General features: G+C 36.7%; 2 protein-coding genes across 5 annotated transcripts; one reads left to right on the top strand and one right to left on the bottom strand.

Annotated features, from left to right (window-relative positions):
• The first annotated feature begins 22,286 nt into the window (after positions 1 to 22,286).
• On the top strand, positions 22,287 to 30,861 carry LOC145777052 (uncharacterized). Of its 3 annotated transcripts, XM_082588331.1 has the most exons (7): positions 22,287 to 22,446; positions 22,847 to 22,849; positions 27,339 to 27,450; positions 28,466 to 28,620; positions 28,856 to 28,944; positions 29,966 to 30,027; positions 30,214 to 30,861. In XM_082588331.1, the coding sequence occupies exons 1-7, from the start codon at positions 22,410 to 22,412 to the stop codon at positions 30,266 to 30,268; spliced, it is 513 nt and encodes a 170-aa protein (XP_082444457.1). In that variant the 5' UTR covers positions 22,287 to 22,409; the 3' UTR covers positions 30,269 to 30,861. The 3 variants fall into 3 exon arrangements, with proteins under 3 accessions (XP_082444457.1, XP_082444456.1, XP_082444455.1); XM_082588330.1 differs by lacking the exon at positions 22,847 to 22,849 and having other exon boundaries at positions 22,294 to 22,446; positions 27,339 to 27,471; positions 28,469 to 28,620; XM_082588329.1 differs by lacking the exon at positions 22,847 to 22,849 and having other exon boundaries at positions 22,294 to 22,446; positions 27,339 to 27,471.
• Positions 30,862 to 31,247: 386 nt separating this feature from the next.
• LOC145777051 (uncharacterized) lies at positions 31,248 to 70,376 on the bottom strand. 2 transcript variants are annotated; one of them, XM_082588327.1, is made up of 37 exons: positions 70,236 to 70,376; positions 67,440 to 67,490; positions 66,481 to 66,586; positions 65,716 to 65,905; positions 64,376 to 64,504; positions 63,637 to 63,828; positions 61,713 to 61,877; positions 61,279 to 61,360; positions 59,405 to 59,669; positions 58,942 to 59,155; positions 58,631 to 58,796; positions 58,167 to 58,345; positions 57,696 to 57,822; positions 57,357 to 57,459; positions 55,301 to 55,517; positions 54,779 to 54,997; positions 54,285 to 54,422; positions 52,623 to 52,837; positions 51,833 to 52,012; positions 51,553 to 51,670; positions 50,934 to 51,086; positions 49,780 to 50,064; positions 49,335 to 49,472; positions 48,557 to 48,887; positions 47,236 to 48,353; positions 45,790 to 45,919; positions 44,749 to 44,894; positions 43,619 to 43,711; positions 41,028 to 41,166; positions 40,443 to 40,616; positions 39,539 to 39,747; positions 39,169 to 39,336; positions 37,342 to 37,567; positions 35,129 to 35,286; positions 32,729 to 32,995; positions 32,366 to 32,498; positions 31,248 to 31,795 (listed from the first exon to the last, which is right to left on the bottom strand). In XM_082588327.1, exons 1-37 carry the CDS (start codon positions 70,288 to 70,290, stop codon positions 31,650 to 31,652), a joined length of 7,125 nt encoding a protein of 2,374 aa, XP_082444453.1. In that variant the 5' UTR covers positions 70,291 to 70,376; the 3' UTR covers positions 31,248 to 31,649. The 2 variants fall into 2 exon arrangements, with proteins under 2 accessions (XP_082444453.1, XP_082444454.1); XM_082588328.1 differs by having other exon boundaries at positions 52,623 to 52,654.
• Between the last annotated feature and the right edge of the window lie 1,713 nt (positions 70,377 to 72,089).

The raw sequence follows: 72,089 nt of genomic DNA, 5'->3' as shown, positions 1-72,089 counted from the left end.
TGTTTATGCTTAGTTTTTTGTTTGTTTTTTTTCTCATAACTTACTACTTTTGTAGGGCATGATATTTTTTGATATTTGAATAAAATCACAGCAATTCACTTGACTGTCGCAGCAGTAAACAACTTTATGTTTTCATTTTTTACGGAACTTAAGCTTATCCTATTTTAACGCATATCTTGGTTTCAACGTAATGCCAATGTTTGACATTTGTCACATTAAAAACACGGGAAGCAGCTGACTCGATGACTAATATAGTCTTTCGCTGCTTCCTGTCTGTTGTAGATTCTAGTTATGGTGCTATTTTATTTGCATTGTCTATATTTTGTACCGTATACTTTTCTCGCAACAGACAAAATAAAAGGTTTCTCTCTCTCTCTCTCTCATTAGAATTGTAAGGCATGCATGGAGAATACGCCACTGCTTGATAGGTTGTTCCTGGTAGTTTCGCATTTGGCATTACTTGTAGAGCAGGGGTTCTTAACCTTTTTTCCCTTATTACCCATTTCTGTCCAGATCAAAGTCCCATTACCCAAAATCTAATTTTATCTATTTTACCATATTAAAAATATAAAACAGCGTTATTCAGCAAAAACAACATTTAATGTAAAGAACGGCATCAATAGTTTCAGTGAGACATTTGCGCTGTTTTTGTGTACAATCGATGCAATATTGGGTGCGATTTTGGATACTGCACAAAGCAAATCTGACTTCAGATCTAACAGCTTGTTTCGAAATTTGACTTCAAAGCAACAACCCTTGAAAATGCTGATTCACAGAGATAAGTGGAAGGGAACATAGTCAACGGTTTTGCACAACTTTTGGATATGCTTTCCCCATCATTCCCCAGAATTTTTCCAAGCTTTCATCTTCAAAAGAATATAGCTCGCTCGTCTCAACACTAACTCTAAATGTACACTATATACAAATACATTGTATAAACTACTTCAAACAACTGCTAACAGCAACGCAGCCATCAAGCTTGTTCATAAAACAACTGTAAATGAACTGATTATACAAGAAACATCTTACTATTATGTCACAAAAATGAAATACATAAAACCGGCAACAAAAATGATGCAAAAAATAAATCACTATGACGAAACAATTCTAAAAATCATAAGATATCACTGTGCTTGTTTGGTTGTTTTGAACGTTTACCACTTACAACTGTGAGAGAGAGAGAGAAACCTTTTATTTTGTCTGTTGCGAGAAAAGTATAGGGTACAAAATATAGACAATGCAAATAAAATAGCACCATAACTAGAATCTACAACAGACAGGAAGCAGCGAAAGACTATAATAGTCATCGAGTCAGCTGCTTCCCGTGTTTTTAATGTGACAAATGTCAAACATCGGCATTACGTTGAAACCAAGATATGCGTTAAAACAGGATAAGCTTAAGTTCCGTAAAAAATGAACACAAAAAGTTGTTTACTGCTGCGACAGTCAAGTGAATTCCTGTGGTTTTATTCAAATATCAAAAAAAAATCATGCCCTACAAAAGTAGTAAGTTATGAGAAAAAAAAAAAAAACAAACAAAAAAACTATGCATAAACAACAACTTCTAACTGCTAGCATAAAAGACGAAGCATGAACACTAAAAGTAGGCCTAATCATAGTATAATATTTGGGTGTTTTTCTTGACACGGCAATGTGTGACGACAAGGATATACATCGACAAGTGCGATCAATCTACTGTTCTGCCAACAAATTAAAATCAAAATTTTACAAGTGCTCCAGTGATATTAAAAATGTTCTATTCCGTTCTTATTGTACTCCAATGTATGCATGTCATCTGTGGGAAAATTATCATCAACGTGACATTAATCGTCTGCGTGTTGCCTTCAATAATGCGTTTAGAATTATACATAATTTGCCTAAACACTATAGCGTACGTGAACATCAAGTCTTGTGTAACATCATAACATTTGATGCATTACTTCGTAAATATGTTTTTTCTTTTGTTGGAAGATGCGAAGTATCGTCTAACTCTATTGTTGCCTCCCTGATGAGGTCTGATTGCCATCGTATATCAAATTACCGTCTTCATTATAATAATCTATGTATGCTATTAACTAGTTTTGATGGCTGCCATGTCATCTGATTGTTTTTATCGTTCTCAATACTTTCAGTTCTTCTAAATTGTAACGCTACCGTACCATTGTCTGTAAACTTGTAACAGTAGATAGCCTATTTATTGAGATTTTGTGCATTTGCAGTTAGTGTATTATTTTGTTATTTTTTGATGTTATTTCGTTGTTGTTGTTCGTTATTTGTGCATTTGCAGTTTGTGTATTATTTTGTTGTTTTGTTTTGGATATGGACAGCTTTGTCTGATGCAAATAAATTATTATTATTATTATTATTATATAACTTTAAACCTTAACAAAATCAGTCAGTTTATAGGCCGACTTGAATACAGTTAATAAGATGACAGCCGTTAATAAATAGTACTTAGCACCAGTTCGTGAGTAGTAGGCCTAGGTCTACGTAGTATCAACAATCTTCAATCCGAAAAATTTGCGATATCACTCGTCAATGTTGTGGCAATAAAAACAGTCACAGACAAAGTTTTTTCATATAATAAATTTTAAGTTTTTTTGTGAAAGTTTTTATACTCGTAGCCCCTACTACTTCTGAAGGTAAATCATTCCATATTTTTGGGCCTAAGAATTTCAAACTGCCTTGGCCTTTTCTTGAGCTGACACTACGTAAGTGAAAGTTATTTTTTTGAGAAGCTCTCGTGCCATGGCAATGGACTTCAGTAATTTCCTTAAAGTAAGGTTCAAAGTAGCTTGGCAATAGCATTGTGACATTGTTTGTTTACATCTATAATTCTAAATATTCTATTTCAGCTGATTACCCACCTGCTATCTTGAAATTACCCATAGGTTAAGAACCACTGTTGTAGAGGCTCTTGACGCATAGCCGGTTGACAGAGTGAAGTTTTCTGATTGTTGCCGGGAAATCATTCCATCCACAAGGTGCCGCTGAATGGATAGAAGTCCTTGAAATGCGTTACTCAAGCGCACACCCCGAGAGTCGAACCAGCGCCGAGTGATCTTGAGCCGGCGCGTAACCACTGAGCTAATGGGGTGTCCAAGTCCAGTCAACCATGAGAAGAAATACAAATAAGGGAAATTGCAATCTTAGCAGAGTTGCAATCCACATTGTGGTCGAAGTCCTAATTAGGTTGTGTACAGTAAAAATGTAATACGCTGCTGCAATGAAACTGGTAGTCTACTTGCGTGGAGCTAAAAGAAAAACACGAAAACTTACACTAAGTATAAATTTGAATCAAAATCGAGTGCAACACTTTCAGTTTTTTAATAACTGAAAAAGTGAAGTTTGCTTTAATTTATAATTCAGTAAATTTACCCCCTCGGTAGGTGAAATTTACCCCAGGGGGTAAATTTACACCCGGTTAAGAACCCCTGCTCTAGCCGAAAGCCAATAGGCTAAAGACAAGTGTGATACAACTGAGTGACAGGTGAACATACCTAAAATAGGCTCAATGTAAAAAGGCCTATTTTTCCGCAAATTACTGTAGCCTATAACCAAAGAAGCCTAGTTTAACACAGGGTTTAACATTTTGCTTGTCAGAAGAAAATTTAGTTGCTGCTTGCATAGTATACTCCTTTCAGGTGTTTTCCTACCATACTGAACATGTTTTCAATTAAATTCAGTATTTTTGACAATAAACTTAGCGATAAAATACTAGGTTTGCTTTTCTGCTGTCTATTAGCTATCCTACCTCAATCGATGTTCTACCAGTTTTTTCGCATATTTTTGACTGTTTGTGTTTTAAAATAGCAGTTTTTGTAAAGCCAAGCAACTCAACTGTCTCAACAAAACGACTTGCAAAAAAAGACTGATTTAACATCCAAACAGCGGAGCCTTTACGAGATATGCTTCGTGATTTCTCCTACCTTCGGTAAGAAACTTTACCCAATGCATTCTGACTGTCGTCACTGTCTCTTCTGTAAAAATACTTTTCCATCCAAATTCCAAGCTTTTTTCTTTTTGCAGTACCAACTCTCCTGTCTGAACAAGACAATTGAAAAGAAAGAAATACGCTTTTTGTTTCGTGTTTCAACGCAGGCCAAGCTTCTGACTTCACAAAAACCTAAAAATTAAAGTGGTGCACTGCATTTACTGTTTTTGTGGTGAAAACATTAGATGTCTTTCTTTGTAGCCTAATGTCACAAATATTCCAGTGATTACAATTCACAGGAAAAGTTTGTTAATGCGGCAATTGAATATACCAACAAGTATACATCAGGGCTACTCAACTAATGTTAGCAAACGTCCATTTTGACAAGTTGAATATTTTTGCGGTCCGGTGAATATTTCATATGCAACCACGAAAATTAAACAATCAGTAGCCTACGAGCACCAAATCACTTTTCAGGTAGCTTAGTATGTAACACGACTTGGATTTTTGTCTAACACAAACAAAGAAATAAAAAAGAAAAAAATGTATTGTGTTTCTTTGTAGTGTAGCTGTGTGGATCGCACACAGAGAAGACCGCAAAAGTCTTATAGCCTACCTCCTTGGTTAATCACAAAAAATTGCTTTTTCTTAATAGAAATCTGTTTAAAGAGGCCCTTAAATGTGGCAATGAAGTTATTCTTCCAGAAGCCCGATGTCCACCTTCAACATCCAGAAGGTCCGGATTCGGACCGCGGTCCGCCAGTTGAGTAGCCCTGGTATACATTGTCTACAACGACAAGTTGCTGATTTTCTACAAAGTTTCAACCTGTATTTTACGAAACTGTATTTTTGTGTTGCCAATTACATAGCTCAACGATTTCAACTAAATTTCATGGAGATTAGAATTAAGACCAGCTTTGCTGCAATTTTATGGTGTGAAGTTGAAAAATGACTTCGAATTTCCTTGTGTGGTTTTATTTTGAAGCTATTTAATACTTTAGATTATGTGATTGTTAGGTATATGACAGGTGCACATTTCGCACATACAGTGACTTTTTGCCAAAACCTGCAAATAAACCAAGCTAAGACAAAACAAGAAGTTCAAACCAGTGGCGTAGGGTCACTCATTTGACTGGGGGCACTCCAGAAGCACAAATATTTAACTAGACATAAAAGTTTACCTTTAGGCAATTTTTAGTCTGTGTTGTAACATTAGAAATTTTACCCATTTCATTATCCAATAAACGCATTTGTGATAAACCCTGGCCATTTTCTCATTTCTAAGTTTCCCTATTTGCAATTTTGTTATATTAATATGACATGTAACTTACAACACGAAAAAGACTCATAACAAACCAAAATGAAGACATATGTAGGCTACAATTCGGCCAGGGATTCTCGATTTTCCTAAATTTGGAAAACGAGTTTTAAAAGACTAATTGAAACTAGCCTACAGTGTAGTCACAAAGATGGAGTAGATCAGTAGACTGTTGAGCTTTTAACTCATCAGTAACCTTAGATATGTCAAATACCTTGGAAAAAACACCTCTTGAATCAGTTAGGTAGGTTAGTCAGAAACTTTTCATGGGGAATTAAAAAATAAGTTTCATGATTGAAATTACTGTGCGTTAAACAGAATCATGGCAACCACCTTTTACTTTACGGTACGACAGAAACAAAACTTGGCTTATGAAAAGTTACAAAATCTAGGTTTGTAATACTTATGATTGAAGCTGCAAGGTTGTTCGGAAATCTAATCGACGTTACGTTTTTTAGTTCAGAAAATCCTAGTACCGTAGCTCACATAGGCCTATGTTTTCAACTCCAACCAACAAACGTCAATGAAAGACAATGACAGATGTTGTAGGCTTAACATTTCACTACAAACAAAGCTTGATAGTAACAACAATGCCTTGAAAAAAAAAGAACAAAAGCGAAGATACAATGGTAAAGTACCGAAGCATGTTTGCTATGCCTTTTTATTTCTTGTTGAGTCATTACAGCAGACTAGTTCAGCCATTAAAGCTGTTGACACCATTATTCAATCAATTCGACAATGTCATCAACAGCTTAATACTTAAGAAATGATGCTCATACGACACCTTAATTTTTTTGTAAAACTAATCCTCCGCTTAGAATAAGTAATAGCTCAACTTAGCAGCTCAATCGCTAAATAGGTCTGTAGCTCTGGACTTGAAAAAACTAGAAAGCAAATCGGCAATCGCTCGACTTTCAGAGTGTGTGGGAAAGCAGCGCACTCTAGTTCGTCATTCAGCTGCAACAACTCTAAAAGTGAGCAACTTGTGGAAACTTCTCCACACATTTGACCACTGTGCCTATTGTACAAGTTTGAGTTTTTTATTTGTTAGATTGTCACGGACCACCTGTGTAGTCGTCACGGACCATAAGTGGTCCGTGGACCACAGTCTGGAGAACCATGCAACAGACCAACTGTTATGTATCACAATGGTTATAAGTACCAACTATTATAGAAAGACAAACATAACCTACATTAGTTTTGACATTTGGATTAACGGATCTTGGTTAAAAAAAACATTTTCAATTACTAAACTTGGTTGAACTTAATTAATTTTTTGCCATTAACTTGGGCTGCATGTGTAGGCCTATGAATCGTTAGTTTCTTTAGACTTCGCAAACTTTGCGCGAAACTTAATAACGCAAACGTAGAAACGCCATGTTTTTCAATAGTCATTAAACTAAAAACACCTAGAATTTTAAGATGACATTAGCGACTTCAATTGAAATCGTCTACCTTATTAATGCCATTAGTTGATGAATAATTAAATTATGATTAACAGAAAGCCGTTTATAAAAAACAACATATGTTGAACAAAGCAAGCATAAATTTCTCGTGCGGTATAGGGAAACATCTTTAGCATTTAATGCTATGAAATATTTATGAAGTTTGATGTGTAATTCACTATAATTAATGGCACTTCCAATGCACACAATAGATAAATAATACTAATGCTTACCTAAAAATACAGATAAAAATACCTAATTTTAAACCATTATAAAATTTACAAATACAATAATTACACGGTTGAATTTGTTTATATCGACCTCAGCTAGATCAGCATATAGTCTGCTATACATTAACACTCTGCTGCATTCCTCGGACGTTTTTGTTCGCTTCTGGTGACAGTTGTCGATCTTTTTTCCCTCCCCAGCGTAATCCAGCTTACGATTTTGTGTAGCCTACGCCATTGCATAAAAAAGATCAAACATCTCAAATTGAAACGATGCCTTGTTGAATTTTTCGGGCCTTACGCATGTCATATCATCCGCAATATAGTTTACAAAGCTGCTAAATGCAAATAGCGAACCATTGTCATTGTGGTTCCTTCGGTTTTTGGTTAGGGTATGGCAAATCGTCAAGACCAAGTTTCGAGAAGTAATGCTCGTTTTGAACAAGTCCTGATTGAGACTTTGTTATTTGCAAACCAACTAGCCTACATAATAAAGGGTAGATTATATTTAAGTATTTAAATAAGGGGTAGCCAATACATTTCGGTCGAGAAAGAGGCATCGTTGTGTAAGCGGACTTGGTCTACTCACTGTCATCAAGTCACGCAGCAAAGTTCACGTTTAACATTGCTGTAACATTAACACACGTTTATGTACCGCAATGTCAAATAAAAACGTTTGACTATTGAGTGAATACTGCGTCGAGCTTGCCCTCATAGCCTACTTCCAAAAAAATGTTTGTTGGCAGAAACTGTCCCGAACAGAAACAATACAAAAAAGCTTTTTATCGGTCAACCAATTTACCGTAGCTTTATTAAATCCATCAGTTGTCTCAATTTGTCTCAAATCTCAAGTTGTCAACCTCCTAGTGGTGAGCCCTGGTAATTGATTCTTGCAATCAAGCGAATGACAACAAATCGAGACAGCAGAATTAAATTTTTATTTCACTCCATGTTAATCCAAAAATAACTAAATAAGAATGCTATTTTTGTTTAAAAGAAAGTAGACAGTATCACACTAATATGGAAAAATCAATTTATTTATATATTTCTGATCTGGTGTCTGGTGTGTGATACTGTCAACTTTAATTCAAATATTTTATCACACTACGCATCCTTTTGGATCATCAGTTAAATCATAAGAAGATTTGCTGAAAAGTTTAATAACGAAGTCTTGTTTTGGAATTTTGTTTAAAAGGTTTGCTCTTCAATTTTACATTCTAAAATAAAGTTACACAAAATATCATACATTCAACGAAGACAAATTACTTTTCAAGATAGAAAGTGCACTTTGTACTTTTATAATCCTACATACATTAGTATCTGTAAGATCTTGATAGATAAGCGATAAAATTAGTTACAGCGTTTATTTTGTCAAACTAATAGGTCATATCTGCACCCGACTAAAACGCTGTGCTGGGGCAAAACAAACAAATGCCCAAATATGTGTGATTTCAATGTAATTATCCAAATACTGCATGTATACTTGTACAGCATATTGAAACACCCAGGGCCGGATTTAGCTGATGGGGGTCCCGGAGCACTTTTAGATCAGGGGGCCCCCGTGCAAAAATACATCTCTACATCTACAGTATAGCATTAATCCAGCACTGCACAGCATTTTGCAGAAACTTCAAAGGCTGAAAGAAAAAAAAAAACACAAAATCACATTTTTTTCACGTAGGGGGCCCTTTAAAAGTCGGGGAGCCCGGGGCACCTGCACCCTCTGCTCCCCCTAAATCCGGGCCTGGAAACACCCATCTACTGAGCTTAATTAAACCATATTATATTACAACTACAAACGAGGCCACTGTGGCATAAGCTGTTGTTCCCTCGATACTGGAAACTTTGCGTTATACGTTGACTGTGATGTTTATGCAATATTTAGAGATTTGTAAACCTACTTTTAGGTGCAACAGAATAATTCCAGTCAATCAAAAGAATTGTTTTCTCTGTAATGTTTCTTTCCAAAACTGTCAATTGCAGAGTAAATATAATTTTTCACAAAAGATATTTCAACACTGATTAGTATGGCGAAAATGAATAAGCGTTCCTGTTTTGTATAGAAATGAATGCAATTTGTCAATCTTTTCAAACAAGAAAAACAAACTTTCAGTTGAACATGAAGTAGCAAAAATTGTGGCTAGTGTTTTTACAACGTTTTTACTATTAGCCTAACTATGCTGGGCAGATGCATGCTAGCTGGAAAAAAATTTCATATCAGTGGCTGCAAGACATAGCAGCCAACCATAAGATGTAGATTGATAAATTATGAACAAAGAATAAAAACACACTTTGTCAGATCATAGCTTCACAAGCTTCATATGTATTCCATAGCTTCACAAACAGCATAGGACCGACATTTTACATCAAGTATAATTAGTACTTTTAAAAATAACAACCATATTCGGTGTAGTTTGCTCTGCTGCTCGGTCGCCTTCTCGGGAGACGTGCTCGTGGCAGGCAACGAATAACATTTGTATATAATTTTCAACGAAATACATCAATCAGCCAACCAAGCACACTTCGGGACACTGCACGACAAAGGGAACATTGGAAGAATTTACGAACTGAGCATTCTGGTTCACCGAAGGCCGTATTGGTTATGATACTGTAGTGGTAGTAGCTCTGCTTGACTTTTTTTCTTGGCATTGAGCACTTTTTATAGCATTAAATAGTATTTATTGTTGAATCTAAATTTTATATAGGCCTATGTTTGAAAAACAATTAGCAGCCATATGTTGCTTACGGAGCTGCATGAAATGATTGACCAGATTCAAATAGTTTGACCTTTCGTAGCTGCCAAAGCAGTATGATGTAATTTGTAAATGAATGAAATTTGGAATTTAATGAGTTTGAAGCAATATCGTTGATCATGCTGATTTGGACAGTTGCAAGACATACTCAGATTCAAAATAATTAAATTATTTCGTTGCTGTCCAAATTAACATAGTTTATTTGTCCATATAATTAACAAAATTTTGTTATTTTTGACGCTATACAAAACAATTATTAGGTACCGGAACATCAAAAATTATGCATGAGCCAAATGGAAATTCTACACCGCACATTTTGTACAACTTGTAATTTTTCCAATTGATGCAATTTTACACCTTATTTTAGCAACTTTTGCCTATACAATTATGGATTTTTGCCCAAGTTGGTGATGTTTGTTAACGGCAATTGGGATTACAGTCCATTTTTTACCTATTTTTGTATCGACTTTGGGGTTTACTTTCATTGATCAATTTTGGCGTTTCTTTTCAATAAATTTGCTTATTGTTAAATCAATGGTGTTTGTGTATGTACAAATTTTAAATCTTACACGAGAGCTATATATCGATGAGCTCAATGGTCTGATCTCAACTTTAAGCAACCACTTTGTCAGTGAGTGCACACAATATTATAGGCCACCAATACGATATAAGTTTTTAATTTATTGTTGTAAACTAAGGGAAGAAGTCCGGAGATTAAGGACTTACTACACACATAGCAAAAATTCCCCTTTATCGTTTCAACTCCTGGAAACATTGAAAAGATGAAACAAACAAGCTTTGTTTAACACGACCCATTCCCCAGTAGATTTGAGCGAGAGTTTTCAAATCAACTGTTGGCCGAACGTTGATTTTTGACATTTATTAACACCACGGTCGATGCGTCGCCACAATTAGTATCATCCAGGGAATATTACTCTTTGAAATAGCCTAGTATACAAATCAGTAAATAGTCCAAACTAGCGTGCTAGGCGCAATCGAACGACCTCTTATGACGTGATTGAGAAACGAAAACTTCTCGCCATCGATTTATTTTGTGAACGTAATCTGAACCAAAAGTTATACAGAAAGACTATAATAAAAAAGTGAGAAAATGTTAGACTTCTCATCAAAAGCACTTTTTATAATTAGACTGCTATAAATGTCATGATCACTTTTTTTGCACATAAATTACTCATGAATGCAATAAATATAAAAGTCAAAGGAAAGCCGTAAACGTTTTCGTGCTTCCGTTTTCATCTAAAAGCATGGCTTCTGCATCCTTGCCGATAAGCTGAATGACAAAATCGAAAAACATTTTCATGCAACAAAACGATTATATTTTGGCGTCAGTTGCAAGCATTTTTCTCCCACGCAACTTTCCAGGAGCTTGTTTGCATTTGGATGTAACCTTACATTTCTAATCTTTTTATATTCCTAGAAAACATTTCTTTACCACTGGTATGAATTACTTATGCTGACATTGAGCTCAATTAATTGATCCTATTTCCTAACCCTGATCAGACGAACCAAATTTATACGATTTTATGAATAAACAGAGATGTACGTATACGCCGCAAATTCTACGCCGTAGACTTTTTGTTTACGCTAACGCTTACGGCCATATTTTTTGGATAGTTGTCGCTTGAGGCTACGCCGTGAAGTTTTCGCGGTTTTTTAGCGCATAGCGTCAAGGCATACTTTTTAATGTCTTTTTTTTCGCTACAACACGCCAATAGGCTACCTTCCAGAGCTGCAGTTGAAAGAATGTTTTCAATGGGCAAAGACATATTGGAACCAAAATGTAGCAAAATGTCAGATGAACACTTTCAGATGCTTGTGTTTCTTCGTAGAAATTCAAAATAAAACTTGTTTGTTTCGAGTGGTTTATACCGTGTGAATGTTTGGCACCTAGCAAACAAAATGAGTTTACGCTAGTGTATGCGCTGACGCTGACGCCGCCAACTTTTTTTACAAGTTACGTTGACGCATACGGCGTATGGTTTTTCAAACGTTTGCGTTTACGCTGACGGCGTCAATATTGTTTGTATGCGCGTACATCACTGTGAATAAATATCTGCTAAAACATTCAAATCTGCTTAATTCTATTGCTCGGACATTTTGCATGATTTACCCTGCTTCACAGCATAGCCTACTGCAAATCTTACTGCATTTCGTTGATTAATTTTTTAAAACTATTCCGTTGCATATAAGTTATTAATTAGGCTATATATACTGACAGGTTTCTATTCTCTAGTTATTTTATAGTTTTTTTAATAAACCATATTTAGACCAAAATTCACTCTAAAAGAACATTATTAGTTTTTAGTGGTTAACAATAATACACCCACATTTTGAGACGAATTTTGTAGCGCAAATAAAAACTGTCTTACTGACTTAACTGCATAAGTTGGTAAATGATTAAATGAAGCTATAGCCTAGTACTGAAAGTTGTTCATGAAAAAAACATATCTTAATGTTGTACAAAGAACAAATCTTTTATCTGGGGAAGCATTCGGAAACATTTATGAAGATGGATACCTAAGTTAATTACAGTAAATGGAAATTATAACAAACGTGTTTAAGCTATTTGTAACTTACCCTAACAAGCACAACGTTACGTACATAGCAAAAAATTTAAACTGTCTCTCTCATAAGATATAACAAAATTTAGTTCATTTTATCCTTTTAAAATCATACTATTAGTAAAGTAAGATTTAGAGCAGACTCAGCAGAGTCTGCAAACATTCGATACTAGGCTATAGCGCCAAATATGCACGATCAGGTTGGTCCGCAGCTCACTTTATGCTAAAGATGGCAACCTCTCATCATGCTCTTAACGTGATCGTGATTAGGCTATGACTAATTATACTGTTATATTGCAGCAATTTAGCTAAATTGCAAAAATACAATTTAGCTATATTGCAACAATTTAGCTATATTGCAACAATTTAGCTAAATTGCAAAAATACAATTTAGCTATATTGCAACAATTTAGCTAAATTGCAAAAATACAATTTAGCTAAATTGCAACAATTTAGCTATATTGCAACAATTTAGCTAAATTGCAAAAATACAATTTAGCTATATTGCAACAATTAGCTATATTGCAGCAATTTAGCTAAATGGCAAAAATACAATTTAGCTATATTGCAACAATTTAGCTATATTGCAACAATTTAGCTATATTGCAACAATTTAGCTAAATTGCAAAATTGCGTTAAATTGTTGTTGTAATATGCTAATGCAGTGGTTCCCAACCTTTTAGATCTTGCGGCACCCTATCAAAGAGATAAATAGTCGGCGGCACCCTGGCACAACTGGATCAATTATATGACGTTTCTGTATTTCAAATAACTGTATAAAATAACTCAGAAGTGATTACCGGTAGGCTACAGTATTTTCTATGTCGGCAAGCCGGCGGCAAACATATCACAAATTCTTCTACAAATGGTATTATTTGACAAGGGAATCTTTTTTATTTCTTCCTCGGCCTTATTTCCGAGCATTGTTTTCACAATTGTACTGCATGCAGGAAGAATAATGCTCTCCGCTTCGGTGTGAGGCTTTGAGTTTTTAGCAATAGTTTGTACTACTAAATAACTGGCCTCTTGAACTTTGGTAGATATATACTTCGAAAATTTGCGTAAATGCCTGGCTTTGCTGTTTTCTCTCAGCTAAAACTCTCTCAAAAATCAAAATGTATTCGAGGTTTATAAGAGAGATGTCCATGTTTTTTTAGTGAAGTCTCTGTTCAATTTTCTTGGCACCATGGCTTCGTTTGACAATTTTTGTTTGCATGTAAGACACTCTGGTAGAGGTTGTGCTTATGGTCACCATATCAAGTAAAGCCTATAATCAAATAACTGTCACAGAAAAGACCAAAGACCAGTCTTTTTTGCTTTCTTTTTACTTGTACTTCCTACTCCTGCATCATGATCGACATTGTTCCACTTTCTTTTCTGTGTAGTAATAAATTTCTCCATCATAAGTAACTTATAAAGAACAAATTAATTATAACTTGGCCTTTTCTCGATTAGCTATGTATCGTGCTTGTATTTGCAGGTATCCCCATGCAAAAGTTTTCAATTTTATTTCGCAAACAATCTTGTTCTTAGGTTCGCAAACAATCTTGCTATTTTATAATCCTGCTGGGTCACACAATCCGATAATCCATCACTGCAATTTGATTTTGTGCGCCTTGAAACGTAAAATAAAAGCATGAAACCTGGCAATAATGATGCGTTTCAAACGTTTTAATGGAAAGAACAGCAACGAGTCAAAATATCTTTCACGCTGTTTTTCCTGGGCGAGAAAACAAAGGCTTACCGCGGATTAGAGTTTAAATAAATTGCGCACTTAGCGGGTTAAAGTTAAAGTAAAGAATGGGCCCCAGTATTGCAATATCTCGCGGCACCCTTGAGCATTGCAGTTGGCACCCCAGGGTGCCGCGGCACCCCGGTTGGGAACCACTGTGCTAATGAGGACAGCCGCGTTTCCATCTGTAATTTAAAGAATTGCCAAAGTCGAATGGGACGGTTTTTGCTGTTTAGGCTAGGCCTATTCTGTTTTGCATCTGGTACGGTACCTGTAGATAAGTAGCCTAACGCGTCGTTTTTTACAGTTTGATATGTTTTAGAGCCCTAGATCAGTTGTGGCAGTTTTGGGATGTGGATTAACAATTGCTTTGGAGAACCAGGCTTAACTCAGTAGGCCTAACTGTCTGACTATTAACCGTCGAATGTCTTTCAGGCTAAAATTGACTGCTTGGACGAGGCTTACCGGTGCAAAAATAAGTTGTGTGGCAAGTGTGTCTGGCTATTACAGTTTAGTGTGCTGCATATTGGTTGGCAAGATTCCAGTAGTACTGGTAGGTTGCCATTTTGTACCGGTGACCCTACCGGTACCGGTAAACTAGGTCCTAGATCTAACCGAGTTACCGGTAGGGTCACCTTACGGTGCAAGTATACTATAGAATCCGCCACCCTGGTCAACATGACGTCACAAAACGGACGCAACTACTACATAGGGGGTGAAAAAAGGATGCTGAAAAGCGGCGGAATGAAGGTGATAAAGCGGAATGGATATGGATTTTTTTACAATTTTACTGTGTTTTTACAATAAAAACATTAAACCAACGTCGAGTGTTGAATATAACTACCTAGAATGACATAAAATTTACCAAATGTTCAAAGTAGGCAGATATTTTCAGCTGAAGTCGCCTACGCCCTTTGCTCTATGTTCTAATGTCGTTTATAAATTCAGTTGTTTGCGTGATGCAAGCCTGACATACATCGGTATGTCAACAAGACATTTATCGACTAGAGCTGGGGAACACCTGAATTTGAATTCTATACAGAAAAGCGCAATTAAAGATCACATTTTTTCATGTACAGAATGCCAAAATAACGTTTCTATCAAGCAGTTTGAGATCATGTCTAGAGGCAGGTCTGAGTATCAAACTAAGATCTTGGAAGCCTTGTACATAAAACGTCACAATCCACTTTTGAACAGACAATTGTATGCTTGCGGCTCGTCTTTCTTGCTCTCTGTATTTTAAAATTATTTTTTTCGCACCTTGCCTTTCTACCATATCATGTGATCTGTTTAACACCTTTTGATGCAGTTACCTTTGATTTTCGTGGAGCCTATATCGTTGAGTTTGAGCTAGTCAGAAGTACTGTGCAGTTTTTGTCTTTTTCTGTTTATAGATTTAGTTAACCATTGTATTTTTTTCAGATGTAGTTAATTTGTATGTATATTATTCCTGAAGAGGACATCTTGTGATGTCGAAAACGTTCGATACTTAGTTTGTTGCGTAGTTTTATGTTTATGTAAATGTAATAAACTTGAAGATGTTAAACTTGATCACGTTGCTCGGCTTCGTATGCCTATGGTTCAACAAGACAAACTCTCTACCGAAGCTCTATAGTTCATTATACAATGACATTCATTGATGTATTCAAATAAACAGTGCAAATAACTTTTTTGTAAGGAATTGAAAATATAAATCGTAGCGCACCATCGAAAAAAAATTTTTTGGGGGGCGCACTTTTCGTATCTGCCTAGGGCAGCGCTTAGGCTAAATCCGGCCCTGCTTACAAGGAAAATATTTGCAAAATTACACTCAAATAATGGATTATAGCGCTTTCTGAAAACACTTTTAGAATAATATTTGTATGAAATTTATTAGCAGATAAACAGCTAATAACTTATTAAAGGTAGCTCTTATACGCGCACGAGCAAAAACTGCGGCTAAAATTAGAGAACACCAAAAACTCAGCTACACAAAAACCCAACAGAGTAAGCCATTCTGAAATTGCTTTCACAAATTAAGCTTAGTTAAAAGAAACATAAATCGCGTAAATTTTGCGCAATTTTCAATTTGCAAAATTTATTGGTGTTTTTCTGTGTGTCTAAAACAAGTCCTTGAGGGTGTTAATAGCCAGATCTCTTGGAAAACGTTATAAATTTCTACAATTTTATTATATTTTCAACAAAGAGCTCAACTTCGGAATCCAAACTTTGAAAATTTGGGGGGGGGGCATGGCCCCTTTCGCCTCTCTGGCTACGCCTATGTATACACATTCATAGTATGATTTATTTTCATTGGCAGCAAGTAGGCTACGGATGTTGATGTGCTAAAATCAATAGAGGTTGACAAGATCGGAAGTTTTTATCTCACTAATCGCTGCAAAAGTATTTAGGCCCATTAAAAACTTTAAAAAGATTAGCATCACAGCAAGCTTGTTGTTTAAATCAGTTTAGTTTTGTATGCTTTCGCTTTGTAGCCTATGCTCTATCTCTATGAACTGTAGCCCACAGTGAACAGCATTAGCCTGATAGAAAAATATGTTTTTTTTCATTGACATCATTTTTGTTCGCGGTCCCCAACCTTTTTTGCCTCACCGACTGGTTTTAAAGTGAAAATAGCCTCGCGACTAGAGATGTAAAAAAACGTTTTTTTTTTGTTTTTAAAAAAAAACAAGCTCGTTTTTTTTGTTTTTTTATCGTTTTTTTGTTTTTTATTTGTTTTTTTTGTTTTTTTTACCTTGTTTGACATTAAATGTCACAATATGCAGCAATTAGGGTAAACTCATTGCAATAGCGTCTCTTTCAACAAAAAAGCAGTCTCATAACTCGTATAACTTATTTCAAATCAGACTATAGGGTATGTGGGTATATTGTTTCATTGCAATCTTGTAGATCCCAAGTCTCAACACACGAACCATAAAGATTTCTCATCGTCTCAAATAGTAGTAACAGTGTCCTATGGTTGGCACATCTCAAATATTGTCCGTAATTTGGTCCAGCCAGTTGTTAAATGCAGCACCACACTCGTGTACAGTTTCGAAGCCACCTGGGATTTTGGTTAATGGGCATGTTAGGACCAGGTGGTCACTGGTCAGTGTCCTGTTTCTCTGCTTCACAAAGGCACTTTTGACCAGCACACCACACCTTTTTCCAGTACAACGTCAAGAGGTTGTTCCAGTTGATGTGCATTTGGTGCAAGCTTGATGAAAACCACATAAGCGGTTCTCGAGTTATGAAATAACCTTAGCCACTAGGTGGCTTCGTAGATAAGGAGCAATAGAAAAACGGCAATATCTCAAGAACCGCTCATCATATTTGGATAATTTTTAGCTATAGGCTACTCCCATGTTTTCTGGGTGGGCTATCTGTTTATGAACATTAAAACAAGTTTTGGCTACTACTTTTTGAGATAAAAATAAATTAATCTCATATCGTTACGCACCGATAAAACCATGATGTGTAATTTAAAAATTTTTTTTTTTTTGATTGGGTAGAGGAAAGATAGATGAAAAGTTTGGCAAAAGCAGTGTAGTGCTAAAGTCCCAACTTTTAGCCCAAATCACATTTAAATGTAGTGAAAGATGGAACATTTTGATGTTTTTTATTTTCCCTGAAGAGGCTTTGTTAGGCTCATACTCCTTTGTGATATCATTAAATCATGTTTGTTTTCCCTTAATCACACCATTGTGCTGTCATAAACGTTGTTAAAAGAAGTATGGTTGCCCTTCCATCCAATTTGAACTAGCTTGCAGGACACTCTTCTGTATTTGCCAAACTTTTCGTCAATCTCTCCTCTACCCAATAAAATTTTTTTTTTAAGTTACGCATCATGGTTTTATTGGTACGTAACGACAAGAGGTCAATTTCTTTTTATCTCAAAAAGTAGTAGGCCTAGCTCCCAAATAAAATAAGTTTTCATCTTTGATGGCTGTTTTGTATTTTTATCCTGCATTGCGGGAATATGGGTAAAACTTTATAGCCTACTTGTCAGGAAAAGTATTATGAAGCAGTTATTCACTATGTGAACACTGAGCAGTGCTGAAAAACTCCACTTTAAAGGGAAAACTTCTTCATTCAGGGTTGGTAGTTACTAACTTACTAACAATAGTCAACAATGGGTGGTGGGCATTTGAAAGAAACATCAACGTAAACCTTTTTCTGAGAAATGCACTTACTTTTGAGTTTTGACAGCTACAAATAGGCTATCAGTGATAAGTTCTCTTGCATTATGTCACAAATGATCTGCAAGAAGCATCAATGACAAAGTGTTTAAGATCCTACAAGTTACAACACACGAAAAAAAAACAACTTCTGTTTCAACATTTATAAAGCATAAACATCGTTGTTAAGCTATCAGTTAAAAAACATGTTTAAACAAGCTATCGGCAATAACTTGCATTAGTAAATTACCACAAACAAGGTAATGTGTGTTCTGAATACTGCCATCTTGTTTTTGCCAAAATTTCCTCAACCTATTGTGTGTGTACAAGAATAACCAGTCCCGGTATACTAACACCGTAGGCTAACTTCCATAAAAGAAAAAAGAAATTAACTCATCTACATTATGTCATGTATCAAATTGCATTAATTCAATGTTTGTCAGGTCTACTGCCACAAACATGCCTGAGAATGAAAAAGAAAGCGAAACAACGTCGGACTATGCAAAAAACATATGCTGCTGCCAAGCACAAACACGAATTTCAGCCCAACCATGAAATCATTTTTACTAGTTTAATGTTTTTCAAGAGCATTATAATGAAACTAAGTCACAAATTGTAAAAAATTTGCAACTTTTCCAGAAAAATATGAAAAAAAAAACAAAAAAAACGCATGTTTTTTTTGGCTCAAGTTTTTTTTGAAAAAAAAACACGTTTTCAAAAAAAAAAACGGTTCGTTTTTTTTGCATTTACATCTCTACTCGCGACCGGCGACAGAAAAAAAGAAGCTTGACATCTACGTAGCCTATTGATCTATATTTTTGCAATTTTATAATGCGATTTTAGTAAAAAGGTGATTTTCTTGAAGCACAGACAAATATAACCCAACAACCACCCAGCATTTAACATAATAATACAATTATAAATTTCGAAAGTTTTCGGCCATCAAGTTGACTAACCTTCAAGCCATCAGTAACCATCAGGACATCAAGTAACAAAATGACTGATCCTGTAGCCTACATAAACGCCTACATATCTATGTTTATATGGCGGTTTAAACTCACTTTCAGCAAGATTTGTGAAAATACATTAGACATTGTACAAGGGAAAAGGACACTAGTTAAGCAGGAAGTCTGGAAGGATTGCTCCCCAGAAAATTTTGACTAATTTAACATTTTTTAATGGCTATCCTATAATTTAATGCTACCCATTTTTTAATCGCAACCCTACTACGCTACCTAGCCCTAACCAGTGTTGTACGTTGACGCTGAGGCTGGCGCCGTCAGTTTTTTTTTATTTGATGGAAATGATAGCGCCTTCAACTATTTTGCCGATTTTAAGCGTCACGCGCTATGCGTCATTTTTCGTTTTCATGGAAAATCTCGTTTCACAATGAGAGTTAAATTTTGTTTGACGTTTTGACTTTCAGACTGATAGCAATGATCGAGCAATCTTTTTCTGTGGCACCTGTACGTCTATCTAATCATGCAGTTTCAAGTTTGTTTATCGTATCCTGGGTTAATCTGTCGAGAAAAGACGAAATCGTCTTTCGCAGCTCGAAACAGTCTCAAAAACCAAACTCGTTAGAAGTCGAATACTGTACTTCCGTTTTGTGAGACCCTGGCTAAAATAGCGCTAGAAATTAGCGCTGACGCTGACGCCGTCAATTTCTGTAAGAGCTGACGCAGTAGGCTACTTTACGCCGTGAAGTTTTTAGGCAATTTGCGCTAATGCTGACGCCGTTAATTTATTTCATTGACGCGTACAACACTGGCCTGTTGCAACCTCGTGCTCCAGGAGCGATGTCAAACCCACGTCCTTTAGACGTCGTGCAGATGTTCTCACTACTTGTCTACGTAGCCAACAAAAGGAAGATGTGCTTTTTGTATTTGTGTTAGTTGGATGTTTTTATTGTAAAAATCTACAGCGCTATGCCACCTTGTCAGTACCTTTTCCTCCGCTTTTCACCCTCCATTTTCATCTTCATAATAGTTGAAGTTGCTTGAAAACGTCATTATCGTCATATCGTGAATGAACAAGGATCGGATGGATGCCAGAGCTTGGTTTTTCCACCTAGATCTGGGTTTTTTGACCACATCTGGGTTTTAAGTTGTTTTTTTTTCAAATTTAGGTAAATCTAGGTTTTTTGGTTTTTAACTTTGTACAGAGCTTGCACGGTATTAAGGCACTGGGATCCTCGATAAATGGTCCACACTGCAACACAAAAATGATAGGTAATGTTTTTTGCATCAGCTACTGCAGTCAGTGAGGTACAGGATGCTGAAGATATGATCCAACTTTATGAAAATGTGGATGATTAAAAATTGGAGTAGTACAACTATTTGTGTTCCTGAACATTTATTTATTGTGAATTTGAGTTATTCTTTTTAACATTATGTTCAAATAAAAAAGTTTAAGCAGGGTTTATTGCTAAGAACCAAGTTACCGTAGTTGTACACCAAACTGTAAGCACTAAGCAAGCCTGATAATTCTCCTCAGCCGCAGTCTACAACTTTTTTTTATTTTTTTAATTTTATATTATGTTTTCTTATCAATTGTTATTTGCGAGTATGGTAATGTTTTTCTCTGTAGTAGCCTACCATGTGTACTGGACCAGAATACAATATAATAATAATAAAACTCACACAGCAAAAAGTTTAGTTCAAAAGTCAAAACTAACCTTAATGGCTAGCCTATAGTAATAGGTACACTCATACATCCAGTTAGTTTTAGAAATTTTGGTTAAGGCAGTGGCTATTTGACCGGCTCCGGTCTTTGAATCTGAAACACTATTTGACCGGTCATGACGTCACTACATAAGCGCTTTTTTCTTTTTCTCTTTCAAAGCAACAGACGAGAAGCGCCGATATAAGTTCTAACTTCAACACGTATTCTTCAACTCAGTCCGTGGCGCGTGCGATACGTCTCCGGCTGCCAATCTAGAGGGGATGAGTTCGATACTATCCGGAAGCATTCTTTTTTTTCATTTTTTTTTTATCTAAATTTTGACCCGAAGCGCATTTTTGTGGTCAATTTTTAATTTGAGTAGCCTACAGCCCATTTTTTATGTCTTTTCAAATGTGAGTAGGCTAATAATGTTAGAGTTTTTTTAATTTGCTGGAATTTGAGAGTTTCTCTTGGTAATTTTCCGATCGTCATAAGTGAAAGTGTGTTGCCGAACGACCCTACATTTTTCTCTCAAGTTAGTTATATACAATACTTCTTTAAAAAATGGTTTTACCATTATCATTTCTTTTAAAAGAAGTATTGTATATAACTAACTTGAGAACTATACTTGAGAACTATGAACTAACTTGGACTGTAGGCTACTCAAATTAAAAATTGACCACATAAATGCGCTTCGGGTCAAAATTTAGATAAAAAAAAAATGAAAAAAATAATGCTTCCGGATAGTATCGAACTCATCCCATCTAGATTGGCAGCCGGAGACGAACCCTACGCGCCACGGACTGAGTTGAGTATACGTGGTGAATTTAGAACTTATGTCCGCGCTTCTCGTCTTTTGCTTTGAAAGAGAAAAAGAAAAAAGTGCTTATGCAGTGACGTCATGACCGGTCAAATAGTGTTTCAGATTCAAAGACCGGAGCCGGTCAAATAGCCACTGCCTTTGGTTAAACACACACTGAACCTTGCTAGTTAGACGCTTTACCATAAAGGCAATTTTAAACCAAAATCTTTGCTGTGAGCCCATATAGGCCTACCAAGCTCTTGTTTTTGTTATATTATTTTTGTGTATTTTCTTTTTGTTATATATTTTATATAGTTATATTTCGTATATATTAATTACCATACCAACATAAGCATGTATATTGTATAATTATATATACGTGTTACACTGTTACCGTACTATTTGTAGCTTTCTGAGGCTTCTGTGTAATGATTTAAAATAGTGCTAAAAGCACACGCAGGTTTTTTTAACCGCTTTACTACATATTTTCTGGACCTAGGTTTTTTTGCCTCATCTGGGGTTTTTTTAGCACACAATCTAAGTTTATTGGAAATCTGTCACTGGCATCCCTGATCGTGAAGACGTGAAACAAGAAGCACTGTCTTTGAAGTTTTGAACTGGTCGAATTATTGTGGATAAGCACCAAATGCGTTGATTGTTTTCTGCTATACCACGCTCATATTTTATCTGTTACATACAGTATTAAATAGAAATTGGCTACCTGAGTTTTTTATGCTAGTAGACTGTAATCACTAGTCTGTATATTGGTTTGCTCAATCTTGGTAACATCTGACAATGGGTCGGTCAAGGTCCAGAAGTCCAAGATACCGAGGTTAGTGTTTTGTAGAAAACAATGATGTCTTACTGGTGTAAAAAATGTTGTGTTTTATAAATTAATACGTCATGGCTTTTTTACCATGTATGGTGGGGGGGTCCTTATTTGGGCTAAAAAAAAATTTAAAACTTGGTTTCACTAAATTTACGGTAAATGGCAAACCAAAGTGTGTAATCTGTCTTAAAGTTTAGCGGGTTTAACATAATGTATTAAACACAAAACAAAATATTCAACATAATAACTCAAACATTTTCAACACGTGACGTGTGTCCTCATCAGGGATTTAATCTGCAATATACATAAATGAAAAATTGTAAGATAAATTTGACTTTGTACTACAACTGTAACGACACTCTGGACTGAAAAGCACCTTTCCAGAGTGTCGTTACATTTACAGACAGTGCAAAATAAAATTTATCTTACAATTTTGGGAAAAACAAAATGGGGTCACATGTAAATGTTAAAAATCATTTTCATTTAAATTGGGGTTGCTTCTTAAAAAGGATGGAGACCACTGACCTAGAGCATACATATCATACCATAAAGGCAGGCGCGGATCTAAGAGTTTTTTTGGGGGGGGCCAGAAATTTTATAATGAATTAAAAAGTAAGAAAAAGAAAAAACAGATATAAACAACCAGTGGCGTAGCCAGGAATTTGGGGGGCGAAGCCCGACGGCATGTTTGCCAAAGGCAACACCCAGCGGCGGGGGGTCTCCCCCAGAAAATTTTGAAAAATTACTTTGAATTTGGTGCATTCTGAGAGCATTTTTAGTAAAAATATGGGTATAAATATTTCTGTAAAATGGTGCTGTCCGGTAGCATAGCAAAAGGATAAGATCATGTTTTCTTCGGCATTTTTTCGGTAATAAAGCTAAGTCTCTATGTTTTCTTGTTGCTAATTCCTGGCTGAGATGTTTGAATGTTTGGTATTGGCGAAACTCGCTCTTTTAATACAGTTTTGCTTAAAATTAGGCAAGCTTTGTTTTAGAGACATGGAGACTGAAAGCATCATTCTCAATATCGTGACGTCACACGCGTGCCAAAGGGGGGTTGTAAGTCCGCTGTCGGACTAATATCAGCTGTTTAGAAGCATATCAAACCATTCAACAATTTCTCACAAAATTTTGGGGGGGCCCGGGCCCCTTGGGCCCCCCCCCATAGATCCGCGCCTGCATAAAGGCACAGCATAACACTAAAAATAAATAAAACGAAAAACACCTGGGGCTAGAGACACCATATAAGATAGAATATAACTGTCAGTAGAGATAGGTATGCATCATACAATTCATACATAGTGCCCTATATACGGTACATGTTACAAGATGTAGTGAATATCAACTTTAGTGGACGCGGCCAGTACTTGCAAAATATGACCATCCAAGTGGGTCAAGTTTAACTTCTATTTCTCCAGTGGTGATCCAGTCTTGTTTTGAATTTGTTCAAACTAGGTGCTGTGACAATTTTCTCGGGTAACTTATTCCATTCATTAACAATCCGATTTGGAAAAAAATGTCTTCGCTTTGTTGTTTTATGGTACTTATGGGTAATTCGACAGACTTATAGTGCTTATTGGTACTTCTCGTGCTTATGGGTAATTTGTGGGACCGTTAGTATGAGACCAACAAGTTCATTAAACTTAGTTGCAACATTTTCGCTTTTGTATTGTTTTCGGACACGCCTTGCAGCTCTTGTAAACTTCTGGACTGGAACTCGGCGGAAGTAATCCAGAAGTTACTGCTATTGTAAGAAAGCATGCTGTTTTGAAATTGGTTTGAGAAATGAGAAAGCTGTCACATGTGTAGAAAATAATGCAGTTGAAACTTTTTTTTACATATTTTAAAACTAGGCTACAGACTGTACAGAGTAAGTTCTGTAAAACTATGCCTGAAAATGCATTGACAATGTGGAGAAGTCTAAAGATTTTGCAGCCATATTTTTTTCAAAGGGCTTCTAAAAAAATCAAATGAATTATGTTCTCATACTTTGTCGATCATGAGTTCATACCGAATTGGGTAAAACTAAAAGGCAGATTATAATAAGAGGTCCTAACGTATAGCATGAGGTTCCAGATGCATAGCCGTCGGCTGCATGGCCGAGTGGTGAGAACACTGGAACGGCAATCGAAAGGGTGCCGGTTCGACATCGCTCAAGAGCATGCGACTGTGTCTGTGGCAGGACACTTGAAGGCATGCCTGAAGGTGGACACGAAGATTGGCTCCCTTGCCTTCTCGTCCACTTAATCTAAATCTTCAACCGCCGGGCGTAAGCCTGGATATGACAAACAAAAAAGGTTCCAGATTAGTGTTGGGCGATATATCGAATTTTCGATACGATACGATATCTTTTCAATATCGAAATTTATTTCAATATCGTTCGATATTTTAACTATTACTGCCCTAACTCGTAACTGCAAACCCCTACAAAAACGTTGCCGAGGCAAAACGGTAAAAGTTGAAATTGCCTCGGCAATTGCTGTGAACGTTTATTACGAAAAAAATTGTACCAAAACATGTAAAACGAGAAGCGAAAAATATACTAGAGTAGTCTCTCCCGACCGCACTGTTTGATTTGTTGTGATGTAGTGATACCAAAAGTAGCGATAAAGCGAACAACGCGATACGCACGCTGTTACGGTAATTCACGTGGAATAACTCAGGGGGAGGAAAAGTAAGTTAATTTTGGGTCGATTCAACGTTCGAGTCAGCGCAAATCGATTTAAATTTCCCGGCGGGTTATATTGCGTAACAACAATGCCCAATAAGAAATTTACGTTTGTTTTTTTTTTCGCTGAGATTTTTCGGTCATTTGTCCGAAATGACTTGAAAAAAATTCGGTCATTTTTTATTTATTTCGGTCATTTTTTCTGATGAAAATATTTCCTTTCAAGTAGCTGATACAAACCAAAATTTGCACTTTCTGACTAGCTACAACATTAAGTTTTGCTGAGAAACGTTTTTTTTTGACATTTTGACCGAATTGACTATATTTGGTCAATGACCGATAAATGACTGTAAAAAAAACAGTTTACATTAATTCGACATCTAGCGACGTGAATTATCATAAAATAACGTTAATTGCTCAACCAAATACCGGTAACAAATTAATAGCTCCCTGCGAGAAGATTGCCTCGATTTACGTATGCACTAACATAATTTCGGCACAATTGGGATACTGCGAGCATCACAAAGTCTGTTTGATGAAGAACTAGATGTCAGAATCGGAATCATCAGATGCTGTATCGGAGGATGAGGTTGTCGTGTCTTCACTGGAGTCGGACACATCAAGAGGCTCATCGCTTGGCTGTAAATCTACACTGTCTTCGCCGTTCGCAATGAAGCGTCCACGTTTTGCCGCTTTCGTACTTTGATACCCATCCACAGTCCACACGCCTCTTTCGCCGAGCTCCATCAGGGTATTGACTAAGGAACAAATCTATGGCTGTGGCGTAACGGATAACGACTGGGAGGAATGTCTAACTTTAACCCTAACCTTACAAGCGCTAGTGTGGCCTCGGCATTTTTATTGCCGGCGCTAATGCGCCATTCATGCATCTGCGTCGGAAATCACCTCGGCAATTGCCGATACTAATTTCGAAGACTGAGAAACTCTTTTCTTAATTAAAACAAAAATATCGAAAAGTATCGAAATATCGAGTATTTTTTCAAATATCGTATCGTTTTGTTTTTTCAATATCGCCCAACACTATTCCAGATGACTTCAATTCTTCAAAGGTCTTCCTTCAACTTCATTTAAAAGAAAGTTTTAACGCTATCTTCTTAGTTTAAATGTAGCTGAATAACTATTATAATATATATTATAGGCTAACTGTTTTGTATCGTATATATAATTTTGGCATTAATTTTTTATATACAGTTTATGGCATTTTTTTATATTATTTTTATGTTTGTGTTATATGACAAAAAAATTGATAATGATTTTAATGTTTCTGATTCTGATAAGTAGGCCTACCTTGTCTTTGCATATGATGATAGGCAAGATTGATCAACTATAGCCTATAACTTTAGTTTTAACTTTCACGAAATTAAAAAAATTTACTTGCACCAGTGTTGCCAGATGGTCTCGTAAATTTCACCATAATTAGTTGATTACCAACATCTAGTCAACATTGTGCGCATGTCACCAGTGGTAAAATGGTAACACAAAGTTTTCTAATTACAGAATTACTTGTGTTTCTTATCTACAACTCAGACAAGCACTATACTTTTGCAACTTAGCCTGCCATGAAACATAAACAAGTCTGCCTTTAACAATCGAATTGAAAGGTTGCACAACATATCATTAAGGCTTGAATTGAAGGTTGCCATGATACAAATATTCTAAGCGATGCCTTGTTTCAAACAATTTTTTTATTCAAACACAACAATGATTTTTGTCACAAACTTTTGTTTTCGCTTTCATCTTATTTTTGTTGATGCTGCTGCAACAATAAAATCTGGCAACCCTCGTTTGGTCACTTCTGGACAGTGTATACAACACAGTCTGAAAGTTATGGTAACTTCTGGACTGTTACACCGGAAACACTTTTCTTTTTGGAAGACTTGATTCAAATTCACAAACAAATCATATGATCATGTTGCTATAGAAGACTTCTTCTTCACAAAGTATTAGATTTATAAGTTTTGTCAATAATTTAAGTAACGCAATGTATGAATATAATCTATTTTTTTAGTTTTATTAGCCGATTAATAGTATCCGGACTATCCGCCAAAAAAATTGTATGGAATTACAGCCCTCAACTGTCTTCAGTATTTGTGGGATTTTAGCCAATATGGTTGTACTATAAATCACTCCAATTTAGTTTGATATCACATTATAACTTAGAACTTAGAAGTAATACAATCTGCATGGCATGATGTTGTATTTGCAGGTGACAGAGATAGAAGACGAAGAAGTCGTTCTCCTCGATCAAGGAGATCAAGATCTCCTCGTAGACGAAGACGATCAAGGTCACCTCCTGTGGAGGCGATGAGAAGGGCTAGGTCCCCTCCTCGTGCCAGTGGGTGAGTTAAAAACTCTCACTGAATAATTTCGATTTTATAAATCATGATAGCCTGCTGCTGTTTAATCTGGGATGGTAAAAGGATAGACACTCACTCCCCGAAGGCTCAAACAACAAAGAAGCATGGTATGTCTAATCTATATATTCAAAACTTTGTTACCATGTAAATTTGGGTCCCCGTCTTTTAGGCGCGGACAGTTAGGCGCCGGTTAAATAGGCGCGCACACTGTGGCGTCAGGATATTTAGGTGCGAAACACTGTGGCGCCCATTCATTTAGGTGCTATTCCTAGTAAAAGTCTGCAGATTGTATCAGTTCAGCTTTGGCAAAACCTAGTCTGGGTATTAACGGAAAACTAAGTTACTCTTCACTCAAGCCTACCACCCGCTTGAATATAGGCTACGGTATACATATTTTTTACTGTTGTTTAGTGTAGTTATTATTTGACTTAACTAAAAGTGAACTCAGTCATGTTCGAAAACTTGAATAATTTATTGATAAAACTTTCGCCGACGCAAACCTGGACAAACAACAAATAAATGCCGAACACGCCCATTAAAAAAACAATATATTTTTTCTGTTCAATATAACATTTTTTGTGAAAAGCATTGCCGGATAAAGCAGCTTTATTCACTGAAGCCATGACTAACAACAAATAAATCCACGCGGATTAACAAAACAACATATTTTTCTGTTCAACATAACATTTTGTGTGAAAAGCATTGCCCTACCTGCCAAGCTGATACAATCTGCAGACTACTAGGAATAGCACCTAAATGAACAAGCGCCACAGTGCTCGGCACCTAAATATCCTGACGCCACAGTGTGCGCGCCTATCTGACCGGCGCCTAAAAGACTTGCTCCCGTAAATTGTAACTGCTGTGAACACTTTCATGCTATTGACCATTAGTTAAATTCTTTGAGTGTTCGATGCAATTTTTCCATTTTGTAATGACAATTTCGTGTTTTAATCAATTTAATTATTTTGTATTTAAGAAGCTATGGACGAAGTGGTTATGATGAAAAGCGTCCTGGTAGAAAAGATGACAGTCAATTTAAAACTCCCCACGATGCCCAATTGGCGTTAACTCTTGGTGGCAGTCTTGGTGTAAAAGGAAGAAAGAAGAAAAAGAAGCCACAATCCAAACCAAGTATATTATACAAGTTGTTTATGTTTGTATATTTTTTTCTATACTTTAAGGATTGTTTTTGTTGATAGAAGAGCAAAGTCTCCAGACGTTGACGCTGAATCTATGTACAAATGACGTATTTTTTTCTGATAATTGTCCAATAATCTCAAACTGTATACAATGTGTTATTTGCCTGTGTTTTGACTAGTTGATATGTGGCTTGTGCTGAGTTTCATGCAATCTTTTTTATTGCTAGCGTTGGCACCGATGCAACCGGAAGACATCACAGATGAAGAAAAAATGATGCAAGAAATAATGGGTTTCAATGGATTTGATACAACAAAAGTGAGAAATTTATGATAAATTATAAGTTATCACGGCTGTGTTAATTGTGCATTTTTTTTTCTATGATAATTCTCTCCATTTTGCTTGAAAGCAACCTGGTCTTAATCTCGTAACATCAGGATCGACCAGTTGTCTGCAGTGACTCCTCCATTTCTCTCTATCTTTGGCCCGATAGCTCAATTGGTTAGCACGTCAGTTCTGAAACGAAGAAGCTTCAAGATCAAGCAGCGCTGGTTTGACTCTCAGGGCGTGCGCTTGAGCAACGCACGTTAAGGACTGCTCTCTATTCAGCAGCATCTAATGGATGGAATAATTCCCCGGCAACAAGACTTCAACAATCGGAAACTTCACTCTGCCAATCTCGGTGACCGGGCCTGCGTCAGTGCTTTAAAGCCTCTACAAGTATGCGAAACTGCCAGGATTAAGCCCTGCAAGAAGCTTTCCCAGTCCGAGGATAAAGATTCAGTCAATCAATCAATCTTCAAATTTATTTTTGTCATGTCATCCGTCACAGTGTATTCCCATGTTTTCTTTGGTTTTTCTTTGTTTCTGTTACTGGCTTATTCCAAACCTGCTTTGTCAAAATGTTCTCATTCATTCGTTCAAGATATCCAACCCATTTCAGACGATGACCACACAAGTACTCTTCAATATCCTCAACATCAGTCCACTCTCTCAAAACATCGTTTCTAATTTTGTCGAGAAGAGTCTTGCCACACATCATGCGAATCATCCTATTTTTGTATTTTGCATTCGTCTAATATCTATTCTCTTTATCGCCCAGCATTCACTTGGAACCATAACACATCACAATTCTTACACACGCCTTGCATAATTTATTAATCTTCTATTAACCCTGATCAGGCAAGCCAACGTTTTCTTTAACCTTCTTGCTTATGAGCAATACCTGAATGTGATTGTGGTTACATTATAATCCTTTTTGCTGAAGCTGTGTGTTTGCTGTTGCATGCGATTGCTGGATGTTGTGTTTTCGCTCTGGTCATACCAGTTTTTGTTTTAGGGCAAGAAGGTCGAAAAGAATGACGTTTACGCGATTAACCGAAAAGTTGAAAGAAAATACAGGTCAGTCTTCAACAAAATCTCCAGTCATTAATCATGACCTCTGGATCGTGAGCCTTCCTATCAATAAGATGTTGAAAGTTTCTTTGTTTACAGCTAGATTTCGCTGTGCAAAGAGTCAGCATCAAGACGGACTCTTGGTCAGCATGCATGATGTTGTCAAAACTAAACGCTTTCTTTCAATCACAGGCAATATATGAACAGAAAAGGTGGATTTAACAGACCTCTGGAATTCATGCAGTGATGTGGAGGTGTTCCTTCGGAAATGAGAAAAAAGATGACAGATGGCCTTCCACGGCATGGCAATGTGACTTTTAGCAAAATTTCCTTATTCCTGTGTTTCGCTTTAAAAATGTGGAGATTGAAATGTATGCGAAGTTTCTCTTCCCTGTGTCGTGGTTAACTTCAAGTGGAAGAAAGCGTTGTACCTATTGATTTCCGAACATAATATGCCTCGAAGCAGCGTTATCACGCGTGGGATGTTGCGGTAGTTGGGGGACGTATTTTCTTTACATTGCATACAGATTAGTAGACACTGATCTAACAGAATGCGGTGCCCATGACGCTCTGTAACCTGCAAAATCACTCTTGAAGTTTTGATAGAATGTTAGGGGCCGGTCAAATATTGCATTCGGGCTTGCCAAAACCGTGATAACGCCTCATTGACTGAAGACATATTTTATGTTAACTTGAGAGGTGAATAAAGGTATGTCATCATGCGACATCTGCAAAGCCTCTGGTGAAGCCAAGTTAGTTGCAGCCTGGCATTATTTCTACCATTACTTTGCGTATTTTCTTGGTAGCGCATTTTATTTGCATTACACATAATTGATTATCTGCAAATGTGGTTGTGTGAGAACGCCCGAGTCAGCGACATGTTCATTTACGGGTTTGAATTTTTGGCGGCGAAATGTTAGCAACTCATTTGTTACCTCACCTCAGCTTCTTTTCACCTGCTTCTGTGAAAGTTTTCTACTCTACAAAGAAACCATGTCATCAAAATCTGTTTGGAGGCTCTTCAAATATTATATGACGTCACTTCCTAATCAAACGCTTTTGCCGACTCATGTCCCTACTCAGTCGCAGTTGATATTTGAACCCCGTATAACTTTAGCCGAACTGTTTAGTTTTACGTACTGTATTCAACACAGGTTAGAGATTCTTATTACAGTTTTTGTTCAACGTCATAAGATTCGTAGATCGCGCGTTGTACAATGTTGCCATAACATCCATTCAATTGCGCAACACTAATTTTCTTCTACAAATGTATCAGGACAAAAACATTTGCAGAAAATTATGATGCCTGCCTCTGCCTGATATAAACCAATTGAGTGAACTGATTTTCTGACACTTGTGGATATATAAGGCTACTTCATCTAACATTTTTGTACAGACTTTATTCCGTATGAAATTGGTTTACATACCATACGACCAATGCAATGTATACGCAGTAGCACAACAAAGTGATTCTGTGAAAATTCTATTCTTTCAACCGGTTGAGAAATATTGTTTTTGTCACACCAGTTGATCGCTTTCAAGCTAATTTCGCATTAGTTCAGTCATGGCGTAGGCGACCGCTCAGTTGAAACTGCCATGGAAGCAGCAAGAGCATAGAACAGCTTGATTTACACGAAAGAACATTGGCTGTCGACAAGCCCTGTGTAACCATCTTCTTTGCACGTGCACGACACCTGGTGGTCGATCTTTTCTTGAACGACTCTTGAAATTGCTTGGCCAAGTGATGGAATCGCGTTTGTTAAATAACAGGCACCTGTGCAACGTCATATCTTGTAACAAGTATCGTCAGTGGTGAATAAAGTTTAGTACCGTACGACTACAGTAGAATTCGCCTATAGTGACTTTGACTATAGTGACACCTGTTGCAAAGTGCCGTTTGCAAACCATATGTTTTGCATAGAAATGACTTCGTGTATAAGAACACTTTGCTTACAGTGACACCACATTTCTGTCCCTTGGGCTCAAAAATTTCCGTATAAGGACACTTTACGGTGTAGCCTATTTCCAGTTTAAGTTGGAATCATATTTTTTCCTTATCAGCATTCGCCAGTTCCCAGCCAGCAAATCCATCTTTTTACAATGATTTAACGTATGCAGAGGTTGAACCATAAAGGATTGATTTGCTGACTGGGTTTGATTTAAACCAACATGGGATCCGCATGCGCAGATACTGCACAAGTGACATTATCAACGACGTCATCATTCGTCTATAGTGACACTTTTTCCGCGGTCCCTTCAGGTGTCACTATAGGGCAGGCGAATTCTACTGTATTTTGCAGCTTCAAACAGTTTCCCATGCTTTACAATTTGAAATCACCAATACCTGCTGTTTGTAGTGGTAGAGTCACTTGGTAGCCAACACAGTCTTCTTCACTCAAGTTGGAAAGCATGAACACACTCGTCAAATCGTTGTTGAATGACTGAGCCAGCGAGGGCGGTATTTGTACCCCAATGTTCTGAGATACAAAGAAGTACGAATGATTTCAGATACTGACTCAAACTGTAGCTGCTGGTGTAGGCTACTGCCGGAAAAGATGCTTTAGCTTTTAAGATAGGTTACAGTATAAATAAAAACACTGTTGAGATAGCATGAACAATAATACAATTAGGCTAGATGGAAGAAGATTCTTGGTCATGAACGTGTCTTATAAGCTCCACTATAAATTTTAAGCGACATTAAACCAACCTCATGTGCTGATTCCGGTGCTATAATGATGGCAGTTTTTATGACACCCTGCGGAGAATTTCTCATCGTCTCGGCAACGAAGCGCAAAGCTGTACCAGTCAGTGAGCTGTCGTAAGATGGTCCATCAAATTCCAAAATAGAAATAACTTTTATGATTGTGTCCAAGTCCGATGAGGCCACAGCCCCGCCGATTGTGTTTATCATTGGTTGATAAAAGTGAAGAGCGCCACCATATGTCAATAAAGTCACTGTTGGATGAGCAATGCCCTATATATGAAGAATTTTGTTAAACAAGTTTTTATGAGGTCGTTGATTAAGCGAGCAATAGGTTATCCACATGATAAAATTATTATTAGCCAGTGTCGAATAAACATATTTCCCCACTTTTAAAAAAAATACCTACATTGTTGATAATTCTCAACCTGATATCTACAAATCCTCAAGGTGTTTGTAAATGCATTGATTTCAGAAAAGCCTGCTAGTTATGTGCAACTTTACCATTTTTTGCTCGGGAGCACGCTTGGAAGTTAGTGAGGTCCATAGCGATCTAAGAAGTTACATTTTGCTTTCATGTTCAGAACTGAACTGAACCTTGCGGTGTCCTTGGCTACTACTGTCAGGGCCGTTGACAGGATTTCTCGGGCCCGGTACCAATTTATTTTCAGGCCCCCTTCATCGATAATGTTATGAATAATATAAAGCTTGTGCAAGTTACAGACTTTTCTTGATGTCGTTTAAGCATTGTCATTTAACAAATCTTGCGCAATCTTAAAATTTCTGTAACTGCAAAACTTACTATCTCTATCTAGCGGTTGCATTTTTGAACTTTTATTTGTCACATGACGCTAGAGTAGGGGAAGACGGGGCAAAGCGGGACATCGCGATTTCTCACGTTTTGTATTATTTGGCTTCCTCTAACCGGAAGCACTAGTTAGGCAACTATAAACTGTATTTGCTGTGAAAAAAATGGCGACTGGCAGAGCACAACGCGTGTCGTGAGGAAGTAAAATGTGTTTTGGCATGGTTTGTTATAAGAAAGAGATGGAAAAGTAGCTACCACATTCGTTAGCATAAGCGAATTTGTTGTTGGCTTTGTTTTTATCTCAGACATTGAGACAGTATTTGTTGGTAACAAAAGCAACTTTTACCTAAAACTTTACAGGTTTCAGCAGAGGTTTTATTTTCTAAAGGCTATACTTGGGGCAAAGTGGGACAGCTGTATTAGGGCAAAGTGGGACAGTGCATTAGGGCAACATGAGACTCTAGAAGTCTAGATTGGAGGCTATCTGTGGTTCTTGTGTTGATTGAATTTTTGTTTATAACTCTTTTAGCCTTCAAGATTGTAAAATATTTATCAGCATTCATCTATGTTGTACCGGTAGGCCTACACAATTTAATTCTGACAATGGTTCGTCGCTATAAGAGAAAAACTGAAATAGGTAGCCTAAATGGACGGATAGGCTATCAATATTAAGAATACAATAGAAGATGTGAAAAGCAAGAAGTTTTTTGAGAGAAGCGGCTAAACAGTACCAAATCATGCAAAAATGAAGTGTCCCGCTTTGCCCCAAGGCTGGGGCAAAGCGAGACATTTAAAAAAAAATCTTTTTTGATGTGTACTATAACAGTAGGCTAGAAAGATTCCGCTTGATCTTCGAACCAAATATGCTGACCAACTAAGGCTTTCGATTAAAAAAGAAATTAACTAAATCCAACCATCACTGTTGCTGAAATTATGTTTTTACGAAAAGTGTCCCGCTTTGCCCCGTCTTCCCCTATTACTTCCCGATTTCATTGATGTTTCACTGGTCATTCTAGACTCGCCAGAAGAGAATTTACAGCAAAGGTAATGCAGACAGTCAGAAAGTTTTCAATTTTATTTGGGAAAGGTGTTTGGGCCTAGGTCAAACATTTGCTGATTGCTGCGATCGGAAAAGAGGTTTTGGTCTAATTTTTAGTGCAGAAATAGGGATAACAATCTTCTTACCTGGGCCATTTCAGTTTTTGAGTTTGAACATAACTTATATTAGCTTGTTTATTTTGAAATTCGTGTTTCGGGTAATATTCGTGGTTAGGGAAATCACAATTCTTAGTACTTTACTGTTTGGTGGCTGAAGTGCCTATTTTACCACCAGAAAGCTGAAGTGGGCCCGGCACCCAGAAAGGGGCCCGGTACTTTACCATCAGACGGCTGAAATGGCTGTTTTAACTTCTGATGGCAATTCTTTTACATCTGATTATATTAAGATCTTGATAGGCTAATGTTTGAAGTCGCGGGAATTTTTTTAATCCGGGCCCCTTAAATATTCCGGGCCCGGGTCCAAAAGTACCACCTAGACCCCCCTGTCAACGCCCCTGACTACTGTATCACGTTTACTAATTTTTGAAGGAAAACCTCACATCTTGTTGCAGCAGCTGTAGCGTGTTCCTCACAAGCTGAGGTAACAAAATTTCCGGCGAAGGATTTAATTCTTTCATTTGTTTGCTGCGAGAAATGATAAGAAGAAGGTTGGCATGGTCAGTGGTGACTGTGATTGGTTCAGTAGCTCCGCAATTCACTAAACAATAAAGCATAGCCTAATTGACAATAATTTTAGCCGCACCTGTGTAGCCTATAGGCCTATCATTAAAAGATTATTAAACAAAATAGCTAAAATCCATGTTAGCCTACCTAGTAGGCCAAATATTATTTATCATGAGCTACAAGCCATCTTATAGGCTATATTTAGGTTATAGATTAGGCCTATTGCAGAAATCAATGGCAAATAAGAGTAAACGTCATACATTGCAGCAGTTAAATTAAGCCTTTAGAAAGGTTCTATTTGAATAAAAATCTTCTGTGGAATACATTTTAGGATGAAACTGTTAACCTATTTACAATAAACAGTAGGCTACTTCCATTTCATTTCTAGTTTAAACTTCTTCAACAGATTAAGCATATTTGATCAGCTGTGGCTTCCCATATGAACTCCTTCTAATTTTGCTCTGTTTTTTTTTTTGTTTTTATTAGTAGGCTAACTTAGCCTACTAAGTTAGTTTAAACAAGTAGGCCTTTAGGCTATTGGGCGTGTTGGATGGTAGCCTATACAGTCAGTAGCGTATTTAGGGGGGAGGATAAAGGGCGATGGCCTCCTCCTAATGATCAGGTAAAAAAAATACAAATTTTGCAAAAAAAAGTTTTAGCCCAAGACATAATTGCTTGGATGATTCGTCCTAGCGCGGGAAGAGGGCGGGGGTATAGCCTACTTTTTGCAATGTAATTTGTCAACAGTTTTTCTTCCTTGACAATTGCATGGCACAAATTCATGAGAGATTTAATGAACACTGCTCGCTAGCTTTTAAAGTCAGCACATTTCTGCCTTCATTGATTCATGTCGGCTGCATAGCCGAGTGGTGAGAACCCTAGAACAGCAATCGAAAGGGCGCCGGTTCGACACCGCTCAAGAGCATGCGGCTGTGTCTGTGGCAGGACACTTAAAAGGCATGTCTGAAGATGGACACGAAGATTGGCTTCCTTGCCTTCCTGTCCACTTAATCTAAATCTTCAACTACCGGATGTAAGCCTGGATACGACAAACAAAAACATTGATTCATGAAGATGAAGACTGCCCGATCGAGAAGATTTTCGACTGCTACCATGAAATGCTGGATGTTGAACCAAGCAATTGCTTTGCAGCTACTGTTGAATTGCGAAGATGGAGAAAGCGAATTGGCTTGCAGTTTCTGTGGACAAACAATCTGCAACTCTTGTGGATGCGTGTCAAGCTGATGAACAACTCGGCACTTATCCGATTATCCATGAATTACTTCGAATCTTTGCTTCGCTTCCAGTTACAACTGCCTCCAATGAGCGATGTTTCAGTTCTCTAAAGTAGCCTACCAGAAAAATTATTACCGCACGACCATGACCGAGCCACGTTTGAATGGTCTATAGCTCCAATGTTTTTAAACAAGGATATTGTACTCGAGTATGATGCAGTCATTGATATATTTGCCAAGCGCAGCCATCGCATTAAACTGCAAATTGTCATTGCGAATCGCCGAGAATGTTAAAAAGGGTATTCGAGGTCGGAAGGACTAACTTATTGTTTATGTTCTGAAGTGTTTGATATCTTTCGTTGGTTCATTGATTGCAACAGTAACTTAATTCTGCGGATTCGCTCTTGATTTTGGACCCCCTCCACTTATGTGACGGTTTCAGCTAACCCTCTTCCCCCCCCTTTCTGACGCATCATATGACAGTTTGGTATACAGCCGCCGAGTCAGCCGCCACGCGGCTGACTGACACAATGTCTTGGCCTCCCCCAACAAAGTTTCTAAATACGCCACTGCCTACAGTAGTTAAAATTTACAACTGTAGCCAACTGATACTTTAACGTTTTCACTCATGAATAAGCGTAGCTTATAACAATACTCTTATTGTAAAGAAGCTTGGTGGGCTACGCTTACTTCTGCAAACAAAACTGTTCGCGCTTTATCTCTCAATCAAATGTAAAGATTAGCAAAAGTTATTTTTAGCCAAGTTGCTTTTATCTATGAGACCTGCAGCGTAGCCCTGCACTAGCAAGCTTTTGTATTAAATAACAATAGCCTAAATCAGTGATGTTACTTACAGCAGACAGGGTCTGAAAAGACCTGCAAACCGTTTTTCTGCATACTATGTACCAGAAGAGTAGTGTATTTACAGGTATCCTGTGCGGTTCTTGCCTTATCCGCACAAGCTTTCTTAAGACTGTAGACATCATCCCAGTAAGGCAGAAATAAATCAGATTGAAACCGTTCAAATGCCTCTTCACAAAGTTCAACAGATCTTGTGTGTGGTGTCGATGGTGTAAAGTCCTGCACAATATGCGGCACGTTTATGGATGACACATCTTTGCATACGGTAACTCTAATCAACAGAAAACGTTCGGTACAATAAAAAAGTTGATATCCGAAGAAGCAAATAGTTTGCCAGGGAACCCCCGAAAAAAATCGACAAATTTTCCTTGTTTTTGTCTCTTTTTGAAACACCATAATGCTTTATCGCTCAAATCGTAGGCTTACACTCTGTATTTCCTAAAATTTATCAAAATAAAACTAGATTTCTGTAAACTTTGAAGTTAGCCCCCAAGTTAATAGACACTGATGTAGAATCTGACGATGACGATGTCTCTTTAATTTGACGAGGCCTGATTTTTAGGCGTTTTGGTTTTGCAACTGTTGAAAAGATCTTGTTTTAAACGATTTTCAAAGTAAGCTTTGAGTTGACTTCACCAATTAATTTTCAGTTTTCATTTCGGTCTTGCTTGGGCTTGTTCAGATAATGAAAAACAGCTTTTACGGTGGCGAACCCTTTATTCATATTCCAATTTCCAAACCTGGCTTATTTTATTTACTTGTTGGCCAGCAAGATGTGATTTTCAAATTCTTTTTTCACAGAAAGAATTTCAATCATTTGTTTGTTCTTTGGCATTGTTTTTTGTAGACTTGTATGGTGTTATACTGTAGGCTAATAGACTTTCAGAAAATTTCGAAAATCCGTTTAAGGTGACGCTTGTCACCCGACCCGATAGACGACACATTTCATCATATCTCTTACCTCTAGTGAGCACTGGAAAAGGGTAATTTAGCCTAATTGTTAACTAGATGCAATGACAATGTGTTTACTTTCAAATATTAAATTATTTTCTTGGAAATTTTATGTAAAACTTATCATTCACTGCTGATAACACGCGTGTCCAGTGTCCAATGCCACTGACTAAGTAGCCAAACATGCTTGAAAAAGTGAGAACATTTTGCAAACATTAAAAACATACAAGTTTTTTCTCGATTTTGCGAGGGCATGTGACCAAGTGTTTCTCCCCATCCCGGATGCGCTACTGAGCCTACTCTTTACAATTGTTCTATGGCCGATGTGTCTAATAAGAATAAATTTAATATAAACCGACTAACATAAGCTATACGTCATAAATATTTCATAAAATGATTTGTGATATAGGCCTAAGTTATTACCGCTTGCAATAAAGGACTGAAGAATTGTTGGATATGCTAGAGATGAGAGAGACCATAGACCAACTGGCAAGGGCAAATGGAGTAAGATGGTATGGACATGTGATAAGGAGGGAGGAAGGAAGTTTTCTTAGAAAGGCACTAGATCTAAAGGTGGATGGGAAGAGGAAACGCGGTCGTCCAAGAAGAACGTGGAAACAACAAGTGAAAGATGAGTTTAAAAAAGTCGGACTGAAGGAGGAAGATGCAAGAGACAGGGTGAAATGGAGAAAAGGGATTAAAACAATTGCTGCGCGGAAACAATCGGCCACCCCCACTAGTGGGGAACAAACCGACGATGGATTATGATGATGATGATGAATAAATATGCAGTCCTTAAAACAAAATACAAACATATTCTCAATAAGACTTATGCAACCGCTGGCAACTTTTCGTGTATCCACAATCACCTCTGTATTATACTGGCACGAGGCCTCTCCAGACAATTCGTATTTATTCATGAGATCAGCTTCATTGATGGCAATGCTACCGTCTGGCAACATCAATTTTGGGAGTGTGGTTTCATTTCCTGCTACTCCAAAGAAGCCTTCGAAGCTTGTGGCAAAAAGTCCTCGTAGCTAAAGCGATAGAGGTATAATTTTTTCATCTTCATAGCAAAATTCCTGCAAGCCTAGCCTATTCTACAGAAGCTAACAGCCAAATCTTTTCAAATTCCTTTTACTTTTAACAACAACTTGTGCAATATAAGAACCCGGGCAGGTTGCTATTGAACTTTTATCGAAAGCTGTATTTTATAAAGTTGAAACAAAACATCATCACCTCCACAAACGCAGTAACTTCGTCGTTAATTGGATCATAAATATCCCGTTCGCTGGCAAAAGGGCTGTTGCACTGCATTTCATTATTTATCAATTTGGTGCAAACGAATAGATCGTCGAAAAAGGGAAATTCACGAGGAACAATGCTGTTATTGACACTAACTGAAAGTGTGTTGTGCCGGCTTTGAATCCAATATCCACCCAGAAAATCTGAAACGAATAAAGATTTTTTTTTTAAAGGAAAAATACAAGAAAATTAAAAATCAGAGCAAACTATAAATAAACTGAACAACACTATTATGTGAAATGCGGTGTAATAATATATGATATTATGCACTTCCTAAAAAATCACATCATAAGCTAAAGTTGTTTTCTGCGGTCTTTACAAAAACCGTAAATGGATCAGGCCATACATTCTGAAGAGTTTGAAAGTTTAATGGAAATCCACATGGATCAGCACGAAATGTATCTTTTGAATCACATAGTTTAGTCAAAGAACTAAACTCGGGACACGATAGGCCAAATTAGTTAAGCTGGAAATGAACCTATGTAGCCTATATGTTTATGCTGAAAAGTTTTAAAAAGGCTTGCAGTAAATACCCACACTTTACATTTTTTATCAGGCAAAACTGTGTAGATTTTGCTTCAGAAGAGGACAGTCAATAAATCGCAATGTTTGGTCCCTTTATTCAAACAGACGTTTTTTTTTATTTATTTGCTGCAGATAATTTACATACGTTTCAAACCCACATGGAGTTATATAAATAAAAATACACATAGGCTACAGAGAAAAGGCTACAAACATATGCACAGGTAGTGCATCGTGGACAGTGTCCCTTTACAACTATGAGTAGGCTATACTTATATTTAATGTTTAATCTCGTTTTCGCAATGCATCTTCTCACTTTTTTCGACAAACAAACCACTGTGGTTAAATAATGCCGTCCCCAGGTTGCTATTAACGTCAACTAGGCTAAGCCATTTGCAATCTTCATTGTTGATCGAGGGAAGACGATAGTAGTGATTGTTCATCGTTATCAGTTGAGAGACATCCGGATACAGAACTCCAAATATCGTGTCTAGCAATAATAAACGTAGTCATTATAGAACCTAGTTGATTAGGCTCAGTTAAACCACTTTTCTTCTGCGTTGTAAAGATGTAGGTACTTGAGATTTTATGTATAAGTTTCGAACGTGCATAGAAATAACCACTGCCACGACACGATATGTAACAAGTAATTAAGAAATTCAAAAAACGTAACGACCAGCTATAGCACTCAGCAACTTTTTGATTGTCAGATAACCCTTGACAAAAACAACTTTGATTAGTCAGTTAGCTACTAAGCTGGTCATAGGCTAAGCATACTTGTGTAAATTTGAGATGCTAAATGAAGGCATCTTAAAAACTTCAATAAGAACTTTTGCTATTTTGTCCAATGAAAAAATTCTGTCATACCGTAAGGAGAAAAAAAACACAAACTCATTCTTACATGGCTTTGTCAAATATTTAGCCCAAGCTATTGGAGAAAACAGGAGAGAAAGTTTCCGATTCAGAAAATTTGCATAAGTTGGTATCACCAGTGGATTCTCTAAAATAGAACTCAAAGCATAATCCAATTGATAGATCATCTGAAAAATGCAGGGCTTTATTGCTTTAATTTGTTTATAAAATAGGTACGGTACTCAAACAGTGTAAAAGTAAAATGTGTCTCATATCTTGTTCAAACTTTGGAGAAATCCTTTTTTAACGAGGCCATTGTCAAGACCAACAACATATTATTAGAGATAGGGTTGCTAGTTTCTTACCCCACTATTACTTCTGCCAAAAAAAAAAATGTGATAAACTGCTCCAGTAGGGGAAAGGAAGGTAATTTGATACACCCCTCTTACAGAAATGTATAAAAATATTAGTTGAAAATACTGTCAATAAGTGGAAGATCTGTGAAAATAATGCCTACAAAATGATACCATGCAGCTGACTCGTGCTTTTGAGGCATAAAATTGGAAAAGCGTATTTTTTGAGTATTTTTATAAAGTTTTTAGCTTATGTTTATTTTCGTCTGGAAAATTGAAGAAAAGTTCCAAAAAGATGAAACCAAACTCATTTGACAGTTCGTTGATAAGGCTTCAAGGGCATGTTAGGGGAAGGGAAGGTAATTTGATACGGAAGGTAATTTGATACACCTCCCCTACAGAAATGTACAAAAAATATTAGTCAAAAATATTGTCATTAGGTGGAAGATCTGTGAAAATAATGCCTACAAAAATTGCACCATGCAGCTAACTCGTGCTTTTATGGCATAAAATTGTAAAAGTGTGTTTTTTAAGTATTTTCGTAAAAATTTTAACTCATGATTATTTTCGTCTGGAAAATTAAAGAAAAGTTCCTGAAAGATCAAACCAAACTCATTTGACAGTTCATTGATAAGGCTTTAAGGGCATGTCACGTTTTTTCTGCAATGTGCATCCAAGCATACAAAAATCAGAATTTTATAACTTTTTTTGAAAAAGGTAAATTGATACATGTAGAGAAGGTAAATTGATACAGTATATTAAATTCTTTTTGTGACTGTAATAAATGTTGTTATTGATCTAGTTGATTTAAATAAGTTATTCTTTGTTAACATGACCTACTACTTTGGGAAACAACCATTATGTGGGCTTTCGTAGGCCTACACGCTATCTGCTTTCAAAAAATGAGAAAAGCGCAAAGCAGTACCCCTCTTGAATAAGAACTCCAGCCAATGATCCTTCCCATGTCCATCCCGCTGCAGAAGCTTTGCCGCACACTAGGTCTCAACAGTCATCCTTGCACCCAAGCAAGCCAACCGCGTTTTAAATTTTCATTTATTGCTTTGTTGTCAAAGGGGATTTCTGTATTAGTTTTACTGTATCAAATTACCTTCCGGGTGTATCAATTTACCTTCCGTGGAAGGTAAATTGATACATTTGAGTGACGTTTTTGAAATTTTAATTAAAAAAAAAGTAACAAAAATAGAAAAGTGAAAATGTTTTTAAAAAGTGTGTAAGGGATCAGACTTTCATTTCAGCTTAAAATCAATAATTTGTGTCACGTAATTTTCAGTTAACAGGCAAAAATGTTAAAAGTGTATCAAATTACCTTCCCTTCCCCTACATGTTTTTTGCAATGTGCATCCAACCATACAAAGATCAGAATTTTATTTTTTGAAAAAGGTAAATTGATACAGTATATTAAATTCCCTTCTGTGACAATAACACATGTTGTCATTAATCTAATTCTAGTTCATTTAAATAAGTTATTCTTCTCTGGACCTGCTACTTTGGAAAACAAACAGCTATTACATAGGCTTTCGTAGGCCTACCGCACGCTATCTGCTGTCAAAAAAAATACGAGAACAGCGTTAGGCCCGAACCTTGAATAAGAACTCCAGCCCATCATCCTTTGCTGCACACATGGGCCTCAACAGTCATTTTTGCACTCAAGCACGCCAACCACATATTAAATTTTCATTTATTGCTTTGCTTTCAAAGGGGATTTTTGTATTAGTTTTACTGTACGGTATCAAATTACATTCCGGGTGTATCAACTAACCTTCCACGGAAGTGACATAAGTATGATACATTTGAGTGACGTTTTTAACATTTCAATTTAAAAAAAAGTAACAAAGATAGAAAAGTGAAAATGTGTTTAAAATGTGTGTAAGGGATCAGACTTTCATTTCAGCCTAAAATCAATAGTCTGTGTCACGTCATTTTCAGTTAACCGGCAAAAATGTTAAAAATGTATCAAATTACCTTCCCTTCCCCTACTCCGACAATTATAGCACAGAAGGCAAGCGCACTAACAGCTAATAGTAATAGGCTAATAGCCTACTATAGGACTAGGTCATTTCGCTCATCACGCAAGCTATACTGTAACCATACAAAATATGCGTAAGTTACAGACAAAAGATATTAGAGCTCCAGTATCATAAATGAAACTGTTCGAATGTTCATCTTAACGAGTATGTAATCTTCTTATTAAAGTTGGTAATATTTTAATCTTTTTATTATTAAAAAAAATAGCCCAACCTTAAATAAATAAAAAATCTTTATTTACCCGGAAAAGGCTTTCAATATGTAGTTTTGCAGATGTTAAGTTATATTCTTCTTTCTGTTCCATCGTTGCCAACATTTCCAAGTAACGCTGCATCTACAAGGGAAATTTTACTCAACAATTTCATAATTTGGTTTTTAATATAAATTATTGCTATCCTATGATTATAAACACTAATGAAAGATCAGGGTAGCCGCTGTGGTCGTTCTGGTATAGCCTATGATGACGAGGGTATATCCCCCGGCCTCTCCAAATGGTGATAACTGAAAACTTTCTCGAACTACACTGAGAGATTATGGGAGAGAAGCAGACTTTAGAACCGCTTTGCATACGTTCTTCTGCATCTTGTGAAAAAAGGGTGCTACAATCGGTAATGTTATGCTCGGTGTCTATTTCTCAGCATTACAATCGCAGTCAAAGTTTGACTTAGTCTAACCAGGTGCACTGTTGAGCCAAAAAGCACGGGTGTACAAAGACAATCTCGATACAAACCTATGTGAATGTTGGAATGGGGATTGTTTAATGCTTAGTATCCATTCTGCTTTTCATTTATGGTGCTCCTAATTAGCCGCAGAAAAATTTTCGTCAACTTTACTGAGTAAAAGCTCATCGTCCATCATAAGTGAATATTTTGATTTTAGTCGACAGAAACGCTCATTCGGAAAAGAACAGATTTCGGAGTTGAATTAATGGACGAGCGATTGAGCCAAACCATCGTTATCATCACAAAGCGACAAAGTGACTGTAACGACGCTCGGCCATTGGATTTCCAAGGAGCTTGGTATGGGGCATCAGGTCACAGGACACCGTTGATGGCGGTGTCGATGTTGCGAAAGTGACCTGGAGTCTGCCAGAAGCTTCAGTATTGTGATGAAAAGTTCAATATGTTCAAAATCAAAAAGCTTCAGCTTGATGAATGAAAATTTGGTTAAGAAAATTCACAAGGTTGCAGTTCACAAACTGAATTTTACGATAGTACTCATATTGTTATAGTTAGTTTTTTTATGAACGAGATAAGTTTTCAAGTTTCAAGCGAAAACCAGCAAAAGTTAAGATGTTGAAAATTAAAAAACTTTGTTTTTTTCTGCTTAACTGCCCAAACTACATCAGCGGCCAGCCTACAATAAGCTTACTTGCAGCAAAGAATCCTCTGTCATAAAGCCCTCTGATAACACTGTTTGTATATTTCGATCATCGTCTGCCAACCTACGTTTGAGAAGTGCCACCATCACTGCACCAGCGTCTTTAATCCAAGACACGTCCAAGTAAAATGGACTTTCTAAAATATAACAAGATCTGTACTTCTTGTTTAATTTTTCCAAAATGTTCGCTCAAGTAAGCTGTCACCAAAGGATGTCTACTGTCACCAAACTGTTGGTTTAGTTGGTTTTGAATCTTCATTCTCGGACTGGGAAAGCCTTGATTTATTCTTGGTAGTTTCGCATACTTGTAAAGGCTTTTGATGCAAGGCCGGTTACCGAGATTGACAGAGTGAAGTTTCCGCTTGTTGAAGTGTTGTTACCAGAAAATTATTCCATCCCTTAGGTGCTGCTGAATGGATAACAGTCCTTAGAATGCGTTGCTCAAGCGCACACCCCGAGAGTCGAACCAGCGCCGCTTGATTCTGACGCTTCTTTGTTCATGAAGTCACGCACTAACCAACTGAGATATCGGGGCGGACTTAGTTGTTTAACCTTTAAGTACAAGTAAGAAAGTAGGCAAAGTTCAAACAGACAATATAATATCCTTTTACAAGTTTATGACGGACCTGTTATAAAATATTACCGGTATCATACGCTCACGCGAATAAGGGTAAATCTTTGAAATCATTAAACTTATTCGTGTAAACCTGAGATAATATATTTCAGCAGTTTTGTCATGTCACTTGTCATCCCTTTGAAATCATTTTAAACTTTCAATCTACAATTTTGTAGGCAATAGAGCGCTTAGAAACAGAAATAGATTATTTCTAGGCTACATCTTTTGAGTCTAATAATTGCTGAAATTCATGTCATTTAAAAATGATTGGACCGTTAATCAGCCTTATTTTTGGAAAATTCTAATTCTTTATAATTATAACGACCGAATATGAAAACGTTAAAAACTTTTAGACTCCGATTCCGCAAAAATAAACAAAACACACTGTGCGTATTTAAAGTACGAATTGAATTTACGTTCTGTGTTAGATGACAATGACTGCATGCGCTGGAGTTGCTCCCATGGTGCGTCAACAAAGTACTGGTACTCGTTAAATGAGAAATTTAAGACTCTCAAAAGGCTATGCATGCTTCGGTCAATAGTACTCTAGAAAAAGAAAAATTTTAATTGTTAGGCTTACAGAAGACACGTGAAGAGATTTAAGAATGCACATAATTCTTCACACTTTTAAGTTTCACATCATGTGAATCCAAATCTTCATATCGGGGTGGCAAAGACACAGGTTCATCATTATAAAAAAATTTACTAAGTTAAATCAAAATAAACTTTGTCAGCTATCCCAGTCAATACATACCTAAGTTTTTCGCGTAAATAAACTACATCATTACAAACTAGCCTACTTTTTTTTAATAAAATTAAAATTATGTTGTGAAGTTTGTTGTGACAAAGTTTGTGGCGGCATCGCTTTTTTTGCAATGCTGCGCCTTTTTTACTGCGTGAACTTTTGTTAAGCTCTAACAAAAAAAAAATTGAAAAAGAATACGGCATAGCGTAGCCTACTGTTACTAAACCTAAAAGCCCTTAGCTGATTTAGAGCGGCATTAGATAAGTCACACCCTTGCACTTTGCAGGTAGCTGGAGTACAAATAGTGTGCCTGGTGTGCCAGCAGCGACGACACATTGTTATTGTGAAAAAATGTTTATGTTTTATTCAGATTTACACACATGTATTGTCAGGGTTGGAAGTCGTTAGTCAAAAAGCAATGACTATTTCACTATTCGATAGTGCCCAAAAAAGCAATGACTTTCCGATATCGATACTTAAAAAAAGCAATGAATAGCAATTACTAAAAATAATTTAAAAAATAACAAGCAACTCGCAAACTCAAAAAAAATAACGTAAACTCAAAAGAAAAACAAGCCCAAACTTGCAGGAAAACCGCAAGGTTGGCAATACTGTTAACGACTCTCACTGGCATGGTTTTTCTGAACTGTGATGCCGCAAAATTTTCCTTAATCCTTTAGTTCGAAAACCAGAAGAGGGCTAGGTCGGATAGCAATCCGAAAACTAAATCTCGTAAATTCGGTTTGATGACAAGTAAGTGAACAACAAAATATGATTCAGCAGTTCTCCTAAATATCGATTAGTGAAAAACGAATAATGATTTCGTTGCTTGCATAAAAAAGCAGTGAATAACGCGCATTCGATATTTATTTTTAAAAGGAATGGGTATAAGCATTCGATATTCAGAAAGCAACGAATAACGCTATCGAATAGTGACAACTAGTCGTTACTTCCAACCCTGTGTATTGTTTAATTTTTCGAAGCCTTAAAATAATATACAGCATAACTTGCTTGCGATTGTGGTAAACTCTACTATTAAAACACTCTTTAAGAAAAACTCTCACACAGCTAAAACATCACGTCACTCTCTCAATAGAAAACATCTCTTTAAAATTACCTGAAACATGTTTCTACGTCGTTCCTCACAACCTGTCAGTGATTCGCAGGTTTCCTCAAACCCTTCTTCATTGCCTGGTTGTGGTCCTAGAAAGTAGAATCCGGTGTGATCGTACCGCATTTCGCCCTCTCCAGGCGTCAACAGGAGAGACGGAAGAATTCCAGTTAAGTTTAGATGGTAATTGGGATGGTACCAAGAGTCTTCTGCTGTTTCCTGTTGATGAGTAAACAACGCACTGAAACTTCCCTTTTTCCCGGTCACAGCACCATAGGTTTCTAATTCTGCCAAGCTGTATTCAGTGTTTCTGAGAGAGGAGAATTGTTTGAATAACTGATTGTCAACTTCTACTGTCCAGCTGTACGTTTCATTGAATTCCAACACTTCACTCTTTTGAATAAAGTGATTGTAATCTATCTTTCGTGTTCTGTTCAACCCAGACTTGTCAACTACGTAGTTGAGACCTGTCTCGAGAACTAAATCGGAAATCGATCCTGAGCTTGCCACCTCTTTCTCACATGAGAGAGTGATACCAGAAGCGTACGTTTGGAGTAGTCGGGTGGGGTCTTCAGCCTCCCAGTTAAGGTTACCCATCATTTTGCAGACGTAACTACCTGCTCGACTATCAGCAGACAGCGTAACATTTGTAGATGCAATATTAACGTCTACGTTATATCCAAGCTTTAGTTGACCGTCATCATATGTTGATAACAAGTAAGTGGGAACGTTAAAGTTTCTTGCAAGGGATGGGAGCATCTTCAAAAAGACAACGTTTTTAAGAACATTAGGCCGGATAGCAAATTCGAAACATCCTTTCATTGCCAAACTATAAACCTCCAGAGCAAAACAGTGATCACAATTCGCTAGATTTCTGGTTACTTGTATATAACTCTTGTATTGATTTGCAGTGTAGAAAAGGGTAGTATTGGCTCGGCCTTCAGGAACTGAACCTAAAGCTACGTCTATACCGTACACTTTGATACCAGGCCCATCTACAGGGATTTTCATCAAATGAAAAGCAGTCGGTCTCACTGCTGCCACTGTGATGGGATTATCCGGTATGACCAAATGGCTGTTAATGGTAAATTTTGATAGATCTGTAGCCTCGGTTGTCCATTGACCTAAACACATGAGCAATTTGTAAGAAAAAGTAGCCTGCTCTTTATGGTTTTGTTATTTTACTTAAAGTAAAAGAAGTTGTAAGCATTAAATAGTCACATGACATGTCTGCATGGTTACGCTGTACTGTACAAACTTATTCAGATATAAATTCTAGACAAGCTTTAAAATCAATTGATCCCTGGTTTTGAATGAGACAACTTACCTTGAAACTTTTGGGTGGTGATAGTGGCGTTCCAGTTGTATCTGCTGGGATTGTCACGTGATGCAAAGGCAGTGGCCTGACGAAGATCTATAAACGGGCCAGAAACTTCATCAGAAAACCAAGATTCCATCCGGAGGATCTTCCCATACCCAGAGCTGGTTTTGTTAAACCAGGTCATACTCATACTGGCATTTTCATACGGAAAAAATTGAGTGCGAAGTTCTTTCAGCACGACATCCACTTTAGTAGCCGTGTGGTTGTTCATTGGTACATTTGTCTTTTCATATACAATTGTACATAGCGATTGCGCAATTGATGAACCAACAAATATCTGAAACAACATCAGCACTTAAATAACGTCTGAAAATGAAAGCTGGTTTTCGGCAAGCTATACTGCAATGTAAAAAAGGTAAAGGTGAGTCCCATAATTGATCCAAGCATCGGGGAATGAAAAGATAAGGTTCTCATTATACTAAGCCTTCGGCGCTAACGATCGAGAGTAGGGTATAGCAAGTTCCTTTTTCTCGACCGTCTTTCCTTCAGTAACTACACCCACCCGATTTATTACAATTTGGGTAGAGGTGAGCAGCCTGCTGTGTTTATCAACAACCAGCATAATCTGGGGGTCGAACCAGGATTGCATGAATGGAAATCGAACGTCTTATCCACTGCACTATGCTAATGCAGTTCAGTTTAATGAAATGCAATAAATCAATGACAAAACCAAAATAAAAATGACGGCAGCCCATGTTTATATTCAATAGCCTACTCAACGTACCTTAGCTAAGCCTGTGATTTCTCCTTGCGGTGTTGGTGCAGGAATATGTCCGAGCATATTGAATTGCATGTTGTTAGCGGGTAAGTTAAGATTTGCTTTCAAGTCATAACCAAGTTCAGAGCCATAGTGGAATAAATGCTGAAAATATAAAAACAACTAATAAAAAAAATAACATTTTTCTGCAACATTAAGCGATCGAACTGCTGTAGTACAACACTCGGAGATCCAAAATGTGTAAATGAATTAAAAATGATTATTTACGGTAGTCACAGTAACGCTGTGCGGGTAAGAAAAATACAGTTTTGTGACTTTTAACGTTACGAAACCTATAGTTAATTATTTAGCAGTAGGCTTACAGTAGTCTGAAATTCAATTAAGTTCTCTGGTAATAAACTTACCACATTTAAAACCAGTTGTGAGTGTTTTTGTTTTGTAGCCTACTCACCAGCAAATTCAGCGAAGACAGTTTGTTTTCAAGAGTTGTATCACCGGAAGCCTTTTGGACAAACAGGGTGCTGGTTAAGATCGGAAATGCTGTGGAAATATTAAAACTAACAAAAACGTTCTCGATATTTTCTGTGTCATCTCGTGTTGTCATAAAGTTGCTTCGTATCATATAAAGAGGCCGATTGCTCCGTAGAGAAAAAATTTGAATCTCTTTTTGCAAGGGTAAATATTTTGCATTGAAGTCGAACACTGCTGGAGTGGTGCCCTCCGTTGACCTATACACCTAAAAAAAGTAGTTATCAATACATTATTTTAAAAACTGTATCAAAATTCATATTAAATGTTTTATATATTGCTCTTTCCATTCTGTTCATCAGTTGGACCAGTGGTTCCCAACTGGAAAGGGGGAAATTCCACACTGGAAGGAATTTTGAAATTTGCAAGGGCGAATTTGGTTTTAAGACTGTAAAGCTTTTTAAACCTATTGTTGGTTTAGACTAGCGCTTTAGAGCGTTAAAGAAGAGTTGTTAACTCCCGATTATTTAAGCAACTATGCACTGATGTGGATGCAGACCATTACGTAGGCCTACTTCTTTTTCATGCAAATACTCGATGGGTTTCAGAGGAAACGTAACCAAGCGAGTGTTTGAGCTCAGACACGACCTTGAACTATTTTTTGAGTTTCCAAAGAAATCGAAATTTGTTTCATTGCTGAATGATGATAGGTGGATTAGATTCCTTATTTATTTGGTTGATATGTTTGGTCAATTGGATAAACTAATCTAATTATGCAAGGGAAAAACACAACTCAATCACCATCTCCGTTTAAGCAGATTGCGCATCAACATGGGCTATCTGTATTCATGAGTTATTGACATATTGATACCATGCAATTTTACAAGCCGTGCTGCTTCCATGCTGGTTCAAGTATTTTTGGCTCGAGTTTTCAACAAACTAACATTGCAAAGAGAAATTTAGATTCGAATATCGACTAAAAGGTTCCACAAGATAAAAAAAAGAAAGATTGGGAACCACTGAGTTAGACCCTCTTGTCATTTGCCTGTTTGTTTACATTCTGGTGTCTACAGTATCAACACTACATTGCTTAAAGTTCTTTGTTCAATCTTCTTCAATTGAGGATTTAGGTGTTACCTTCATGTTAAAGCCAACGGAAGGAACAGGGACACCATCCCAGCCATTCTGAAATGCCTTCATGGGTCCCCAGAGGTAATCTTTAACCAAGGGAGCACCGCTGCTTTCTAGCCAGAGTCCAGCTTCACTTGGAGCAATTGGTCCACCGCATTTCTAAACATATTGTAATTTTTGTACAACCGGTCAAAAGTATTTCATATAGGCTATGGTACCGGTACTACAAATCAAACTACTTTATTCATACAAACAGAGGGTGTGGTAAGAAATCGATAAACTCGAGTTCACTATTCAAGTAAGTTTTTAAAATATCAAATTAAGTAACGTATTTTGACTCAGCTGTTGTAGTGAAAATACTGCCAGTAGCTTGATGCCAAAAGTAAGAAAAAAGACAATCTAATGAGCAAGAAAGCCTTTGTGTTATTTTCACTTTTTTACATTTTGGGACTTCAAATTTTTCTGATCCAAAATAAACTTGATGGAACTTCACTGTACTGTAACTAACTAAACTTCCAAATAATTGATTTGCGTTCAACCTTTGGCATCTAGCTACTACTACTACTAGCCTACGCTGAAATTAGTCAATAAGCAGAGTTGTCCCACAAAGAAAATAAAAGATTACCGTCGTATACAAGGCAACATCATAATATTCATTTATCATCGATTTTCTGCACGGTTGAAGCTGGGAAGTTATCTCAAACCCTGTCGGCGTTGTCCAGCTTGGTGCTAGGCTCTCAGATCTACAATGACAAAACCCAGCTCATCACGAATGATCAACATATACATCTACAGTAAAACAGCTGCAATTTTTGTATGAACCTTTAATCTCTTAATATACCGTATAGGTTCAAAGATAAGGTTACAAATAAAAGACATCTTTCACCAGTACAATTGCAACATACGACAACAGGAAAAGTTGATTCTTTGGACGGGTAGACGTTTTTGATGTCAGTCCTTTCGGAGAGTAAGTTCCTTCAACTTGTACGTCAACATCACGGCCAGCAGTGAAAAGCACTCCTGAACCACAAGGCTTGCCATAGGGCAACTTCATGACTCTCTCGACTGCAGCATTAATTCGGAATCTAAAATCATTCAGATTGAGATACCTGTAAGCTTTTATAAGAAAATATGTACACTGAAACAATTGAAAATATGGTCACTTGTCTCTGTATTTCGATCAAAGCGTAAGGATTATCAAACCTAAGTCTATTATTAATTCAATTGACCAAAACTATTTAACATTCCATTGGTCTGTCATATTATTGATGAATTACTTTTGTTGTCATCTAACTAACGCTTCAATTAATTTTTGTTTTTTAAAAAGTATATTTCCCTCACATATTTTTTAAGTAAAAGTACACTTACGTAAAATTAAAAGTACATCTAATATAGTTATTACTTTCTAAAACCTCTACAGCCTGTTTCACCCAAAAAAGGAGATCATCAGAAGATCTTTATTCAATTAAGGCCTATATATTATTAATTATTATTCTATTTGAATAAGGACTTTCTGATGATCCTCCTTTTAGGGTGAAGCAGGCTGTAGAGGTTTCAGAAAGTAACAACTATAGTAATAACTATATTTGATGTAATTTTCTCAGTTTGGCTTTTTGCTTGACACTTTTTGTAGTATAGCAGTTATTGTTTTATAATTAAAAGTTAATGCAAAGAAAATTTTAAAACCAAACTTACGCTTGACCAGCTTGTATGCGACATGTTCCATGCTGCGTGAAATATAATTTCTTAACTTCGATCATCAGACTGAACGCATGGTGGTTGAATTGCGTTAACTCCACGCTAGTGGTCAATGGCAGACCAATCGACGTGGGCACTTCCGATTTAAAAAATCCGGGCATGGAAAAGAAAGTTGTGTTGAAACTTATTCCTTCACTGAGAGTATCCATCAACTGATCAGTAGATAAATTATTTATAAACAAAAATGATTTTTAAAAAATATCAGAAATTTTTAAAGTTTGAAACGCCACCCAGGCATAGTTTCGTAAACAATTATAAACAAAAATTACCCACTTTCCAAACTCACCATAGAACTCTGTTGCAATGCTGCACAGTTTCCAATGCAACTATACGGGGTCTCGAGTAACTGCTGTAAATTTTATCTCAAAATGCCTTAATGATAAAATCCGTCTAGAATATACTGCAACGGTTAATTTTAACCGGTAATTCAAAAAATCCCATAAAATTATGTTCGGAAATACTTCTTTCATTCTGGGCCTTATAGACTACTCCGCTCTTGGTGCCCGGCACATACAGACCAGGGGCAAATCCAACAAGTATCAAGGGTTGAGGGGCGACTTTAAAACAGTGATGTGTAAGTCTACATTCATTCGAACCTGCAAATACTCCGTGAATAATTAGGCTAGTTATTTTTCTGTATTTTAGAAAGGGGAGGGAGCAATCGCCTCAATTGCCCGCTCTCTTGGTGGATCCGCTATTGTTACAAACACATCGTCAGATGTGAAAGAAATCAAATGTTGTTTCAAATAAGCTTCAATAAAATCATTTTATCTCAGTCTTTTCATCTTCTTTTCTCGTATTGTCGCTATATGTCAGGGCATCCGTTGGTTAGCCACTGCCCGGTGTCGTCATCGATGGAAATTAGGCCTTCCATACCATGGCGTGGTCTATATAGCCGGCAATCCTTGATAATGTGGGCTGCCGTCTGCATTTCGCCACACTCACAAGCAGCACTCTCTGCCAAGCCCCAGCGCAACATGTCTGCACCATAGCGTCCAACACCAGTGAGCAAACGGTTACGCCTTGATGAGGCAAGTCTAGAGAGGCCATGTCCCAGCTGGTTTTCGGACGGGGATCTGAATACTTGGCGAAGTGGGGACGTGCTGCTTGACCATTGTTCACACCATAGTCTTGACCATAGTCTTTTCATAATAGCTTCATATAGAAACCCAATCTTGGCCATCAAGTTAAGTTCACAAAGATCCAAGTTAACTAAAAGTAGCTGAATATGGAAAACAGCGCTTGTCACCATTTTATCTTCGTGATTTTTATAAGTCTGTTGTGAGATTTTTGTAGTTCTGTTCACCGCTGAATCGAGAAATTGTTGTTCAGACAAAAGAGCTGAAAAATAAAACCTTAAATGAGCCCCCCTCAAAGCCCCCCTTTCATCAGGCTTTTTCTTATTTCAGGGGGCTAAGCTTCCCCAAGCCCCCCACACTCCCCAGGAATGCAACCCTGCACAGAAGTACTTCTTGCAATTATTGCAGAAAACAATAACAAGTTAGAATTTATATATATATATTTTTTTTTTGCAAACCTACAAGTAAATATTCCTACTAAATCTTCAAGTTGAAAAACAGCAGGAATTTTGATATTCACCTTTTCGAGCTTGGACAAGGTATTGTCTCTGAAGAAGGAGAATTTATTGAAATAATACGACGAAACCTCTTTTCCGAACAGTTTAATTTCTACAATTGATTTCTTTTGAGTGTCAATAAGAGTTTGAGCCAGCTTGAACTGTGATTAAACGTCCATTCATTAATATGCATATCGAAAGCAGATAACAGTTTACAGCCAGGCTATAGGTAGTATTTGTTAATAAATTTTATGAAAAGAAAAGTACATTTTGTCACTACAGAAGTAACCCTTCCTTTGATTGAGCGAAGCAAAATTAAAGTTACTAACTGTTGTTGACTAAATAAAACTTATCAAGATTTCATTTTGTGTTTAAATAAGCTATTTGAATACATAAGCTGAAGATGCTATTACTATAGCGAAATCGATTCTTAACTTAATAAATTACACTAAGAGGTTAGATTGTTGTGCAAATGCCAGCATTTGATGAATGCAAAATAGCAGTACCAAGATATCACCTGATCGGCAATTTTCTTCAATTTGTTCAAGTTTCTCTTTGGTGTGTGAGGAATGTACGGAGCACTTGGTTCCAACAATTCATGCAAAGGGATGTTCATGAGATGCTCCAGCACATCAAGAGGAAGAAAACCTTTTTCTCCAAGTAAAGGCATCAACACTGAAGTCACTCTTCGGACATCAATTCTGATGTCTAACAAACTAATGTTCACTTCGTGGATCTTCATAAAAAGAATGTAAAATTTGTTACTAATTATCGAATCATAGAAATTTTTATACTCAATTTGTAGCCTATTCATAGGGTCAGATTTATGGTGTCATGACATTATTACCAGACTTACTCTCACTGCGTTATGCAAGAAAGAATACAACCGGTACCGTTTTTTAAAAGTCTTTGGTTTGACCTGCCCTGGAATCGAGCTCAGATTTACCAGCACAAGAGCCAAAGGCGAAACCACTCGGCCACTGAGGTAGTCAAATATTTTTGAATAATATCTCTACAATTGTGATAAAGAAAAATCAACCTCTGTTTCAAGTGAGACATCAATCATGAACGGCGCTGGATTTCTTCCCGAAAAATACAAAGACATTTTTATGGTTCCATTGATGGGTTGTTTAATGACAGGTAGAGAGAGGGTGCGTCTGAACTCGAAAGTCTTTTTATATGCTTGCGAGCTGCCCTGATATTGCTCCGTGTTCATTCCCGCTTCATTCATCGCGGTTAGAATTCTTTCTATGGTTCTGGAAAAAAATGCAATCTTACTTCATAAAAAAGTAATCTATTTCTACAGCCACACGTTCAAATTTCACAATAAAATTTGTTGAAAAGTCTAACTTTATTTGTATATTTCTATCATGGCACATCATACAATGTCAATTTATTTCAAAATTATTTCAGCCTTTCTAAAATATTGCTAAAAATTTGAAAACATACATTCTCTTGCTTAGAGTTGACACATTTTATTATCTGATCTGAATGATCTAACTCTGCGTGCAGTAGCGGAACTAAAAAATAATTTCGGGACTTCAAAGTTACGGCAAAGAAAAAATTCTGAGAAGGCAATGAAAAAGTTCAGGTTTAAAGAATCTGAAAAGCTTAGTTGGGTGCCTGGATGTTTGTTCCTAAAATTTTTTCGAAAAATTTAATCACGTTTTTGTCGCTTTTTACTTGTTTTATCTGTGTTATTCATAGTTTTCACGTAAGAGAACAATTTAAAAAAATTAGCACGACGTGTTTACTTACCCTATAACAGCGTTTCTTGTATTTATTTTGCGGCGACCTAAAATTGACGTATTTGTTTGCTGAAACGACGTTCACTGCTCATTTGCAATCTCTGCTCGCTCTTAGTTTTCCTACACCTAAAGGCTTTGCAACCCATACTTTGACAACAACTACTATGACATACAAGACATAGGCTACTTGACCTCATACTTTCGTTACCGCTGGAACAGATTAATTTAATTGTCAAGTTAATCTAGTTGAGTGAGCAATTTTTTTACTTCAAAACACCGCTTTTTTCAGTTTTAGGTAGGTAGGCCTACGTGACCAAACTTATTCTCTTAAATCCGCTAATGATTTAAAACACAGGTGCGGTGTGTCCTATGCCGACGGTTAATAAAATGCAAATTAAGTGAAAAAAAAATGAAAAATCTCATATAGTTTGCATTTTTGGCTTGGTTTGCGAAAGCACCTGACCTTTTTGGATTCACCACTGGCTACGTGGCCAAATAGTAGTCTCAGGCTGCCACCGCTAGAATAACACTCAAATACACCTCAGTTTGACACTTTTGTGAGCAAGTGGTCACAGCGGTAAACCATAATCTCTTCATGGGAAAATTGTAACATAAGATTCCCGCATCCGTTCGTCTGTATGTAATGACCGAAAGAAACACTCTTCTGAAAACGTATATTCGAGAATCGTATTTCTGTAAAAATAGCCTCTGGCTGTCGAAATTGGGACGCAACACCGTACGCCACTAAAAACTTGTCACTACAATACAAATTACTGAGATAAAGACGGAAATTTCGTCCGGCTGGCAAGCACTAAGCAAAACAGTTAAATATGCGACCAACCTTCAAGCAACCATTTTAAAATGATGAGAATAGATTGCAATATCTCAAACGCACGTAAGCAGTTACTGTGACGTCATAGTGAAAGGCATTATGAAGCTATTCAGACACCTGTTGGCTTTGGCTTACACCATATCTCGTAATTCACGATTTAACGATGATGTAATGTTTCAACAGGTGTGACCAGAGGTGATGCAATCTTTGCTAATTTCTAGCAATAGTCCATTACGTCAGACGCCAAGATTCAGTAGACCTGAACGGTTTTATGTGACGTTTGATTTAAAAATTGTCCGCAACAGCAAGTCTGCGTCTTTTTAATACAACCAATAACACAACATTATAGTTTATTTGCCTTCGTGTCAACACTGGATCATCAGTTATGAACTTGGATACAACAAAATTAAAATCTCACTAAAACTGCAATTCTGTTTCTTGTTTCATTGAACGACTGTCATTTCAAGCATGATTGACAACAGCAGTGCCGCTGTTGCACTTGCACAGTTGCTAACCTTTTTGAAAACAAGCCATATTCTGTTCCACCGAGCAAAAGTTGAGACTTGATATATTCGTTGATAAAATACTTGATTCCGCGTTCTTCTCCAGAATCAGTAGCTGTTTGAAAAACAACAAGAAATTGTTACTGTTTCGATTCCGATAGGCACCAAACAACAATCCAACTTGAAAATTGTAAAATTAGGAGGGAGTGATAAATCAGACCTATCAGCCTAAAACAGTAAATTTAAATATAATAGGAAAATTTAATATGCTTAAATGCACATCGAACAGCACACAAGTTTTAAGGGTAGTCAGCTTGTAAAAGTAAGCAAATTTTCCAAAGTTCTTATTACCTATGTTGAGAATTGTCGATATCTCTTCGTTGTTTGGAACGTTATTCAAAATAACAAGGAAGCTTGCAATACGAGGCGCATCGCTTAACTTACGATCACTGATAAGCTTTGACAGTTGTCGCCGTACCTACAATGCATAAAATGAGTGTTGCCAGACTTGACACTAAACTTTAACAAGAAATACCAAGATATTGTATTTTTTTTTTTATTAAATTTTTTGTTTATGTGCTACATAAAGTGAATCAAGCTATCATTACGCAGTAAGCAAAAACTGAAATTTAAAAAATATTTATGATAGAAGACGGACGTGGAAGGTTTGGCAGCAATTCATAAGAATTGCTTTGATAATTTGAAATTTTTAACCATTAATCTAAAATTGGATTTTCAATAGTGGTTATGAAATTGACCTATTGCAGTTATTAAAAAACTGTTCCAAATAAAGTCACATTTATAACCATTCGTTGTGCCCACCTTAGGCAACGTAGCTATAGTTTCATGGTTCATAGCTTGTACAGCAGCAGTTAATACAGACGAAGGGATAGAGTTTTCTTCCATGCAATTGATGATGCTCCTCAGCGTTTCATTGTCGTATTCAATTAAAGGTCCAAGTGATTTAATTGCATACATCGCCGTGTTTTCATTTTCTATGCCTGAACACAACAAATATCTCAACTTAGTGACTTTTTATATCACAACAGTTTATTTTGATATAATCTAAACAGCTATTGAAGAAACTGCAAACCTAGTGTGTGTTTAAAGCCTGCTGAAAAAAGTTAACACCAAAAAATGGTCATCGTATGCCATTGGAACATATAGTTTTGACATACAAATCGTACAGCACACGTACAGTATAAGCACACGTACAGTATAAGCACACATACAAAAAACAATCATCACAAGTTTAATTCAAGTGAAATTTTAAATAAAAAACCTACTTTGAGACGCAATGGAGCACTTTCGGCTGATGATGTCATGTAAAAATTCTTTCGCTTCAAGTATGATGTCATTTGATTGTTCAGAGGTTCTTAGGCTGGCGTGGCGGTTCAAAGTCTTCCCAAGAGCAAGTACAGAGGCTGGGTTTGGGTTCAACGATGCGACATGCTACAAATGAATGTCGACATGAAAGAATGCAAGAAATTTGTTGGTAAAATAGCTTGCAGAGCCTACAGCAACATTATCAAAAAAACAAAACACACGCAACCAGTTGTATACTTGAATTGTGATGTATAACATTATGCATACATACCAGGGCCGTTTGTAATAGAGCAGATGCAGGGTTTTTAATAGAAGACATGACGTCAAGTAAGTAAAACTGAACAGATTCTTCCATATTTTCAATTCCGCTAGATGACAACACAGAACTAAAAGCAATCTGACAGCCAATCAGATGAGAGCAATCGCCATTTGCTTGACACCATTTCTGATCCATACATTCGCTCAAAAGTTGTATCCACACGTTCCTGAAGAAATACAAAGCAATGATGGACAATTGAAATATGCGAGTAGTTTGTTATACTAGTAACTAATTATACAAATAGGGTGAGTACAAAACAATATCACATCAACATAACAAAATGCATGGTTGCCCGGTTGGTTGTGAAAACCAATTGAAAACGCCGATATTTTTTTACCGCAAGTAACAGTTGATGTTATTTGGCCTGCAATTAAAACGCTAAATTCCATAATGACAGAACATTTAGGACACTTACATTGCTGCAGGGATTCGCTCTGGATTGGACGCCAAAGATGATATGACTGAGCGCCACAACGCGTTGATTGTCGTTTCGTCTTGATTTTGAATCCACATTGTCAATTTAGCAAACACAGGAGAAGTTTTAGCTTTTGGACCTTCAAGCAATTCAAGAAAAGCTGCTTGGGGGTCAAAGGTTGATGGAATAACTTCAGGCTTGTTCAGGCTGGACTGGAACATCAACGTGTGATTCTTGTATGATGTTTGTACCAGAATTTTTTGGTCTGTAAATTAAAAATAAGAAAAAAGGTTAAAAATATAAACAAGCGTTGATATTTCCACGCTCGAGTTAAAATCGCTACACTCATGTTCAAACAACCATGTCAATGATGTCATTATTGTTTCTAGCACTAATTGCAACGTTCATCTGATGAAACTGAAAGTAAAAGCAACAATAAACAGGTTGATTTATTGCTTCACTGACGTTTCGCACACCATGACAATGCACATTCTCAGAGCGAATAACATACAAAATAAAATTTACAAAGTTATACACTGCAGTGCTGTAAATTTTATTTTGTGTGTTATTCGCTCTGAGGATGCGCATTGTCATGGTGCGCGAAGCGTCATTGGAACAATACATCAACCTGTTTATCGTTGCTTTTACTTCCACTTTCATCAGATGAACGTTACAACTATAGTGCTAGAAACGATAATTAATTGTCCTGATGAAAACAGCCAAACTTTTCAGTATTACATTCATGTCATTATTAATGGGCTAAAACACTCTTGTCAGCAATTGCGACGTTTTCCTTTAGTAATTTCACAGCCTTCACAACATAATAGATTTCACAGCTCCTTCAAACTGAATGGTACCAACAAAGAATGCATGCAACTAAAAGTAGTATTTTATCAGTTTAAACTTTGGTTTAAAGAATTTTTAACAACAGCAACAACTCTTCTCAGTATGTGATTGCAGTTTAAGATTCAGTCTAATCTATTGATAAGATCCGCTGGTGCTCCACTTTTAGATCGCTCTTATTCATTCGATAAGTAGGCCTAATTGCAAAACGGCTATGTCTGTCATTGTCTGAAGATGTTTCAACGTCTGAAGACGTTCAATCAATGTAAAAAAACGTTTGATTGCTGTCTGGGTGTAAACCAATTAAGGAAATGTTACTTTTCCATTTTGCCGAAATTATTTTTGTGTGGGTTTTGCAAGGTGGATTGCAGCAATGTTATTTGCAGCATGAGCTCTTGCAACAACCAAACCTTTTTACAGCTGTGACAAGTGCAAAGTTCATACAGGAGTAGGTGCCTTCCAGCCTTGGCGTCTTTACGTTTTCTATTCGTTTGCGCAAAACGTTTTCACTCGAGGCTACCCCTACCATTCAAACACCTTAAAAATTTCTATGTTTTAAAGGCATGGTCTTACTTTCATAGCATCACCCAAAAGTTTGCACATTGATCTATTTTTGGTGAGGCACTCAATCAGAATCCATAAAATCCTTACATCACAATCCATCATGATTGTCAGAACCAATATTTTTTGGTGTAATGTAGAAATGCTTGTATTCAATTCATCTTACACATCAGACGAAGGCTTCCCATTAAACTACGACATCTCATAAAATCTTTTTCAGTATGTTGATATCTGAAGTATCTTTTCATCTCAAAGCAGTCGGTATCACAAAAAGAACAGTCTGTGGCTTATTTAAAATATTATGTATTGATAAAGCTCCATAGGGAACCGAAGCAAGGCTTCCGGGAAGCTGAAAAAGCGACAAGGGTTGGCTATTACGAGCACAAGGATAATAATGGGTATCATAAAGTACGTTAAATGAAGGTTCAATAAATGATTAAACAACAAAAATAACTAATCAAACTTCAAACCGTCTCTCATGCGCTCGCGGCTTTTCAGTGTGGAAATTCTGTACAGTTCAAGATGAAGAGTTACATCCGTACTCACGTAGTTCTGCGATAAAAGATGACATTACACCAAAGGTCGGGCTTTTCGGGTCCTAGATGACTTTGCAAACAAGATGTCGTCGTTACTCGAAAACATAGCCTACAAATTCAATTCAAAAAATGACTGTTTTGGCGTTTATAAAACGAGTGCTTGAAAGTATTAAGTCTCATGAATCAATGAAGTGCATAAACATAATCACGAACGAAAATGTTCTATGCAACCTAATTACTTAGTTGAACTAATTGACAATTAGATCTATACAAATTAAAGCAAGGAAACATTTAATAAAAGTACCACTCGATTCAAAATTCACAAGTTTATCGTAATTGGCGACCAGAGAAAGTTATACAAAACTCACGTTGGCATCACGGTAATGTTGAGAGCCCACAAGTCCAGAAAAAAGCGGTACAGTATGAAGCTCATTACAAGTCACATCAGCAACACGTCGCCCACGTGTGACGTAATACTGGCATGTTTGGGTCGGTGCGGAAGCTCCGATTTTCGTATACAGAAATGTATGCGCCTGTGATGATGAACAAATAACACGATGATTTTTAACCTATTCATTGTCGCTGTTCGAGTAACCAGAAAATAATTTTTAAAGACTGCCTATTTTTCAGTCTTGTAAGTAGGCCTATATACTTTTTGTGTACTTTCAAACTGATGTAACTCCCAGACAGCAAAATCCGTCACTGTTACATTGATTCAACGTCTGGGGGACCGCTATAACGGAATGGATCAATATGTTACTAGAACGCAGCTAATCTTTAGCAAATGAAGCCGTTTGCGGCAAAAGTTGATAAGTCACATTTTGGCGAAATTGAATTAAGTGCTGCACATTTATAGTCAGAAAAGCAAAAAGAATGATCTGTCAGCAGTAGCGTTGACAGGGGGTACTTTTGGATTCGGGCTCGGAATGATTTTAGGAGCTCGTGCACTTTCCAAAGGGGTCGAAAACTTGAAGTAGCTACGATGTAATCTTAGGATGTAGTGAATTTTTCGAAGAAGTTTCTTGATATGGGAGTCGTGAATCAAATTGGTACCGGGACCAAATTATCCTCTCAACGGTCCTGTCTGTCAGAGTTTCAAGTTGTAATTCATTCGATTTCGAGAGCACCAGGCAAACCGTTTTACCAAAGTCGAATCGTTTTTGAGAAAAAGTTGCTATGTGCGCAGAGTTGCCGCCAGAAAAACTAATATTGGATTTTAAGATATGATCAGTGACAAAAACGTACAACCAGACGTCGTCAGCAAATATTATGATTTTAAATCGACACTTTGGCTTCTGGGAAAAAATGAAATAGTTAAAAATCTTTTTCATTTCATACTATTTTAAAAAAGTTTATATCAACTTTTTGCACAAAAACTATTAGGTAAAAAGTTGAGATGTGAAATTTTCGTGCAAAAAGTTGATGAGTCATAAATTAGAGGGAAAAATAGTGTGACCAAGTTTGTTGTTGATTCTACTGGAGGTGGTTTTCTGGAATCTAACGCCAATGGAGTACCGTATTTCCAAATATTTATTTCCACAAAGCCAAATATCACAGTAACGTTTCGATTAATACAGTTTTAGAGGGTAGGTTAATTTTGATTTAATTGCCACCTGTCAACAATACAAAAAATGTTTTTTCCATGATAACACTTAAAATCTTCCCTTTCAAAACAACATGGCTGACAGGCGAGAGAAAAAAAAGACTATGTGCTTAATTAAATTGAAACGTCTTCCACTGGGAAGTTAAAGGTGATGTCTCCAATTCAGGTTTTAAGTTAAATATTGCTGTCAGTTTCCGCTACAGTTGATAAGTCCACACTTTACCTGAAAATACAAAAAAACTAAAGAACCTAGTCAGCTAAAACTTACTCCCTAAAATGTATCAAAAATCGGCGTCTAACCCACATACCTCCAGTAAAATATTTTAATGTTTAAATTTTTTAGCATATATTTGAAAGTTTAAACGTCGTTTTCTCGAAATGCCAAAATGTGACATCAACTTTAGCCGCAAACGGCTTCAAATGTAAATAGCATCGTGAAAAGCAATGCTGAGGAAACTTGACACTTGCTAAATTGGAAACATCGTAATGAGTTATCATTTTGATATGATCAACGTGTTTGACCATTCAAAAATTAGCACATATAATGATTATTTACAATATGGAAAACACACATGAACAGCTATATACAACATGAATACATATGAGCAACGCATTGTTTTAAAATACTGATAATGCTAGATGGAAACAAGTTACTGATAGAATTAGTTGCAAGCATTCTACCAATGAACCTCATGTGCGATGAAACGATAAAAATCAGAATTCTCAAGATTGGACATGCGCATGATGGAATTTTCGAACTGCGTCCATGGCAAACGGTGCTCGAACAAGTAACGTCTTGTTGTGATGTTCAAATCATTGCCACTTCTCATTGCAATTGAAGCGTACGAGTCGCCAACGCCGAATATACTTGTACTCGAAATCTACGATAAAATTTAATTAAGATCAATTAAGCTTACTATAAATGGATGCTTTGTAGACAAGTTTCGAGATGTTGTGAGTCTGCTTCTGACGGCTGAGTCTGCAGAAGCCTGAGCAATTCTTTCAAAGTACGTGATAAGCTAAGTGATTTATGCTAAAACAAAAGCACAGATCGGCCTCCACGACAATGACACCTCTGCCCTGATGAACACTCAAGTTGGTCTCATGTCTGAAAAAATATTACCCATCCGGTGTGCTCGTCTACTGACATAAACATACTAAAATGGAATGAATGACACGATAAAACTTTCTCAATAATTTAAATGTGACGGCTCTCTAGAAAACAAAAGATTGCAATTTCGATTTTGCTAAAGTTTGGTCTTTTCAGCACTGGTGCATTCTTTATGGCAAGTGCTTCTGTTCTGTTACTGATCGAGCCACAGCATAGAAGATAAAAAAAATTGTACACACTAAATGGCATGAACAAGATCCGGTTAAAACAACCAATCACTCGCATTAATGTTGTAAATAAAAATTCAGTCTCCATACCTTGAACGTGTTGTCCATGTTTTGTTTGAATCCTTGGCCTGTAAATTTTAAAGAAATTGAGGACAAAATTGCTTTCTTCATGTTTGCAATGTCGTCGAGCTCTTTTTCGTGCAGAAACACTTTCGTAATCTTCAACAAAAACATTTAATATCTTTAAAAATTGATTAAAAGCAGCTTGAACATTGTTCAGTCTACTCTACAGCAGAACACTGCAACCTGTAAAGTGAAGTGAAATTGTGAAAGGCTTTCTTGTCTTCACGGACAATATTGTCTGTTGTGTTGATCAGTTTTCTATCCTGCAAGTTCTAACAATGAGTTGCAAAAGTTAGTTAAATGCAATAAATACAACAGAAGTTGATTTCTTGCACGGCCAAATGCGTACGATATTAATTTACACTCTATTCCCAAATGCAGTGCATATCTTCATTGTGATTGAAAAAAACTTGGTTCCTTGGTTTAAAATTTCAAAATGTTTGCGTTTTGCCATAACAGTTCTTTTTTATATTTAACATAATAAAAAAGAAATGGTCATCAGTGCACATAACTGCACAACACGCATGTCAATATTGCCTTGCAAGCACGAATTTAAAGGTCTTAAATGTAGGGTGATGTACCCATTTCATTTCTAGTTTGCATGGGACTGCTATTTACATGGAGATTTATTTACCGCGTACAAAAAGGCACTTCAACAACCAATTAAAAAGCATTGTGCCGAATTCGGATACAAAGTGTAAATCTGTGATCAGGCCGCGTTGGCGTTATAGTGGTTGATGGTTAAAGACTGTCGCGCCGTTGATTTAATCACTGTGTGTTTGTGTAAGTGAGTACAATCTGGCAGGGACGTAGTCAAAGGGGCTTGGGGGGACAACCACCCGCCACTCCAAAATAAAATTGCCTTGCTATTCCTAAAAAACATGTGTTAGTACCAGTGCTGTATTCGTAGAAAAAGCAGAGGGGATGCTGTCAGATTTGCCAAAATGATAGATAATACTCAACTTGCAAAATACTAATCTTTATTCTACAATAACACGAATTATCAACATCAAAATTGGACGAGAAGGGTAGCCTACAACGTTGTTTATTTTTGGAAATCCAGAGGGTATACTATAGCTGCTCGAAAAAGCAGAGAGTGTACTGCGTATACCGCCGTATACCCTCGAATACAGCACTGGTTAGTACTTTGTTATGCCATTGCAATTCTATTCACTTTGAATGACGTTTGCCCTCCTCCCAACAGTTGCTTTTGCCCTCATAAAATTTTCTTTCCAACTATGCGTGCTGCTGCCATTTGTTCTCATGATATTGAACAAAGTTTGTTTTATAATACTGCCCCATCTTACTTCTCCGCTGTTGAAATAAAAGTAAGCAGGATAACGATGCAGCAAATGATTTAACTTTGGCGACTCGGAAGAGATGGTTTCGAAAGAGAGAGTGCTGTCATTTTGTGCTTCTCCGTCGTACATCGTACACTCATCTACCTTTAACCGGCCAACGCATGACGAAAGTACAGATATCATGACTTGAGAACATCTAAATAAATAAAAAGCAGCAGTTTAATTAAAGAATAAGAAAAAGCACGTCCGATTTTCAAGTTTATGGTGGTAACTGCTCGACAGGAAGTTCTTCTTCGTTTGAGTTTCTGGGATCAAGGGCCTATCCTTTTACCACACAAAATTGGCAATGTTTTGCGGACCAAAAAACGCTCCTAGAGAGCAGTGAGTCTTTTTTTCTTCATCTAAAGACACGGAGATTTTCCACTCCGTTACGTGGGTTAAAGGTGGTGCAACTTTTGATGATATAGTCTACGATTCGTACCTTAGCACCACATTTGCAAGTAGAAACAAATTCATACCGCATCTGTATGCGGTTGAGTGGAAAGGCCCGACGACCGTACGAAGACAGTTGAGAAGCACCCATGCCTGTCTCGGTTGAGACAGGCTGAAGGGACAGGTGTTAGCGTTGGAGATAAATAAAAAACTTTTGTTGGGAATAATAGAGTTTTCAAACCTTCTAGTGGTAAAATATTGTGTCCTTTGCGAATACCCTTTCACTTTAATGAAGTAAATCGTAGGCACGGTCACCCCAGGAGAAATTACAGTACTTACTTTGCACGTAAGCCATATTTGTCTTGACCAGTAGCTGAATCGGTGTGAATAGCTGTGGCGTCGTAGGTGTAGTAATAATTTCTACCAAGTTGGAAAGCTTGAACAGCTGATATAAAAAACTTATTACTGTTAAATCGGCAATGAAAAAATGTCTTAATAAAAGTCTCTTTGAATGAACCTACCAAATACTGCATATGTTAATAAAGGCGTGTTGGAGGCAATTCATTTTAGCTGCAACCACAAGCGTAACCATAAAACGCAATAGATTACTATAATGTTTTCAATCACAGATTAAAAAATTTACCATTTTAGCCTACATCGATTACATTTAAACAAAACGTATTAAATTTATTCTTTATTACTGTTTTGTTTGTTGCTCATTCGGCTACACATCTCTAATCTTTTCATAATTTTTAAAATAAAACAAAATAGCTGTGGTAGCAAAGGGCTAAATTCTCTGACTAAATCTTATTTTGGTCATCACCCAACCTGATATTAGTAATCGAAGTTTTTTTTTAAATCTTTCGCTGGCTGCTCGTGTTGGTTTAGTTCAGTTAGTTGGTTTTGAATCTTTACTCTCATTCCTGGTAATTTCGCAGACTTGTAGAAGATTTTGACGCAGGGCCGGTTACTGAGATTGGCAGAATAAAGTTTCCGATTGTTGAAGTCTCGTTGCTGGGAAATTATTTCATTCATTAGGTGCTGCTGAATGGAGAGCGGTGCTTAGAATGCGTTGCTCAAACGCACAACCCGAGAGTCAAACCAGCGCCGCTTGATCTTGAAGCTTCTGCTCTCACGAAGTCACGCGCTATCCAACTGAGATATCGAGGCGGATTTTCGCGCACAACTACAAGATTTGGTTTGTAAAACGAAGTAGATTAGCATTTGTTTAATAGCCTACTAATAATATAAAAGATTTGCTTTGGAGAATATCCTGACAATTTAAAATTGCTTCTTACCTTTACAATCATCTCCTTCGTACAAAAAGTTTCTCGCTTCTTGCAGTGATCCTGTGGAACATACAAAATAATGCAGAAAGCCTATATTGTACTAAGACTACATTGCATGGCATTTTTAGAGGAAGATTGTATCCATAGAAATGTTACTATGTGTAATATGTGATTGCTGTATTGTGCATTCTAAATAGCAAAATTTGCACAATTAGGCTTATCCTTTACAAAAGAAAATCTTTGATTTAAAAGGCCCTTAAAAAAAGAACATTTTTGTTCATCAACACTTTTCACACAAAAAAGATTTTAGTATAAATGATTGGGTTGAGCGTTGATAAAATCAGAACGGGAATTGCGATCTCCAGTTAGTTCGCGCTCGCGTTCTGGCTTGATCGAACGCCCAATGACAAACCTTTTACAATTATTGAAAAATGCTCATCACCTAAGAAACCCAAAAAAGTGTTTGCATGAACTTTTTCAACTGTTTGGCCATGGTAACTGCTAAGCGCTTTCATTAATCATGAAATTTATTGTGGACTAGTTGTTTCTCACTATTTCTATTATATAGAATAGCATAGCTTTGGTAGAGAGATATTCGTGAATACCATAGACAGAATTAATTGATAGCAATTTGATAGGATTGAATTGCATAATTCATAAACAATACATAAAATAAATTTTACTACATAAATTCGAACGTTTTCGGCAAAATTTTCTGGTCTCGTAAGGGAAATAACTTAATTTATATAAACAAAACAACAGATATTCGTAGAATGTTAATAATAAATGACTGAAATTAATTACAATTTGCACTGATCTACGTACGAACACAACTGAAGAGCAAACACAAAAGGTGTTAACATTCTGTTACAAACTATGCGGGAGTGTAATCACAAGACAACATAAAACAAACATACTAAGTATGCAGAACTTAACGTTTGCAGATGATAAATCAATGTAACAATGACAGATTTTGCTATCTCGGAAGCAGCAACCTCAGCTGCATATCAAATTGTAAACTATGATACATGTTTCAATACAATCAGAATTAAATTAACCTCCCACTTCCATAAACATTTTTGTGTGGACTTATGCCACTGAACATAACCAATTTTATTGAAACCTATGCGCTATCATAAGGGCAAGTTTTTATTGGCTTAAAAGACTCGTCAGAAAGCTATATAAACAGGCAACCAACTCCACAATGAACATTATGTTATCTACATTAAGATGATTTGAAATAAAACACGATGCAATGTTGCACATTCTCTGCTTAAAGTTTCTGTCTTTTGCCAGAAGTTTGCAAAGTATCAAAAAAACTTGTTTCTACAGAAGCAGCGGTGAACTGACAATGTTGGCGTAATCTGTACGCAGCTAGTGAAATCTTTTCATGTTCATTATTCTGGAAATGTCATTTTTGACACTTGCCGATTTAGTTTGATAGTGTATTGCACATTCGATTAATGTGAGGTAGCCACCTGTAGCCTATACTTAAAGAGTCAGCACAAATTGAAACTGATATTTGAACAAGAAGTTATTAAAGCATCAATTTTCCTCCACATTAAAAAGAAAACTGTTGGACTGCACGTGTCAATTGCATCAAATTGACTTCATTGACCCAAAATGGAAAAATTGACCGAACAATAAAAAAATGGCTTTTTATTGACTTATTAACTTACGATTTTGAAACTACTCTTTGCGTTCAAAACTCTTATTTAAAACCACAGTGCAGTAACTTACTAAAAAAAAAATGAATTTACTTGCCCTAGCTACCATTAATAAGAAAAAAACATTTAATGGTATTCTGAAGATGGAATTGTCTTCCTAGCTGAAACAATAGGCTAAAAAAATTATATAACAGAGTTAAGTTATTTTACAAGGCTATGTATTTTCGACTTAATTGTTTTGACACAAAAGATTATTGACCAATGTTTTATTCAGAAATGCAAACGTTACTCAACATTATATTAGCACTCACAGTTTTGCCATGATTATTATTGCAACGAAATATTGATTACAATAAAAGAGGCAGAAATTCTTAGGAAAGTTGCAAACATTCTACGTAGTAATTTTCGAAAAAAATAATGAAAAACATTTTTTACATTAGGATATAAATTAGGCCTACTGATTTATGATCCTGTGTGCCAACATACAATTTATTCATAACATAACTTCGTCAATGTCATCAATCGTTATAAATGTGTCGCGAGTTCAGCTAATTCTTCTGAGGGTGTCGCTTCGAAACTTATGAAACATTTGTTTCCGTAAGGAGACGCAATATACTAAAATTTCAGATGAATTTTTTTATAGGGATCCGCGACGGCTTCAGGAGCACTAAAAGAGGTCCGCCGAAACAAGAAGTTTGAGAACCACTGTGTCAACCTCTGTGATCGGATTTGTATCAGTAGTTCGACTTTTCCACAAGTACGTTGCGAAATTTCCAGAATTAAGCTTTTGATTGTTGCTGTTGGTTTTGAATCTTTATCCTCGAAATTTTGAAGTGGCTTTCAAGCCTTGTTTTTATATAGAACTACTACTTCACAATATAGACCCAATATTATTTTATCACTGGGAAATTGCTCTGCACAAGACTTGGCCGAATTCAAGAATAGAGCAAGAGCTTGCGCACTGTTCTGGACTACGGCCGTGTGACACACGAAGATCTGGGAAATCGACTAACTCTGAAGAAGATAGTTTTTTAAAACAGTGCAGTGGTCTTACAAGTCAATGCTAAAACAGAATAAACGTAGAAATAGACCTGTTTGCTATAAAGTATCACAAATCAAAATTATTTTCTCAACTTACCAATTTGAAAGCTGGTTCCAAGAAAGAATAGCAGAAGATAACGTTTGATCCACATGTTATCTGGCAATGTTAATGCTGTCGTATCTACAGTTTTTATGGACCTGATACCCAAGCAGTAATTCTATTTGTAATAATACCTAATTTACTCGACAAAAGCCTATCTTGCATTCATTAAAAAAAAAGAACAACAGCAAGATGATCTTGAACAGACTGATTGTAATAGACGACAGTAGACCTATTTAATAAGCTCCAAGATTTTGATTATTGCGAAGCCCATTAGACTCTTACTCGCTGTCAATTTATATTGTTTTGACAAACAACCAATGACTGATCTTCTTGTGAAATCACAAAGCATCCTTGCAAATAAAACGTTGAGGACAAATCGCATTGAGAACATTTTGTCATTCTCAAGGCAATACTGTATACAGTGTAAAGTACACAGTCAGTCAAGGAATAATCGCTGTTGCACGATCCCTCACTTTCACAAATAGGCTACAATAGCATTGCTTATTGGGCTACCCAGTAAATTATGAAGCTGATGAGTAAATAAAAATATTACAAATTTTTGCCTAAAACTTTAGTTTGTAAGCATAAAGTCTTCGTTTCGATTTCAACCAAATGGCTTTAAATAAAATACTACAATATCGTATCTTCGTAATTCGTATTATACTACAATTTCAATACCATCAATAGGCCTACTAATTTTCCAGCTGTAATTTGATCAACATCTAATTCTAATACTTGCTTTTAGAAATGAAATGTGACAGGTCAAAGCTTTTTATTAACGTTTATATACGCTTGCTTTCCGCACCAAACTCTGGCGAAAATGGCGTGACTTGCTACCAGGAAGTTTGTGCTGACATCAAACTACCTGGAAGTCTTGCGAAACTTTGCAAAAACTTGGCAATGAATGCTCTTGCCAGTTGATACAATGCTAATAGACGTCAAATGTTTGTAGGTCTGCGAAACTCTGGTTTAATTTATCTAAGATGTTTGGCGTCTTTTTAAGTACCTATCAAGCGGTTGATGATTCTGACAAATAATGCTGCTGACTTTGCAAGCTCATAAGAAAGAAAATGCTTACAGAGACAGGCTACTAAGCAGCAATTTTTTAATCTTTTGCGGCAAGCGTTTACTGAGATTGATTTGAAACAAAAATAGTAGTTTACAATTTAAAAAACTTTTTTGAAGTTAAAACAGGCCTGGTTTGATTACGTTTTCTGACACAACCTACACCGCCCTTACCTTAGCTTAGAATAACTCAGCGTCAGTAATTGATGCAGAGTACACAAATCGGTTAATCATATGCATCAATTTACACACACTGCTCAGTGCTTTGTGCTTATACTGTTTTTAAGATGCAGCAAAAATAATTAGTCGGTCTTCACGTAACAACTTGTAAACTATTTGCACCGTCAATATATGACAAAATAAGCCACAATCTTGCGCACATTCAAATTCATTGCGCGGTTGCTTATAATGTGACGTAAGACAAAGAGGGAATGTTGTTTTCTGACGACACTTATGCTCTCACAGACCACGATTAACATTTTTAATTTGTAAATATATGCTTTACCACTGACTTGTAATAAAGCATCACTTCATTGGATCATAACTGGACAATAGCGTTGACGGAGTTCAGAGCATTCTTTTGGATCCTGGCCTGCCTGGAATAAATTTAGTGGCTCAGAAGTCAGAACGCTACCAAGAGATCCAGAAACTTGAGGGAGACACAGCGTATACTTTAATTACAGTGATGCGCTTGCATCCAATTCATTTTTAGACAAAACAAAACCTGCTTTCTGGTGGAAAAGCATTTTTACCACGATGATGTTGCTAGTACGTTTCTTAGAG

The sequence above is a fragment of the Aplidium turbinatum genome, chromosome 9 (assembly GCF_918807975.1).
Source record: "Aplidium turbinatum chromosome 9, kaAplTurb1.1, whole genome shotgun sequence".
Classification (NCBI taxonomy): domain Eukaryota; kingdom Metazoa; phylum Chordata; class Ascidiacea; order Aplousobranchia; family Polyclinidae; genus Aplidium; species Aplidium turbinatum.
This window is presented reverse-complemented; position numbering and strand designations above follow the sequence as displayed.

Excerpts from the sequence above, each read along its gene's own strand:
- LOC145777052 (XM_082588329.1), top strand. The coding sequence starts at position 22,410 with ATGGGTCGGTCAAGGTCCAGAAGTCCAAGATACCGAG. Across the intron at positions 28,621-28,855 it reads GAAGCCACAATCCAAACCAA|CGTTGGCACCGATGCAACCG; the intron begins GTATATTATACA and ends TTTTATTGCTAG. Across the intron at positions 30,028-30,213 it reads AAAGTTGAAAGAAAATACAG|GCAATATATGAACAGAAAAG; the intron begins GTCAGTCTTCAA and ends TTTCAATCACAG.
- LOC145777051 (XM_082588327.1), bottom strand. The coding sequence starts at position 70,290 with ATGTGGATCAAACGTTATCTTCTGCTATTCTTTCTTGGAACCAGCTTT. Across the intron at positions 59,670-61,278 it reads CCGCGAGCGCATGAGAGACG|ACCAAAAAATTCTGGTACAA; the intron begins GTTTGAAGTTTG and ends TTTAATTTACAG. Across the intron at positions 54,998-55,300 it reads ATGTCTCACTTGAAACAGAG|ATCCACGAAGTGAACATTAG; the intron begins GTTGATTTTTCT and ends CTTTTTATGAAG.